This window comes from Balaenoptera physalus, assembly GCF_965194825.1.
Source record: "Balaenoptera physalus genome assembly, chromosome: 20".
NCBI classification, from domain to species: Eukaryota; Metazoa; Chordata; class Mammalia; order Artiodactyla; family Balaenopteridae; genus Balaenoptera; species Balaenoptera physalus.
The window spans coordinates 26,719,226-26,791,314 of record NC_138901.1 but is presented as its reverse complement, the minus strand read 5'-3'; the positions used below and the strand labels follow the sequence as shown (position 1 = coordinate 26,791,314).

Genomic DNA, 72,089 nt, shown 5'->3' with positions numbered 1-72,089 from the left:
CCTCCCCCTCCCCATATCCTCAAGTCCATTCTCTAGTAGGTCTGTGTCTTTATTCCCATCTTGCCACTAGGTTCTTCATGACCTTTTTTTCCCCTTAGATTCCATATATATGTGTTAGCATACTGTATTTGTTTTTCTCTTTCTGACTTACTTCACTCTGTATGACAGACTCTAACTCCATCCACCTCACTACAAATACCTCCATTTCGTTTCTTTTTATGGCTGAGTAATATTCCATTGTATATATGTGCCAAATCTTCTTTATCTATTCATCCGATGATGGACACTTAGGTTGCTTCCATGTCCTGGCTATTGTAAATAGAGCTGCAATGAACATTTTGGTACATGACTCTTTTTGAATTATGGTTTTCTCAGGGTATATGTCCAGTAGTGGGATTGCTGGGTCATATGGTAGTTCTATTTGTAGTGTTTTAAGGAACCTCCATACTGTTCTCCATACTGGCTGTATCAATTTACATTCCCACCAACAAAGCAAGAGTGTTCCCTTTTCTCCACACCCTCTCCAGCATTTATTGTTTCTAGATTTTTTGATGATGGCCATTCTGACCTGTGTGAGATGATATCACATTGTAGTTTTGATTTGCATTTCTCTAATGATTAATGATGTTGATCATTCTTTCATGGGTCTGTTGGCCATCTGTATATCTTCTTTGGAGAAATGTCTATTTAGGTCTTCTGCCCAATTTTGGATTGGGTTGTTTGTTTTTTTGTTATTGAGCTGCTTGTAAATCTTGGAGATTAATCCTTTGTCAGTTGCTTCATTTGTAAATATTTTCTCCCATTCTGAGGGTTGTCTTTTGGTCTTCTTTATGGTTTCCTTTGCTGTGCAAAAGCTTTGACGTTTCATTAGGTCCCATTTGTTTATTTGTGTTTTTATTTCCATTTCTCTAGGAGTTGGGTCAAAAAGGATCTTGCAATGATTTACGTCATAGAGTGTTATGCCTATGTTTTCCTCTAAGAGTTTGATAGTGTCTGGACTTTCATTTAGGTCTTTAATTCAGTTTGAGTTTATTTTTTGTATGGTGTTACGGAGTGTTCTAATTTCATACGTTTACATGTACCTGTCCAGTTTTCCCAGCACCACTTATTGAAGAGGCTGTCTTTTCTCCACTGTATATGCTTGCCTCCTTTATCAAAGATAAGGTGACAATATGTGCGTGGGTTTATCTCTGGGCTTTCTATCCTGTTCCATTGATCTATGTTTCTGCTTTTGTGCCAGTACCAAACTGTCTTGATTACTGTAGCTTTGTAATATAGTCTGAAGTCAGGGAGCCTGATTCCCCCAGCTCCAATTTTCGTTCTCAAGATTGCTTTGGCTATTCGGGGTCTTTTGTGTTTCCATACAAATTGTGAAAGTTTTTGTTCTAGTTCTGTAAAAAACGCCAGTGGTAGTTTGATAGGGATTGCATTGAATCTGTAGTTTGCTTTGGGTAGTAGAGTCATTTTCACAATGTTGATTCTTCCAATCCAGGAACATGGTATATCTCTCCATCTATTTGTATCATCTTTAATTTCTTTCATCACTGTCTTATAATTTTCTGCACACAGGTCTTTTGTCTCCTTAGGTAGGTTTATTCCTAGATATTTTATTCTTTTTGTTGCAATGTAAACGGGAGTGTTTTCTTAATTTCACTTTCAGATTTTTCATCATAAGCGTATAGAAATGCAAGAGATTTCTGTGCATTAATTTTGTATCCTGCTACTTTACCAAATTCATTGATTAGCTCTAGGAGTTTTCTGGTAGCATCTTTAGGATTCTTTAGGTATAGTATCATGTCATCTGCAAACAGTGACAGCTTTACTTCTTCTTTTCTGATTTGGATTCCTTTTATTTCTTTGTCTTCTCTGATTTCTCTGGCTAACACTTCCTAAACTATGTTGAATAATAGTGGTGAGAGCGGGCAGTCTTGTCTTCTTCCTGATCTTAGTGGAAATGGTTTCAGTTTTTCACCATTGAGGACAATGTTGGCTGTGGGTTTGTCATATATGGCCTTTATTATGTTAAGGAAAGTTCCCTCTATGCCTACTTTCTGCAGGGCTTTTATCATAAATGGGTGTTGAATTTTGTCGAAAGCTTTCTCTGCATCTATTGAGATGATCATATGGTTTTTCTCCTTCAGTTTGTTAATGTGGTGTATCACATTGATTGATTTGCGTATATTGAAGAATCCTTGCATTCCTGGGATAAACCCCACTTGATCATGGTGTATGGTCCTTTTAATGTGCTGTTGGATTCTGTTTGCTAGTATTTTGTTGAGGATTTTTTCATCTATGTTCATCAGTGATATTGGCCTGTAGTTTTCTTTCTTTGTGACATCTTTGTCTGGTTTTGGTATCAGGGTGATGGTGGCCTCGTAGAATGAGTTGGGGAGTGTTCCTCCCTCTGCAATATTTTGGAAGAGTTTGAGAAGGATAGGAGTTAGCTCTTCTCTAAATGTTTGATAGAATTCACCTGTGAAGCCATCTCGTTCTGGGCTTTTGTTTGTTGGAAGGTTTTAAATCACAGTTTCAATTTCAGTGCTTGTGATTGGTCTGTTCATATTTTCTATTTCTTCCTGGTTCAGTCTCGGCAGGTTGTGCATTTCTAAGAATCTGTCCATTTCTTCCAGGTTGTCCATTTTATTGGCATAGAGTTGCTTCTAGTAATCTCTCATGATCTTTTGTATTTCTGCAGTGTCAGTGGTTACTTCTCCTTTTTCATTTCTAATTCTATTGATTTGAGTCTTCTCCCTTTTTCTCTTGATGAGTCTGGCTAATGGTTTATCAATTTTGTTTATCTTCTCAAAGAACCAGCTTTTAGTTTGATTGATCTTTGCTATTGTTTCCTTCATTTCTTTTTCATTTATTTCTGATCTGATCTTTATGATTTCTTTCCTTCTGCTAGCTTTGGGGTTTTTTTGTTCTTCTTTCTCCAATTGCTTTAAGTGCAAGGTTAGGTTGTTTATTCGAGATGTTTCCTGTTTCTTGAGGTAGGCTTGTATTGCTATAAACTTCCCTCTTAGAACTGCTTTTGCTGCATCCCATAGGTTTTGGGTCGTCGTGTCTCCATTGTCATTTGTTTCTAGGTATTTTTTGATTCCTCTTTGATTTATTTAGTGATCTCTTGGTTATTTAGTAGTGTGTTGTTTAGCTTCCATGTGTTTGTATTTTTTACTGTAATTTTCCTGTAATTGATAACAAGTCTCATAGCGTTGTGGTCGGAAAAGATACTTGATACGATTTCAATTTTCTTAAATTTACCAAGGCTTGATTTGTGACCCAAGATATGATCTATCCTGGAGAATGTTCCATGAGCACTTGAGAAAAATGTGTATTTTGTTGTTTTGTGATGGAATGTCCTATAAATATCAATTAAGTCCATCTTGTTTAATGTATCATTTAAAGCTTGTGTTTCCTTATTTATTTTCATTTTGGATGGTCTGTCCATTGGTGAAGGTGGGGTGTTAAAGTCCCCTACTATGATTGTGTTACTGTCGATTTCCCCTTTTATGGCTGTTCGTATTTGCCTTATGTATTGAGGTGCTCCTATGTTGGGTGCATAAATATTTACAATTGTTATATCTTCCTCTTGGATCGATCCCTTGATCATTATATAGTGTCCTTCTTTGTCTCTTGTAATAAACTTTATTTTAAAGTCTATTTTGTCTGATATGAGAATTGCTATTCCAGCTTTCTTTTGATATCTATTTGCAAGGAATATCTTTTTCTATCCCCTCACTTTCGGTCTGTATGTGTATCTAGGTCTGAAGTGGGTCTCTTGTAGACAGCATATATATGGGTCTTGTTTTTGTATCCATTCAGCCAGTCTGTGTCTTTTGGTGGGAGCATTTAATCCATTTACATTTAAGATAATTATCGATATATATGTTCCTATTCCCATTTTGTTAAATGTTTTGGGTTTGTTATTGTAGGTGTTTTCCTTCTCTTGTGTTTCTTGCCTAGAGAAGTTCCTTTAGCATTTGTTGTAAAGCTGGTTTGGTGGTGCTGAACGCTCTCAGCTTTTGCTTGTCTCTAAAGGTTTTAATTTCTCTATCAAATCTGAATGAGATCCTTGCTGGGTAGAGTAATCTTGGTTGTAGTTTTTCTCCTTCATCACTTTAAGTATATCCTGCCACTCCCTTCTGGCTTGCAGAGTTTCTGCTGAAAGATCAGCTTTTAACCTTATGGTGAATCCCTTGTGTGTTATTTGTTGTTTTTCCCTTGCTGCTTTTAATATGTTTTCTTTATATTTAATTTTTGATAGTTTGATTAATATATGTCTTGGCGTGTTTCTCCTTGGATTTATCCTGTATGGGACTCTCTGTGCTTCCAGGACTTGATTAACTATTTCCTTTCCCATATTAGGGATTTTTCAACTATAATCTCTTCAACTATGTTCTCAGTCCCTTTCTTTTTCTCGGACTCCTATAATTCAAAAGTTGGTGCATTTAATGTTGTCTCAGAGGTCTCTCTTTTCATTCTTTTTACTTTATTCTGCTCTGCAGTAGTAATTTCCACTATTTTATCTTCCAGGTCACTTATCCGTTCTTCTGCCTCAATTATTCTGCTATTGATCCCGTCTAGAGTATTTTTAATTTCATTTATTGTGTTTTTCATCGTTGCTTGGTTCCTCTTTAGTTCTTATAGGTCCTTGTTAAATGTTTCTTGCATTTTGTCTATTCTATTTCCAAGATATTGGATGATTTTTAGTATCATTATTCTGAATTCTTTTTCAGGTAGACTGCCTATTTCCTCTTCATTTGTTAGGTCTGGTGTGTTTTGACCCTGCTCCTTCATCTGCTGTGTGTTTTTCTGTCTTCTCATTTTGCTTATATTTCTGTGTTTGGGGTCTCCTTTTCACAGGCTGCAGGTTCGTAGTTCCTGTTGTTTTTGGTATCTGTCCTCAGTGGCTAAATTCAGTGGGTTGTGTAGGTTTCCTGGTGGAGGGGACTAGTGCCTGAGTTCTGGTGGATGAGGCTGGATCTTGTCTTTCTGGTGGGCACGTCCATGTCTGGCTGTGCATTTTGGCGTGTCTGTGGCCTTATTATGATTTTAGGCAGCCTCTCTGCTAATTGATGGTGCTGTTTTTCTCTCTTGCTAGTTGTTTGGCATAGGGTGTCCAGCACTGTAGCTTGCTGGTCGTTGAATGAAGCTGGGTCTTGATGTTGAGATGGAGATCTCTGAGAGATTTTCGCCATTTGGTATTACATGGACCTGGGAGGTCTCTTGTGGACCAGTGTCCTGAAGTTGGCTCTCCCACCTCAGAAGCACAGCCCTGATGCCTGGCTGGAGCACCAAGAGCCTTTCATATCCACATGGCTCAGAATAAAAGGGAGAAAACATATAAAGAAAGAAAGAAAGAGGATAAAATAAAATAAAATAAAGCTATTATAATAAAAAATAAGAAAAAAATTGTTAAGCAAAAATGTATTAAGAAAAAATGTTTTTTTAATTTTTTAAAATAAATTTATTAATATTTTATACGAAAAAGTAAGAAAAATTATTAAGAAAAAAATTTATTAAGAAAAAAATTTTTTAATTTTTTGAAATGAAAAATACGAAAAAATTTATTACGAAAAAAATTTTTTAATTTTTTAATTTTTTATAATAAAAAATAAGGAAAAAGTTATTAAGAAAAATTTTAGTAAGAAAAAAAAATTTTTAAGTAAAAAAAAAAAAAAAAAAAACGGACAGACCGAACCCTAGGACAAATGGTGAAAGCAAAGCTATACAGACAAAATCTCACCCAGAAGCATACACATATACACTCACAAAAAAAGGAAAAGGGGAAAAATTAATATATCCTTCTTTCAAAGTCCACCTCCTGAATTTGGGATGATTCGTTGTCTATTCAGGTAATCAACAGATGCAGGCACATCCAGTTGTTTGTGGAGCTTTAATCCGCTGCTTCTGAGGCTGCTGGGAGAGATTTCCCTTTCTCTTCTCTGTTCGCACAGCTCCCGGGGTTCAGCTTTGGATTTGGACCCACCTCTGTGTTTAGGTCGCCTGAGGGCGTCTGTTCTTCACTCACACAGGACGGGGTTAAAGGAGCAGCTGCTTCGCGGGCTCTGGCTCACTCAGGCAGGGCGGGGAGGGAAGGGTACGGATGCAGGGCAAGCCTGCGGCGGCAGAGGTCGGCGTGACGTTGCAGCATCCTGAGGCGCACCGTGCGTTCTCCCGGGGAAGTTGTCCCTGGATCACGGGACCCTGGCAGTGGCGGGCTGCACAGGCTCCCGGGAGGGGCGGTGTGGATAGTGACCTGTGCTCACACACAGGCTTCTTGGTGGCGGCAGCAGCAGCCTTAGCGTCTCATGCCCGTCTCTGGGGTCCGTGCTGATAGCCGCGGCTCACGCCCGTCTCTGGAGTTCGTTTAGGCGGTGCTCTGAATCCCCTCTTCTTGTGCACCGTGAAACAAAGAGGCAAGAAAAAGTCTCTTGCCTCTTCAGCAGCTGCAGACATTTTCCTGACTCCCTCCCAGCTAGCTGTGGTACGCTAACCCCTTCAGACTGTGTTCACACCGCCAACCCCAGTCCTCTCCCTGTGATCTGAACATAGCCCGAGCCTCAGCTCCCAGCCCCCGCCCTCCCCGGCAGGTGAGCAGACAAGCCTCTCAGGCTGGTGAGTGCTGCTCAGCGTCGAGCCTCTGTGCGGGAATCTCTCCACTTTGCCCTCTGCACCCCTGTGGCTGCGCTCTCCTCCGTGGCTCCGAAGCTTCCCCTCTCTGCCACCCGCAGTCTCCACCCGCGAAGGGGCTTCCTAGTATGTGGAAACTTTTCCTCCTTCACAGCTCCCTCCCACTGGTGCAGGTCCTGTCCTTATTCTTTTGTCTCTGTTATTTCTTTTTTCTTTTGCCCTACCCAAGTACGTGGGGAGTTTCTTGCCTTTGGGAGGTCTGACGTCTTCTGCCTGCATTCAGTGGGTGTTCTGTAGGAGCAGTTCTACGTGTAGATGTATTTCTAATGTATTTGTGGGAAGGAAGGTGATCTCCACATCTTACTCTTCCGCCATCTTGCCCAGCCCTCTGCCCAATTTGGTTTTAAGAAAAGTAAGTTTTGGGATTTCAAAATTCCCTATAATGGTCATTGATATTCTAAATTGCCTTTGATTAGGTCAGTCTATTTAGTTAGAAATGATTAGAAGAACCGTGGTTTTCAAACATAAAATCAGCCAGGGTCTCTGTGGAGAGACACCCTCAAAATATTTAGATAAATGGATGCCATTCCTCAGAGGTTTTTCTCTAGAGTAAGAGAATAATTTTCCAACAGCTTAAACAGCTCAAATAGCTCAAATAGCTGGCAGGCTTAATATCAGCCTGTTCATAAAAAACAGTCTGGTCCTGGAGGAGCCAGGCCGAAAGCTGCTCAGCACAGTTCCAATAGAACAGCCCTTATTCTAGAGGGAATTGGACTGAAGGCTAAACTGGCACAGTTGCAGTGAAACAGCCTTTGTTCCCAAAGGAATGGGCTGATGGATAGCCCATACAAGTTGAACAGTCTGATTTCAAAACAAGGCCTAAGAACCAAACAGCTACTCACATACAGAACAAGTCCTTAACAGAAAGGACAAAAACCTTAAAACAGATCCCAAAATAAATGTGGAGGGTGTCAAAATGCAAAAGGGGCAGAAGGTTGGTTCCAGGAGAAATACTTACCCTCAAACCCCAGGGTCAGTAAGAAAAGCAGTGAGTAACCAGCCTCAGAGTCATCCAGGGTCTTCTCTGGATTCCCATACAGGCCACTTAAATGTTGACCTAAAACAAATAAATTGTCAATTATTTCTCCAGCAAAAATGGGTTTATTCCAGCTCAGCAAAGAATTGCAGTTCAGAATCTGCAACCATCGCAAACCATATGCAAGTCCTCAGCAAAAATGGAAAGGAGAACTCTTTTATAAAGAGGAAAAGGAAGTTGGGAGGGTTTTAGTAAACAGTCCATGGCTTTCCATTGGCTGGGTGGTGACAGTCTCTCCTTGGCTGAGCTCTTGCCAGGAAAGAAGAGGAGGTCTTTTTTCTTCCTGTTGGGCTCTGCTATGGTCGTAGGGTATGAGAGCTCCCCCTTCTGGCTTCCCAGCTCTATTCAATTGAGGTTCTGTTTAATTTCTTACAGCTTCTTCCTATTATTGTCCTGCCTTCTTTTGACCTTTGTCTAAATTTTCCTATTGATTATTTAAACTGATGGTTACCATTTGTTTCTCATGCTATGTCTAAATGCTTTGTTGAAATGGAGCAAGGAATAAATAAGTTAAAAGCCAGACAACCAGAATTTGAATGCTGTACTTCTGCCAATATCAACACAAGATACTAAGACAGTAAGCCTGGTCTCCCAAACATCACCCCCACCCCCACCCCAGACTCCTGTCAGTGGGTCTGGTGAACAGGGCTGGTGGGCAAAACTGATGTCAGAACCCTAGAGAAAACTGGCAAGTGCTAGGCAAACGTTATTTTATGTTGCTGCTGTTGGAGCATCTGCTTTAGTCAAGGATATTCAGCCAATAGTTGTTTTCCTTGCTGTGCTTTTGGCTTATGAATTTGTTCAGACCTAATCCTTAATGATTTCAGCTAGACAACTGCCAAGTCAAAGCCATTTGCATCTCAAGATATGCTGAGCCCATTTTATCTTATCACATTGGAAATGAACTCTTTGGACCATTTCAGGCTACATGGTCTTAAAGATACCATATCTTAAAGAGAAGGTAGAAAAGACAAGATTTCAATCATTTCTTTCTTTCCCAGATCCATTTCATCACCTCTAACTTATTGAATTGTGTTCATTTTCTTCTACTGCTTTAAACACTTAAGCTGAATAAATATTTAAACTTTTGTGTAAGCAACTGGCTTTTAGACTTTCTCACAGATTGATTGCCTGGGAATGACACTTCTAACCAAGTAAAATACTTTTTTTCAAAATACTTTATAGTTTATTTTCTTCATTTATTTGTGAACACTAGAACTAAGCCCATATGAAGGGTATTGTGGAGGGGGGTTGCACTCTTTCAAAAAAAGTATTAAGGAACTGGACAGAGTAATGCAAATGGAAAATGTAACTTATGGTACCCAGTCTCTCTCTATATATATATGTGTGTATGTGATTATATATACATACACACACACACACACACATACATATATATATAATTTTTAAGTAATTGATAAATGAAAAGCAAAGAATAATTATTCTTTACATTAAATACCTCATTCCAAAAAAAAAAAAAGATGACAAGTATCCCAGATTCTATATATCACACAGGTAGTCAGGCTTTTACAGGCCCCTATAGCATCTTCATGTCAACAAGTTCAACAAAAATGACAAGTGTAGAATCTCAGAACAGTAGAGTACATGGATATGCTGCATAACAGGGACTGACACCTAGCAGGTGCTCAATAAATACTGATTTAGTTAATTTCCTCCCTTTCCATCCCTTGGGTAAAATCAAACCCATATAGCTTGTGCTCTTAACGCATCCCCTTCAAAAAATGTTTTTCTTGCGTTTTTCAGAGTTCAAAGGAAGAAGGGACATATAGTTTCAGTTTTACAAGATGAAAAAGTTCTAGAGCTCTGTTACACAAAAATGTAAATATACTTAACATAACTGAACTGTACACTTTAAAATGGTTAAGATGTTAAATTTTATGTTACATGCTTTGTGCCAAAATTTTTAAAAAGTAAAGTTGAAGGGATATCTGGAACTTCCTAATCAAGTGTGTTTATTCCTCAGGTGTTAGTGCTTTAAATGATTTTTTTCCAAATGGGCGATTGGGTTCTTTCCCCCTACATAATCATGATTGACAGGTGATTGGGGAAAGGGACACTGATGAAATTTGTTTTAATAAAACTTTGTTTTATTAAAATACCTAGTGATGGTGATATCTATATTATTCTACACTTTATTAGTATATACATGTTAACTGCAAAAAAATGGGGAGAAAAAGTGAGAAATCAGTGGAACTGCTTGATCTAGGTATCTTTGCTACACCTCCTAAAGAGGTTCTCGTAATAGCCCCTCCCTTTCTCAGATTGATGGTAATTTGAATTTTCCAAGGAACCTTGTGTAAGAATTCTCTACCCCCAATTCCCTGAACCCACCCTCACCCCATCCCAAGCATACCTATTTCCACAATTTCTCTCTTGGTGAGCAGAAGAAAGCAGCAAGCAGTAAAGCCTACTACTCAAACATAAATTGCATGGTGACAGAATAGGAAACAGCTCTTTTCTCTACCCAGGTTGAGGAAGAAGAATCCTCAAAGTAACATCAAATATTTACTGAGCACTTACCATGTGCCAGACACCATGATGGTTTCTGCAGACTATATTTCTAGGATGTGGCACACATTTCTATACAGACTTAGCACTATTGCATAGTGGATGGGCAATTCTGACTCCAACTAGCAAATCATTAGCTGATCCCTTGCACATACCAATGTCACAGTAGAGTGAAAATCCCTCTCTGCCCAGCTTAACAGTGTTTTTACCTTTCCTGAAGCTCCAAGCTAAATGCTTTTTCTTGCAAAGAATTCATGTGAATCAAAGGCTTTACCTTGCTTCATAGACTTTTCACAAATAAAAATTAATCCAGCAGGAAGGAGGCATCCGCCGTCCAGGTGATATCCATGTTAAGGCATGAGTACAGGACCAAATGCTTTCAGTCAGGCCTCCTCTTGGATCTGAGAAGCACTGAGGACAAGAGCTGAGGAGAATCTCAGGAACTGTCCAGCCCCACCTCTTCTAGTTACAATGTGGGAACCTGAGACCCAGAGATGCTAAGCAACTTGCCCCAAGTCACACAGCTGGAGCCAGAACAGAGATCTCTTGACCCCAGGCCAGGGGCTTTTCCAACACATCCTAAAGGTCTTGGTTTGAACTTAAAACATCCACTCTTTCTCCTCCTAGCGACCTTTAATATCTGCCAGGTTATTTTGTGTTTCCTTGCTGTAGGTTTTGTATTATGGGGGCTTCTTAAATAAAATAATAGAAAATATTGACTTGAGGACTGCTTTTGAAATTTTGTGGAGGACAAGCCCCCAGAACATTTGGTTTTAAAGGCCATGAGAGCTGTGGGAAATAGAGACACCATTCTTAAAGGGCACACACAAAATCTCACACATTCCAGGACCCAGGGCAGAAGCAAGTAATTTGAAAGGAGCCTGGGTCAGACCTACCCACTGATCCTAGAGAGCCTTCCAGAGAGGCAGGAAGCAACTGGAGCTCATAGACTTTGGTAGCAGTCATTTTAGGAAGCTCATTCTACCATGAGGACACTGGTGCTGGCAAGTGCCATTTTGGAATCCTCCCTCTATCTTATTAACCCTAGAACTGGCCCCACCAACAAGCCTGTCAACACCAATCCTAGGATGCCCCAAGCCAAGCAGCTAGCTGGCTAGGGACACAGCCCTACTCACCAGCAGTCAGGCTACCTTAAGACCTCCTGACCTCACAGCTGCCCCAGGATGTAGCCCTATCCACCAGGGGCACAGGACCTGGCTTGACCTATGAGTGGGCTGGCATTAGCCCCAGGACCCCCAGGGCCCTGCAGCCAGTGTCTCCAGGACCTGGCTCCACCCACCAGTGGGTATGCATCAGTCCCAGAACCCTCTGGGACCCAACCCCACTCACTAGTAGTCTGACAGACCAACTTCAGGACCCCAAGGGCCCTGAAGCCAGAGTCCCCAGGACCCTGTTTCAACCACCAGGGGACCAGCCCTAAACTCAGGATCAGCCTCACCCACCAGTGAACAGGCACTAGTTGCAGGCTCCCCTGGGCCAGGCCCTGACCACCAGCAGGTCTGCACCACCCACAGTCCTTCCCACCAGCAGGCAAAAACCAACTCTGGGACACCTTGGGCCCCTCAGCCATTGGCCCCAGGATCTGGACCCATCCACCAGCAGGCTGACAACAGCTTCAGGACCCCCAGGGTCCTGCAGCCAGAAATCCTGACACAGCTCCACCCACATGTGAGCCAACACTAGCCTTAGGGCCCCTTGGGCCCCAACCTGTCAACCATCAAGCCAACACCAGTCCTGGGACTGCCCAGGTCTTGGCCCCACCCACCATCAGGCCAACACAAGCTCCAAGACACCTTGGATCCCTCAGCCAGCCATGGCAGGATATAGCCCCACTCACCAGTGGACCCGCATCAGCCTTGGGGCACTCCAGAATCTGCAGCCACCCATGTCAGGAAGTGGACCCATCCACCAGCAAGCCAACACTAGATCCAAGAACTCTGTCCCCACAACCACCTACCCCAGGATGCAGCCTTCCCCCCAGAGGGCAAGCACTAACCTCAGGATCCCCCAGGGCTCCATAGCCATCCAACATGACCTCGCCCCACCAAAGAGCAGCCAGCAAACACCACACAAGGCAGGGCCTGGCAACCAACCACATCAGGAGTCAGCCATACCTACCAGTATGGCCCACAGTAGTCAGCCCACCACAACAGAAGTACACATGCAGACCACAAAGGAGACACCCCTAGAGCATATAGCTCTGATAACCAGAGGGGAGTGCACTCCTGGGATGCATAGGACGTCTCCTACAAAAGGCCACTTCTCCAAGAAAGTGGGAAAGATAACCACCCTACCAGAGACATAGAAATAAAAACAGCAAACTAGGCAAAATGAAGTGACAAAGGAACATGTTCCAAGTGAAGGAGCAAGATAAAATCCCAAAGAAGAACTAAGTGAAGTGGGGATAGGCAATCTACCCAATAAAGAGCTTAAAGTAATGATTGTAAGAATAATCAAAGAACTCAGGGGAAGATTGGATGAATAGTGTGAGACGTTAAAAATTTGTAACAAAGAGTTAAAAATATAAGAAGGACCAGAGATAAAGAATATAATAACTGAAATTTAAAATACACTAGAAGGAGGAATTCGCTGGTGGTTCCATGGTTAGGACTCCACACTTTCACTGCCGAGGGTCCAGGTTCAATATCTGGTTGGGGAACTAAGATCCCACAAGCTACATGGCACAGTAAAAAAAATTAAAAAAAAAAAAAAAACACTAGAAGGAATAAATAATTAGATATCAATTAGATGATATGGAGGAATACATCTGGGAGCTGGAAAAGAGAGTAGTGGAAATCACTGAAGATGAACAGAAAAAAGAATAAAAAGAAATGAGGACAGTTTAAGAGACCTCTTGGTCCCAGAAACAGAAGAGAGAAAGGAGCAGAGAACATATTTGAAGACATAATAGCTGAAAACTTCTCTAACCTGAGAAAGAAAATAGACATCCAGATCCAGGAAGCACAGAGAGTATCAAACAGGATCAACTAAAAGGAAAACATCAAGACACATAATTAAGATGGCAAAAATTAAAGATAAAGAGAAAATATTAAAGGCAGTAAAAGAAAAGCAACAAGTTATGTACAAGGAAACTCCCATCAGACTATCAGCTGACTTTTCAGCAGAAACTTTGCAAGCCAGAAGGGAGTGGCATGATATATTTAACATGATGAAATGGGAAAGCCTACAACCAAGTATACTCTACCCAGCAAGGCTTTCATTCAGATTTGATGGAGAGATCAAAAGTTTTACAGACAGGCAAAAGCCAAAAAGTTCAGCACCACAAAACCAGCTTTACAAGAAATGTTAAAGGGACTTCTCTAAGTGAAAAAGAAAAGGACATAACTAAAAACATGAAAATTATGAAAGGAAAAAGCTCATTGGTAAAGGCAAATATACAATAAAGGTAGTAAATCAACCATATATTAAACTAATAGGAAGGTTAAAAGACAAAAGTAGTAAAAATCATCCATGTCTGAAATAAGCAAGTGAGGAATATACAAAACAAAAAGATGTAAAATACAATGTCAAAACAGGAATTGTAGAGATTGGGGAGTAAAAAATTAAGAGACCAGCAACTTAAAGTAATCATGTATAAATATAGGTTGCTGTATATACATCTCATGGTAACCACAAACCAAAAATCTATAATAGATACAAAAAAAGAAAAAGGAATCCAAACTTAACACTAAAGATAATAATCAAATCACAAGGAAGAGAACAAAAGAAGAACTACAAAAACAACCAAAAAACAGTTAACAAAATGGCAATAAGTCCATACTTATCAATAATTAAATGGACTAAATACTCCAATCATAGCCATACGTTCATATTTCTCCTCTTTCACTTCTTATTTTGTTTACTTGGGTCCTCTCTCTTTTCTTCTTGATGAACCTGGCTAAGAATTTATCAATTTTGTTTATATTTTCAAAAAAGCAAGCTCTTGTTTTCAATGATCTTTTCTATTTTTTGCCTCTATTTTGTTTATTTCCTCTCTGATCTTTTTATTTCCATCCTTCTGCTGACTTGGGGCTTTGCTTGTTCTTCTTTTTCTACTTCCTTTAAATGAAAGATTAGGTTGTCTATTTGTGATTATTCTTGTTTCTTGAGGAAGGCCTGTACAGATATAAACTTCCCTATTAGAACTGCTTTTGCTGCCTCGCACAGATTTGGCAAGTTGTATTTCCATTTTCATTTGTCTTGAGGTATTTTCTGATTTCCTCTTGATTTCTATGTTGACCCATTTGTTTTTGAGTAGCATATTGCTTAGTCTCCATGTGTTTGTGCTTTTTCCATTTTTCTTCCTGTAATTGATTTCTAGTTTCTGACCATTATGGTCAGAAAAAAATACTTGATATAATTTTTATACTCTTAAATTTGTTAAGACTTGTTTTGTGGCCTAGTATGTGATCTCTCATAGAGAACACAATGAGAAAACTACCAAGTTATATGCCAACAAATTGGACAAACTAGAAGAAATGAATATATTACTAGAAACATACAACTTGCCAAGACTGACTCAGGAAGAAACAGACAATCTAAACAGACCAATTACTAGTAGTGAAACTGATTTTGTAATTTAAAAAAAAATTCACCGCAAACAGAAATCCAGGACCAGATGACTGCACAACCAAACATATAGAGAAGAGTTAACACCTATCCTTCTCAAACTATTCCAAAAAATTACAGAGTAGGGAATGCTCCCAAACTCAATCTATGAGGTCAGAAGCAACCTGATACCAAACTGGGCAATGATATCACCAAAAAGAAAATTACAGGCCAATGTCACTGATTAACAGAGATTCAAAAATCCTCAACAAAATACTAGCAAACTGAATTCAACAATACATTTAAACGATCATACACCGTGATCAAGTGGGATTTATCCCAGGGATAAAAGGAGGGCTCAATATCTGAAAATCAATTACTGTGATACACACATTAATAAACTGAAGAATAAAAATCATGTGACCATCTCATCTCAATAGATTCAGAAAAAAATTGATAGAATTCAACAACCATTCATGATAAAAACTCTTAACAAAGTGGGTATAGAAGGAATATATCTCAACATAATAAAAGCTATTTATGACAGACCCACAGCCAACTTAATACTCAATGATGAAAAGCTGAAAGACTTCCCACTAAAATTTGGAACAAGACAAGGATGCCCACTCTCACCACTTCTATTCAACATAGTATTGGAAGTTCTAGTCACAGCATTCAGACAGGAAAAAGAAATAAAAGTTATCCACATTGGAAGAGAAGAGGTAAAATTGTCATTATATGCAGATTACATAATATTCTATAGAGAAAACCCTAAAGAATCCACACAAAAACTACTGGAATTGATAAACAATTCAGGAAGGTAGCAAGATACAAGATTAACATACAGAAATATGTTGCATTTCTTTACACTAACAATGAAATATCAGAAAGGGAAAGTAAAAAAAAAAAATCCTTTTAAAATCACATCAAAAAAAAAAAAAATACTTGGGACTAAACCTGACCAAGGAGTTGAAAGTTTTATACTCTGAGAACTATAAAACATTGATAAAGGAAATTGAAGATGATTCAAAGAAATGGAAATATAGTCCATGCTCTTGGATTGTAAGAATTAATATTGTTAAAATGACCATACCCTCAAAGCAATCTACAGATTTAATGCAATCCCTATCAAATTTCCCATGACATTTTCCACAGAACTAGAACAAATAATACTAAAATTTATATGGAACCATAAAAGACCCAGAATTGCCACCAGAATTGACAAAGCAATCCAGAGGAAAAAGAACAAAGCTGGAGGCATAACCCTCCCAGACTTCAGACAATTCCACAAACCTACAGTAATCAAAACAGCATGGTATTGGTACAAAAACAGATATATGGATCAATGCAACAGAAGAGAGAGCCCAGAAATAAGCCAACCCACCTATGGTCAATTAATCTTCAACAAAGTAGGCAATAATATACAATGGAGAAAATGTCTCTTCAGCAAGTGGTGTTGGGAAAGCAGGACAGCAGCATGTAAACCAATGAAGGTAGAACACACCCTCACACCATACACAAAAATAAACTCAAAATGGCCTAAAGACTTAAATACAAGACATGACACCATAAAACTCCTAGAAGAGAACATAAGTGAAACATTCTCTGACATAAATTGTACCAATCTTTTCTTAGGTCAGTCTCCCAAGGAAATAGAAATAAAAGCAAAAATGAACAAATGGGAACTAATCATACTTATAAGCTTTTGTACAGAAAAGAAAACCATGAACAAAACAAAAAGACAACCTACAGAATGGGAGAAAATATTTGCGAACGATATGACTGCCAAGAGCTTAATTTCCAAAATATACGAACAGCTCATACAACTCAATAACAAAAAAACAAACAACCCAATCTAAAAATGGGCAGAAGACCTAAATAGACATTTCTCCAAAGGAGGCATACACGATGACCAACAGGCATGAGAAAAGATGCTTAACATCACTAATTATTAGAGAAATGCAAATCAAAACTACAATGAGATATCATCTCACACTGGTCAGAATGGCCATCACTTAAAAGTCTACAAATAATTAGTGCTGGAGAGGGTGTGGAGAAAAGGGAACTTTCCTACACTATTGGCAGGAATGTAAAATGGTGCAGCCACTATGGAAAACAGTATGGAGGTTCCTTAAAAAGACTAAAAATAGAGTTTCCATGTGATCTAGCAATCCCACTCCTGGGCATATATCCAGAGAAAACTATAATTCAAAAAGACACATACACCCCAATGTTCATAGCAGCACTATTTACAATAGCAAAAACAGGGAAGCAACCTAAATGTCCATCAATAGGTGAACAGAAAAATAAGATGTGGTATATATATACAATGGAATATTACTCAGCCATAAAAAAGAATGAAATAATGCCATTTGCAGCAACATGGATGGAGCTGGAGATTATCATACTAAGTGAAGTAAGTCAGACAAAGACAAATATATGATATTGCTTATATATGGAATCTAAAAAAAAAGATACAAATGAATTTATTTACAAAACAGAAATAGATTCACAGACATAGAAAATAAGAAATGTCCTGGTTATTGTAAATAGTGCTGCAATGAACATTGGGGTACATGCGTCATTTTGAATAATGGTTTTCTCAGGGTATATGTCCAATAGTGGGATTGCTGAGTCATATGGTAGTTCTATTTTTAGTTTTTTAAGGAACCTCCATACTGTTCTCCACAGTGGCTGTATCAATTTACATTCCCACCAACAGTGCAAGAGGGTTCCTTTTTCTCCACAACCTCTCATACAGAGTTAAGTAAGCCAGAAAGAGAAAAACAAATACCATATATATGAATGCATATATATGGAATCTAGAAAAATGGTACAGATGAACCTATTTGCAGGGCAGGAATAGAGACGTATACGTAGAGAATGGACATGTGGACACGGCGGGTAAGGGAAGTGTGGCACGAACTGGGAGATTAGGATTGACATATATACACTACCATGCGTAAAATAGATGGCTAGTGGGAACATGCTATAAAGCACAGGAAGCAGAGAATGTGGGGAGAGGCGTGTGCAGGCTTCTCCTCCAGTCTACCGGGCCCTCTGGTGAGCTGGGGGCCTGGGGACAGGCTGGGGGCTGTGTCCCGCGGAGCCCCAGAGCCCTCGCCGCGGCTGCATGCTGGCCGGACCCAGGCCTGGAAGCAGCGCGAACCTCTCCTGCTCCGTGACCTGAGGGTGGTAGTCTCTGCGGGTCCCTCGGTCCACAGAGGCCTCAGCACCTGGTGTATGCGGACACTGCCATTCAGAGGAAACTCCTCAGAGGCCGTCAGCAAGGGTTGAGGAAGAAGTGGCAGGAGGAGGACCGAGTGAGCCCTCAGCGAGTGCAAACTGTTCCCGCAGTCAGGCATGAAATGAGAAAAATGAAAGAGAGGTGTTCAGTGTGCAGCTTGACTAATTAAGAAGCCGGGAAGAAGACAGGTTCTTGGTGCTCCAGCCAGGCATCAGGGCTGTGCCTCTGAGGTGGGAGAGCCAACTTCAGGACACTGGTCCACAAGAGACCTCCCAGCTCCACGTAATAGCAAACGGCGAAAATCTCTCAGAGATCTCCATCTCAACATCAAGACCCAGCTTCATGCACCGACCAGCAAGCTACAGTGATGGACACCCTATGCCAAACAACTAGCAAGACAGGAACACAGCCCCATCCATTAGCAGAGAGGCTGCCTAAAATCATAATAAGGCCACAGACACCCCAAAATACACCACCAGACGTGGACGTGCCCACCAGAAAGACAAGATCCAGCCTCATCCACCAGAACTCAGGCACTAGTTCCCTCCACCAGGAAGCCTACACAACCCACTGAACCAACCTTAGCCACTAGGGGCAGATACCAAAAACAACGGGAACTACGAACCTGCAGCCTGTGAAAATAAATAGCAGAATAACTGAGGCAGAAAAGGATAAGTGACCTGGAAGATAAAATGGTGGAAATAACTACTGCAGAGCAGGATAAAGAAAAAAGAAATGAAAAGAACTGAGGACAGTCTCAGAGACCTCTGGGACAACATTAAACGCACCAATATTCGAATTATAGGGGTCCCAGAAGAAGAAGAGATAAAGAAAGGGACTGAGAAAATATTTGAAGAGATTATAGTTGAAAACTTCCCTAATATGGGAAAGGAAATAGTTAATCATTCCTGGAAGCACAGAGAGTCCCAAACAGGATAAACCCAAGGAGAAACACGCCAAGACACATATTAATCAAACTATCAAAAATTAAATTTAAGGAAAACATATTAAAAGCAGCAAGGGAAAAACAACAAATAACACACAAGGGAATCCCCATAAGGTTAACATCTGATCTTTCAGCAGAAACTCTGCAAGCCAGAAGGGAGTGGCAGGATATACTTAAAGTGATGAAGGAGAAAAACCTACAACCAAGATTACTCTACCCAGCAAGGATCTCATTCAGATGTGATAGAGAAATTAAAACCTTTACAGACAAGCAAAAGCTGAGAGCATTCAGCACCACCAAACCAGTTTTCCAACAAATGCTAAAGGAACTTCTCTAGGCAAGAAACACAAGAGAAGGAAAACACCTACAATAACAAACCCAAAACATTTAAGAAAATGGGAAAAGGAACATACATATCAATAATTACCTTGAATGTAAATGGATTAAATGCTCCCACCAAAAGACACAGACTGGCTGAATGGATACAAAAACAAGACCCATATATATGCTGTCTACAAGAGACCCACTTCAGACCTAGAGACACATACAGACTGAAAGTGAGGGGATGGAAAAAGATATTCCATGCTAATGGAAATCAAAAGAAAGCTGGAATAGCAATTCTCATATCTGACAAAATAGACTTTAAAATAAAGACTATTACAAGAGAAAAAGAAGGACACTATATAATGATCAAGGGATCGATCCAAGAGGAAGATATAACAATTGTAAATATTTATGCACCCAACATAGGAGCACCTCAATACATAAGGCAAATACTAACAGCCATAAAAGGGGAAATCGACAGCAACACAATCATAGTAGGGGACTTTAACACCCCACTTTCACCAATGGACAGATCATCCAAAATGAAAATAAATAAGGAAACACAAGCTTTAAATGATACATTAAACAAGATGGACTTAATTGATATTTATAGGACATTCCACCCAAAAACAACAGAATACACATTTTTCTCAAGTGCTCATGGAACATTCTCCAGGATAGATCATATCTTGGGTCACAAATCAAGCCTTGGTAAATTTAAGAAAATTAAAATCGTATCAAGTATCTTTTCCAACCACAATGCTATGAGACTAGATATCAAGTACAGGAAAAGATGTGTAAAAAATACAAACACATGGAGGCTACACAATACACTACTTAATAACGAAGTGATCAATGAAGAAATCAAAGGGGAAATCAAAAAATACCTAGAAACAAATGACAATGGAGATACGACGACCCAAAACCTATGGGATGCAGCAAAAGCAGTGCTAAGAGGGAAGTTTATAGCAATAGAAGCCTACCTCAAGAAACAGGAAACATCTCGAATAAACAACCTAACCTTGCATCTAAAGCAATTAGAGAAAGAAGAACAAAAAAACCCCAAAGCTAGCAGAAGGAAAGAAATCATAAAGATCAGGTCAGAAATAAGTGAAAAAGAAATGAAGGAAACAATAGCAAAATTCAATGAAAGTAAAAGCTGGTTCTTTGAGAAGATAAACAAAATTGATAAACCATTACCCAGACTCATCAAGAGAAAAAGGGAGAAGGCTCAAATCAATAGAATTAGAAATGAAAAAGGAGAAGTAACCACTGACACTGCAGAAATACAAAAGATCATGAGAGATTACTACAAGCAACTCTTTGCCAATAAAATGGACAACCTGGAAGAAATGGACAGATTCTTAGAAATGCACAAACTGCCGAGACTGAACCAGGAAGAAATAGAAAATATGAACAGACCAATCACAAGCACTGAAATTGAAACTGTGATTAAAAACCTTCCAACAAACAAAAGCCCAGGACCAGATGGCTTCACAGGGGAATTCTACCAAACATTTAGAGAAGAGCTAACACCTATCCTTCTCAAACTCTTCCAAAATATTGCAGAGGGAAAAACACTCCCAAACTCATTCTACGAGGCAACCATCACCCTGATACCAAAACCAGACAAAGATGTCACAAAGAAAGAAAACTACAGGCCAATATCACTGATGAACATAGATGAAAAAATCCTCAACAAAATACTAGCAAACAGAATCCAACAGCACATTAAAAGGATCATACACCATGATCAAGTGGGGTTTATCCCAAGAATGCAAGGATTCTTCAATATACACAAATCAATCAATGTGATACACCATATTAACAAATTGAAGGAGAAAAACCATATGATCATCTCAATAGATGCAGAGAAAGCTTTCGACAAAATTCAACACCCATTTATGATAAAAGCCCTGCAGAAAGTAGGCATAGAGGGAACTTTCCTCAACATAATAAAGGCCATATATGACAAACCCACAGCCAACATTGTCCTCAATGGTGAAAAACTGAAACCATTTCCACTAAGATCAGGAACAAGACAAGGTTGCCCACTCTCACCACTATTATTCAACATAGTTTTGGAAGTGTTAGCCAGAGCAATCAGAGAACAAAAAGAAATAAAAGGAATCCAAATCAGAAAAGAAGAAGTAAAGCTGTCACTGTTTGCAGATGACATGATACTATACATAGAGAATCCTAAAGGTGCTACCAGAAAACTCCTAGAGCTAATCAATGAATTTGGTAAAGTAGCAGGATACAAAATTAATGCACAGAAATCTCTTGCATTTCTATACACTAAGGATGAAAAATCTGAAAGTGAAATTAAGAAAACACTCCCGTTTACCATTGCAACAAAAAGAATAAAATATCTAGGAACAAACCTACCTAAGGAGACAAAAGACCTGTGTGCAGAAAATTATAAGACAGTGATGAAAGAAATTAAAGATGATACAAATAGATGGAGAGATATACCATGTTCCTGGATTGGAAGAATCAACATTGTGAAAATGACTCTACTACCCAAAGCAATCTACAGATTCAATGCAATCCCTATCAAACTACCACTGGCATTTTTCACAGAACTAGAAAAAAAAATTTCACAATTTGTACGGAAACACAAAAGACCCAGAATAGCCAAAGCAATCTTGAGAACGAAGAATGGAGCTGGGGGAATCAAGCTTCCTGACTTCAGACTATATTACAAAGCTACAGTAATCAAGACAGTTTGGTACTGGCACAAAAACAGAAATATAGATCAATGGAACAGGATAGAAAGCCCAGAGATAAACCCACGCACATATGGTCACCTTATCTTTGATAAAGGAGGCAAGCATATACAGTGGAGAAAAGACTGCCTCTTCAATAAGTGGTGCTGGGAAAATTGGACAGGTACATGTAAAAGTATGAAATTAGAACACTCCCTGACACCATGCACAAAAATAAACTCAAAATGGATTAAAGACCTAAGTGTAAGGGCAGACGCTATCAAACTCTTAGAGGAAAACATAGGCAGAACACTCTATGACATACATCACAGCAAGATTCTTTTTGACCCAGCTCCCAGAGAAATGGAAATAAGAACACAAATAAACAAATGGGACCTAATGAAACCTAAAAGCTTTTGCACAGCAAAGGAAACCATAAACAAGACCAAAAGGCAACCGTCAGAATGGGAGAAAATATTTGCAAATGAAGCAACTGACAAAGGATTAATCTCCAAGATTTACAAGCAGCTCATGCAGCTCAATAACAAAAAAACGAACAACCCAATCCAAAAATGGGCAGAAGACCTAAATAGACATTTCTCCAAAGAAGATATACAGATTGCCAACAGACACATGAAAGAATGCTCAGCATCATTAATCATTAGAGAAATGCAAATCAAAACTACAATGAGATATCATCTCCCACCGGTCAGAATGGCCATCATCAAAAAATCTAGAAACAATAAATGGTGGAGAGGGTGTGGAGGAAAGGGAACACTCTTGCACTGTTGGTGGGAATGTAACTTGATACAGCCACTATGGAGAACAGTATGGAGGTTCCTTAAAAAACTACAAATAGAACTACCATACGACCCAGCAATCCCACTACTGGGCATATACCCTGAGAAAACCATAGTTCAAAAAGATTCATGTACCAAAATGTTCATTGCAGCTCTATTTACAATAGCCAGGAGATGGAAGCAACCTAAATGTCCATCGACAGATGAATGGATAAAGAAGATGTGGCACATATATACAATGGAATATTACTCAGCCATAAAAAGAAATGAAATGGAGGTATTTGTAATGAGGTGGATGGAGTTAGAGTCTGTCATACAGAGTGAAGTAAGTCAGAAAGAGAAAAACAAATACAGTATGCTAACACATATATACGGAATCTAAGGAAAAAAAAAAAAAAAAAAGAAGGCCATGAAGAACCTAGTGGCAAGACGGGAATAAAGACACAGACCTACTAGAGAATGGACTTGAGGATATGGGGAGGGGGTGGGGTGAGATGTGACAGGGTGAGAGAGTGTCATGGACATATATACACTAACAAATGTAAAATAGATAGGTAGTGGGAAGCAGCCGCATAGCACAGGGAGATCAGCTCGGTGCTTTGTGACCACCTAGAGGGGTGGGATGGGGAGGGTGGGAGGGAGGGAGATGCAAGAGGGAAGAGATATGGGAACATATTGTATATGTATAACTGATTCACTTTGTTATAAAGCAGAAGCTAACACACCATTGTAAGGCAGTTATAATTCAATAAAGATGTTAAAAAAAAATTAAATTTAACCCTTAAAATAAAAAATAATAATAATAATAAGTACACAAATCTCCTTACATCTATTGTCTCATGTGTACAAGATGGGATTTGTCATTTTCCCACATTTACTGATGAGGCTAGTATATGTTTATTAGCATGTGCACATTTAGATACCTATTAACTTGCACGAATGACAGAGCTGGAAATCTAGAAATTTCTCTTCCAAAATTCATGTCCACTGTGATAGATACACTGACAGCCAACCTTACTGGGCTGTTGAAAGGATTATGTGAGATAACTAGTTTAAAGCACTTATCACTGTGCCTGATATATAAATTCCATTAGTAAATGACAGCCACCATTATATAATTTAATTTTACTCTTCTCTCAGTATTTCATAGTTACCAGCATACTGTCTTTTCATGGCTATTAATAAGCATTAATTAAATGGATAAATTAAAAATTAATAATCTAGCATTAATGTATGGTGATACATTTTTAACCTTGTACTTTTCCTTTTTTATGTAATGTTCTTACTATAAACATTAAAGCTCCTTTTTGTATATGAAAAAAAAAAAAAAAAAAGCACAGTAAGCTCAACTCGGTGCTCTGCGATGACCTAGATGGCTGGGATGGGGGTTGTAGGAGGGAGGTCCAAGAGGAAGGGGATATATATATACATATAGCTGATTCACTTCATTGTACAACAGAAACTAACACAACATTGTAAAGCAATTATACTCCAATAAATAAATAAATAGGTTTACCAAGTTGGCAAAAAAAAGTTAGAGGAAAGCACACACACATACTCTCCCCTTCCACCGTAAAAACATAGAAATGTTAGATGTAATATTTTAAATATATAAAAATACATAGTTATGAGATAAACAAATTAATTGCCTTGTATTCATACAGTAGAATAGTATTTAGCAATAAAAATAATAAATCACTGAGACAAGTATCAATATGGATGAATCTCAAAATCTTTACTTTGAACAAAAGAAGCCAGATACAAAATAGTACATGTTTTGCATTTACACCAAGTTCAAACACAGACAAAACTAATCTATGATGATAAAAGTCAGGTTAACGCTTAGAGGAAATGATACTGCCTAGAAAGGACTTTCTGGGGTGAGAAAAATGTTCTGTCTTGCTCTCAGGGTTGCATCTTAAGAACACTTAAGCTTTCATCTTTTACTGTGTATAAATTATACCTCAATAAAGCATTGTTTATATGAAAAAGCAGAAAGACAAAATACAAAGTGGTGCTCAAAAATAAGAGGAGAAAAAAGGACTGGAAGAACATCAAATTCAAGATGATAACTGCCTGTAGAAAGAGAAGGAATGGGTCTGCCTGGGGGTGAAAAGAAGCTCACCTTTATCTATAATACTCTATCTTCTATAAAAAGCAAATTGGATTTAATATTTTTAAATTCTGGACTATTAGGCTATGCTATTGTTAAATTATCCTATCTACTTTTTTGTTGTTTTGTTGTGTTTTTATTTTAAGTAGGAGAAATACGTGTGAAGGAGAACACAAGGTCATAAAGCAGTAAGCAGAAGCATGTCTTCTGTCACCTATTTCAGCAACCTTTCTGCTCTCAAACCTGGCTCATAGGGGCATTCTTCCTCAAGCATGTGCATTCAAGATTCAGCAGAAACTAACACAACATTGTAAAGCAATTATACTCCAATAAAAATGTTAAAAAAAAAAAGAACACATGGTGTTATGGGGATGGATGGTGGTAATGGCTACACAACAATGTGAAAGCATTTAATACCGCTGAACTGTACACTTAAAAATGGTAAATTTTATATTATGTTTAACACAATTTAAAAAAGGAAGAAAAGAACATACGGTAGACCTAGGTTTTTAATTTAGTGTGAACCCAATCAGGAACTAGAATACAGCCTAGAATATAGTCCTATACATATAATATATCCTTAGCAAATACTTAGTAGTAATTTGATAATTATTAGCATCATGATTTACATTAGTAGATACAGGAAAAATTTTTATTCTGTATGTGACTTGCTTTTCGTATGATGGTATACAATTACTTTTGTTTACTTCTCACCAACCATCTCGTACCTTGCAATTTGGAGTTTTAGTCCTCGGCATTAAAATGTTTTTGGTATTTCTTCCTGTTCCAGGACAAAAATCAGAAAAATAAAAGGTATTTGTTTAATAAATTGCTGTACTTAAAAAAAAAAAAAAGCCGCTTTTCAGTGAAAACACGTGTGTTAACTGCTGTTATGCCTTGTAGTGTTTGCATTTTTTACTCAGTTTGGGATGTTAATGGACTCCCTTTATTCACTCAGATCGGAAGATGAGCCACAGCTCCTCCTCTGAATGATGTTTTATGTCTTGGTTTCCTCATCTATAAAATGAATTGTTTGAACAAATTGATCTATAAGTTCCTTTCATTCATTCATTCATTCAGGCAGTTGATCAGCTATTTTTTGAGTTTTCACTGCTTGCCAACCTCTGACCCTATGTCCCTTTCAGGTCTGATGGTCCATGGACAAATTCATTCCATATTTATTGAGCATTTCCTGAAAGAGAAGCTCTGTGCCAGGTGCTGGCCAAGAAAGATGAGCGAGGAGCTGAGGGCACTACTGACCCATGGGCGCGGCCTGTGTGAACTGGACAGGAACTCATCAAGTCCAGCCCTATCTTTGCACAGGTGAGGGAATAGACACCCCACCAAGGGATATGACTAATTGTTGCTGAAATATCGGCTTCCCTGTGCACCAGTGTCGAACAAAAATATGGAGACAGGGATTTTGGAGGAAGAGAGAGATGGCTTTATTTTTCTGCCTGGCAGAAGGGAAGACACAGCAGGCTAGTGCCTCAAGAACTGTGCCCCCCCCCCACACCCCGCTTGGGAATCAGGGAAGATTTTATATGTGGGGCTCGCAGTCCGGGGTATGAGATAAGGGTCAAAGTAGTAAAGGTCTTGCATTCTTCCTTTCCTTTGCATTATTTCAAAACAGTCACAGCTGGCGCCAGGCCGCCCGGTAATCGGGGTCCAGCAGTCTGGTAATTGTGTCCGTTTGCCTCTGGTTTATTGGCTGGTGACCTTTTTTCTGGAATGCAAAAACCACAGGGGTGATTTGTTACAAGGGGCGTATAGAATGTAAGCTCTGGGACGAAATAGGGTTAGGAAGTGAGAGGCACGGGATGTAACTCACAGAGTTAGGGGTGATAGGTGCTGAATGTAAATCACATAGTGTCAGGGAGTGAGGTTAGCTTTGTAAAGTACAAATCTAGTTACTACAAATTAGTGACAGTTAAAGTAAAACAAGGAGTGATTAACTCTTTCAGGCCAGGTTATGTTTCTTCTCTAGCCTGTTTGCTGTTCCCTTTGTTTTCCTTGTTCTCAAGGAGAAGAAGAAAGAAAACTCTCACTTCTATTTACATTGCAACATAACCCAAAGTCAGGTGCCTGGTTAGAGACAAAGCCAAGAAAAAAACCTGATCTAACTAACTCCAGACCATCGCTGTGGCTATTTCCATTCTAGCATCTCACCAAGAGCCTTTAGGGTTCTTTCAGTGTAAGCCTGCCGTTTTGATGTGATTTCTAGGTGACTCTCTCCTTTCCCCTGGCTTGCTGTATTGGACCAAGTCATCTTGAAACTACAAGTTCAAGACCTGTCTCTTTGATAAAGTAAACCCAAGGAATTGTGTCTGTTTTTTCCCTAATCTCACCAGCATCTACAATACCAGACATATACAGGCATTCAATAAACATTAGTTGTACAAATGAATGAATGATCAATTTGACTCCAAAAAGCTTCTTCTATGGCAGCTATTCAAGTAAAGAAAAAAGGATGTAACATAATAGAATGGATTAGAGTATATCATGAGCAAGTAATATTTCTCACAACTTTTATGAGTCATGATATAAAATGTGTTTCTTATTATAGGGGTCTCAGTCAAAGAAGTTTGAATGTCCTCTGCTAGAAAATGGAGATGCTTTAATCAGAAACAGGAAATATGGGAAGATGGAGAAGTTTGGGGTTGAGATGGTGAATTGAAATGAAAACTTGTTGCTTCTGAAGTGCAGATGAAGACACTTAGCAGCCAATTGAAATTGAGGTTGTAACAACAAAGACATGTGAGGCAAGCTTACCCCAATGAGGGTGATGACATTTCAAGAGAACAATAGAATAACTATCAAGGGCAGTGCATATGTAAATGCAAAGTTGATTTCACACTTGATAATGGTTATAGGAGCCAGAGGAGGAAGGCACAGCTTCAACTAGGGTAGAGAGGGAAGCTTAAAGGACAGGTAGCATGTGAAACAGGTGAGAAAAGCAAGAGCAAGCCAGGCAGGACAAAGAGAAGATGGCCAGAGGCAAGAAAACATACAGAGTTAGTGAGGAAACCACCTTGGCTTGAGCAGACAATTCAGAATATAATCCTGGGAAAAGATTATCTTTCATAAAATTTCTGGTGGATTTGGATGTTTGTGGGCCTGGTGTTGTGGCAAGAGCACTGGAAAGAATTAGAAAACTCAATCCTTCATTCAAAAAATCAATTGAGCAGCTCCTGTTGAGTTCCAGGCTCTGTACTAGGCCACTGGTGCCACTGAAGCCTGAACAAGGCCACTGTGACTACACATTACAATTATTTGGGGAGTGCATTAGCTCAGGCCACATAACAATGCACCACAGACTTCTGGTGGCTTATACAACAGGAGGTTATTTTATCACAATTCTGGAGGCTAAAAGTGTGAGATGAAGGGTTGGTTTTTTCTGAGGCCTGTCTCCTTGGCTTATAGATGGCCTTCTTCTTCTGGTGTCTTCACATGGCCTACCTTATGTGGTTGTCCATGTCTTAAACTCATCTTATAGGAACCCTAGTCTTATTGGATTAGGGTCCATCCATAAGACCTCATTTTCACTTAATTACTTCTTTAAAGGCCTTCACTCCAAATACAGTCACATTCTGAGGTACAGGGGTTAGAATTTCAACAAACGGATTTTGAAGGGACACAATTCAGTCCATAACAGGGAAAAAATAGCTCTGAAAAAAACAGCAATGCTGGGGCCCCACCATAAACTTGATTTCATTGGTCTGAGTGGGGCCTGGCACTGGTACCTTTTTAAAGCTCCCAGGTGATTCTAAGGTGTGTCCAGCATTAAGAAGCACTAAGTAGGCCCTCAGTGGAGATTCTAGCCCCAGTTCAACTAAAAGAATGTGGACCATAGTTTTCCTAGCTATAAAATGAACCAGCTGGACAAAATAATTTTAAAGTTCCTTTTCAAGATACATGCACCCCAATGTTCATAGCAGTGCTATTTACAATAGCCAAGACATGAGAAATAGAATATTTCCTGCCATATCAGTAAACAAGGATATCACAGTCATCAGCAATTGCAGCCCTCCAACATGAGCTGGTGAACCCTGAGGAAACTCAGGAAAGAAAAGAATACCTGACATCTAGCAGCCATCAGACTGCAGACACTTCCCATTGTGAGCCCTGAGGAAACTCAGGATGTGAAAACACAGGATACTGGTCCCAGGTAGCTGAGGTGCATATCAAAGGAATGATTTCAGTGAGCCCAGAATCTTGCATCTTCCCATACATAGAAAAGCGTTAACTTCCTTAACTTGAGATATCTGGTTTTCTTTAATTAATAATCTTTTGATGTTCCTGACTACCTGCCTTTTGTTACAAAACTCCTATATATCCTAGCTCCCCCCTCACCTCTTCAGAGCAGTTTCTCAGAGCTATGTGAAACACTGTCTCCTGGGCTGCAGTCCTCATTTTGCCCCAAATAAAACTTAACTTGCAACTCTTACATTATGCATTTTTTTAACACATGGAAATACCCATATATATGTATGTATATATACAGATATATACAGATATATTGGAATATTGCTCAGCCATAAAAAAGAATGAAATATTGCCATTTACAGCAACATGGATGGACCTAGAGAATGTTATTCTTAATGAAATAAGTCAGAGAAAGACAGACACTATATGATATCACTTATATGTGGAATCTAAAAAAAAAAAAAAAAAAATCTATATACAAAACTCATAGATATAGAAAACAAACTTATGGTTACCAAAGGGGAGATGGAGGAGGGAGGGACAAACTAGGACTATGGGATTAACAGATAAAGACTACTATGCATAAAATAAATAAACAACAAGGATTTATTGTATAGCACAGGGAATTATATTCAATATCTTGTAATAATCTATAATGGAATATAATCAGAAAAAATAACTGAATCACTATGCTGATACTAACCTGAGACTATACCTGACACTAACACAATATTGTAAATCAACGATACTTCAGTAAAAATAAATAAATAAAGTCCCTTTTTAGCATTGAAATTTCATGGCACAGAGGAAAGAAAATAGTCCATAGTCTAATTCTTCATTTCATCCTAGACACTGCCACCTTTTACAGCTTCTGATAAGTGACACATCTGAGGTTTAAGAATAAATGCAAAGAAACAGAGGAAAATTACAAAAGGATCAACTTCTGGCCAATCAGGTGTTCCCCAGTAATACAGTTGGGCAAGATGCTCATGGTGTTCTGCCCAAATGCTTTTACATCTAAAAGCAATTGGAAAACATCAAGGGGTCCTGTCATTAGCATCTCCACGCAGTTGCAATGAGGCTCCTCTGAGAGCAAATTTGCACAGAGCGTCATATGCTAACTAAAATGGAATTCTGTATGGGCTTTTCACTTGTGGATTAGTTAAATGCAATTAGCATCTGGGGCAGAAGGGGTACTGTGGGAAAGAGGCTGAGCTGTTTACTTTTTTGAGTGGAATGGAACAGTTAGGTTTTGGCTAGAGTGCTTAAGCGAGCTGACTGCAATCTCCTTGGGTGCTCTGTCACAGTGAGATGAAATCCACAAAACAGGCTGGGGGAATCCAAAATGCCAGGCCTCAAGACAGATTGTCTGGGTTCTTGAGCTTACGTCGTCCTGCCTTCTACTTCTTATATTGCTCACCACCCTTAGAAGCACACGTTTTGCCGAAAGCCTTACTTTCGGTTTCAAGGTTCGTAGGATTCGCTGGCAAAATAACCACTCTACACTCAGTTAAACAAGAATTTAGAGAGAGTTTATCGAATTAACAAAGATTACAGTATACTAATTAAGAAAAGAATAGTATAACTAAGAAAGAATAGTAAAGACAGAGGTTTATACATCACTGAATTGGGGAAGCACCTACATCCAGATCCAAGCAGCGCTGGGAAGTCCCTTGAACAGCAATCTGGAGTCCCAGTTGGGAAGGTCCGGGGCGGTGTGTCCACCCCACGGGTGAGACTTCAGTTTGCCACACGAAGGAGCCCAGCTTTTAGCACCAGGCCGCAGGCTGATAACAATCAGCCTATGTTCAAGTTTGCAGCTCTGGTTATTGTCATAAATGCCTTGGTCTTAATCCGTAAGCCTTGGAATGTTCTTGATCCCCGAGGGCTGACCAGACCCTCAAGGAGCAAGAAGTCCCATGACTTACTCTCTATCTTATCTAGTGGTTTATGATGTGTGCTAGTGCCCTGCTGGCCTGGGTGTAGCTCAGCAGTTTGTCATGCAGCCAACTTTAGCGTCATTGTCTGGTCAGAGAGAGGCCTAGTGCTGCCTCTGAAGCCTGAACAAGACTACTTTACTAGCTTCCCCAACAGCATAATATAATAAAAGCAGATTCAGGAATTCTCTGGCGGTCCAGTGTTTAGGATGCCACGCAGGGGGTGAGGGTTTGACCCCTGGTGGGGAACAAAGATCCCGCATGCCGCGCGGCCAAAAAAGAAAAAAGATTAATAGTAATAATAATAAAAGCAGATTAATACATGGCATATTCATTTGTAGCCAACTGGTAATTTGAGACATTAAATGTTTCTAGAAATCACCTACAAACAACTTTTTTTTAAAAGGGGCTGGGGGTAGGTCCCAAGGTGCTAAGTACAGTGGACAGTGGGCCAAGTGAGACAAATCACTGGAGGGCATGTATGAACTGGGAGAATTGATTTTTCAAGATAAAGAGGCCTGGAAATGAGAGACAAGAGTTGGTGGAAGATGAAACAAGTTAGAGAGGGTATAGTGGTTGAGGGTTCCCAGTTAATGAGAGGAAAATGAAGGAAAGGAAGAAAAATATGAGAGGATCCCCCTGGAGTTTGGGTGTATCTGTAAATGGGTGAACTGATGTGCTCTTTCTTGACTGACATTAGAAATTGAGAATCCCACTGATGTCACACACAACACAAGACATGGGACAGACAGCAGCAGGGGTTCCAGGCAGGAAATGGCAGAGAATGTCCCCTGGTCCCTTGCAGATTGCACTTGACATGGTGGAGGCCCTGAAGGTCCCCTGTGCCCAGTGGAAAAGAGGGGAGAGGGTCACAGAAGCTGAGAGTCTTGGTTAGCACGCTTGACCAGGGATTTGTATGGCAGGAAACAAGGTGACCCTGGGGTGGAAGGCTTGAAGGGCAGTCTGTCCCAGACGCAGGGGATCCTCAATTCCAGCCAGAAATAAGCCTAAAGTTCCCCCTAAAAAGACTGGTAGGTATCAGACAGGGTCCAGTCAGGAGACACAAACCATACCAGTTATTTGTAAAAGAGAAAATTTACTATAAAAACTGTTTACTAGGTAATTGGAAATGACAAAAAGGAATTCTAAGGTATCATGGAAGTAGCAACTGCAGAAAGAGCCACAACCCCTCATGACTGAGAGAAGAGGAAAGAGATTGGGCAACTGGGCTGGGTTCAACCACAACATTCTGACTAACAAATCTTCCCACCTATGAACTGGATGCCCTGTCGTTCACCTGTAAAATTATTCTCACCCTCTTAGGACCCACAATTAATCTCTCTGTCTCTGTCTCTTGGTCTCTGTGCATCTCTCTGTCTCTGTCTCTGTCTCTCTCTGTCTCTGACTTCCTTTGCATCTACACTTAAATGCACTCAGGCCTACTTAATCTTTAAAAATCCTCCCTTCTACAATTCTCCTCTATAGATTCCCTTTCCTCTCTCCTCTGGACTTCCTCAAGCCTCTTAAAAGAGTTGTCTATGGTTCTCACCTCCCATTAAATCCTCAACACATTCAATATTCCTACCATTCATCTAACATGGCTCTTGCAAAGTCTCTTCTCAGGGGAAACCTTTCATCCTTTCAATGATCTTAGCATATTGTACCCTTCACAGAGCTACATTTATTGCCTGGTTTTCTCCACTAGACTATACGCCTCCTGAAGGCAGGGGCTTTCTATCTTGTTCACATCAGAATCTTTAGCACATAGCATAGTGCATGACCCATAGTGAATGGTCAATTATTGACTGTTGAAAGAAATGTTTAGAGTGATTTCTTTAAATCATGAATCTCATCACTTGGTGAAAAGCCATTATAATTTAAATTATTCCCTTGAAGTTTTATGCTCATTTACATTCTCATCATTGTGTATATCTAATTAATTTTAATATATCACCATATTTTGCCATTTTTCATGCTAGTGTTGAATGTCTTAGATCTTAGCCCTGAATGATTTCACTAAGAGTAAGTTTAATAAAAGCAATCTGCAAATTGGTAAGGACCACTTGTATGAAACTCTATATTTGGTCACTAATTGTGTCTTAAATTGATATAGCTACTGCATTCAAATAAAGAGTTCTCAACTCCCTGACTTTTCAGGAACTTCAATTAAACCTGTTTGCCAGCTGGTTCCCTTGAGAAGCCTCAGGAACTGAGCAGAGAAGAGAGTCTGTGTAATTAATGCAGAGGTGTCATTCTAAGTCAAGGCAGAGGCCAAGGACCAGATCTTAAAAGGTAGCAAACATTTTTCCTTTTTTTTGCACGTATAATTGACCTAAAACATTGTTAGTTGCATGTGCACAAAATAGTGATTCGATATTTCTATGCAAAATGATCACCACGATAAGTTACCATCTGTCACCATACAAAAATATCACATTATTATTGACTATATTCCTGATGCTGTACATTTCAGCCCCATGACTCATTTATTTTGTAACTGTAAGTTTGTGCCTTTTAATCTCCCTTACCTATTTCACTCATCCCCCACACACACCTTCCCCTCTGGCAACCACGGGTTTGATCTCTGCATCTATGACTCTGTTTTGTTATGTTTATTAATTTGTTTTGTTTTGTTTTAGATTCCACATATAAAAGAAAACATACTGTATTTGTCTTTCTCTGTCTGACTTTCTCTCTTTGACAAATGGCAAGATTTCATTCTTTTTATGGCTGAGTAACATATCATACCTTCTTTATCCATTCATGAATCAATGGACACTTAGATTGCTTCTACCTCTTGGCTATTGTGAATAATGCTGCAATGAACACAGGAATGCATATATCAATTGGAATTAGTGTTTTTGTTTTCTTCAGAAGAATACCCAGAAGTGGAATTGCTGGATCATATGGTAGTTCTATTTTTAAATTTGTGAGGAACCTCCATAATGTTTTCCATGGTGGCTGCACCAATTTACATTCCCACCAAACCTGCATGAAGGTTCCCTTTTCTCTGTACCCCCACCAACACTTGTTTTTGTTCGTTTGGTTGGTTGGTTTCTTTTGCCACACCGCTAGGCTTGCAGGATCTTAATTCCCCAACCAGGAATTGAACCCGGGCCATTGATAGTAAAAGCATGGAGTCCTAACCACTGGACCACCAGGGAATTCCCAACACTTGTTATTTCTTGTCTCTTTGATAATAGCCATTCTGACAGGTGTGAGGTGATATCTCATTGTGGTTATGATTTGCATTTCCCTGATGATTAATGATGTAGGGCATCTTTTTATGTGTCTGTTAGCCATCTGTATGTCTTCTTTGTAAAAAAAATCTATTCAGGTTCTCTGCCCATTTTTTAATCGAGTTTATTTTTTTGATATTGATTGTAGGAGTTCTTTGTACATTTTGGATATTAACCCCTTGTCAGATGTATCGTTTGCAAATATCTTCTCCTATTTAGTAGGTGGCCTTTTTGTTTCCTTGATAGTTTTTTTTTTGCCATGCAAATACTCTTTAGTTTGATGTAGTCCAGTTTTATTGAGATATAACTGACATACAGCACTGTACAAGTTTAAGATATACAGCATAATGATTTGTCGTACATATATCATGAATAATAACCACAATAATTTAGAAAACACCCATCATTTCATATAGAAACTACATTAAAGAAATAGAAAAAATTTTTTCGTGCTGATGAGAACCTTAGGATTTACTCTCAACAGCTTTCATTTATAACACACAGCAGTGTTAATTATATTTAGCATGCTGTACATTACATCACTATTACTTATTTACCTTATAACTGGAAGTTTGACATTTTGACTACCCTCATCCAATCTCCACTCCCCACATCCCCCGCCTCTGGTAAACACAGATCTAATCTCTTTTTCTGGAGTTTGTTTGTTTTGTTTGTTTGTTTGCTTGTTTTTGAAGTATAATTTACCTATAACACTTTATTAGTTCCTGGTACAACACATAATGTTTTGGTGTTTCTATACATTTATTTCAAAATGATCACCATGATAAGTCAAGTGACCATCTGTCACCATACAAAGCTATTACATAATTATTGGCTATATTCCCCACACTGTACATTTCATACCCATAACTGGTTTATTCTGTAACTGAAAGCTTGTACCTCTTAATCTCCCTCACCTGTTTCTCTCCTTCCCATACTCTTCTCCCCTCTGGCAACCACCTGTTTGCTCCTGTATCTGTAAATGTTTCTGCTTTGTTATGTTTGTTCATTTGTTTGGTTTTTTAACATCCAACATATAAGTGAAATCATACTTATTTGTCTTTGTCTAACTTATTTCACTTAGCATAATACCCTCTGGGTTCATCCATGTTGTCACAAATGACAAGATGTCTTTCTTTTTTATGGCTGAGTAATATTCTGTTATATAAACATATCATATGATCTTTATCCATTTATCTATTTCTGGGCACTGAGTTTGCTTCCATACCATGGCTATTGTAAATAATGCTGCAATGAACATACTAGTGCATATATCTTTTTGAGATAGTGATTTCATTTTGTTCAGATAAATACCCAAGCATGGATTACTGGATCATATGGTAGTTCTCTCTTTTAATTTTTCAAGGAATCTCCGTACTGTTTTCCATAATGGCTGAACCAATTTACATTCCCACCAACAGTGCACAAGGGTTTCCTTTTCTCCACTTCCTCACCAACACTCATTATTTGTTGTCTTTTGATAATAGCCATTCTGAATAGTGTAAGACAATATCTCTTTGTGGTTTTGATTGGCATTTCCCTGATTATTCATAAGGATGTTGAGCATCTATTCATGTATCTGTTGGCCATTGGTATGTCTTCTTTGGAAAAAAGTCTATTCAGGTTCTCTGCCCATTTTTTTTCTTGCATAGAGTATTTTATTTTATTTTTAATTAATTTTTATTGGAGTACAGTTGCTTTACAATGTTGTGTTAGTTTCTACTGTACAGCAAAGAGAATCAGCTATATGTATACATATATCCCCTCTTTTTTTTGATTTCTGTCCCATTTAGGTCACCACAGAGCATTGAGTAGAGTTCCCTGAGCTATACAGTAAGTTCTCATTATTCATCTATTTTATACATAGTATCAATAGTGTATATATGTCAATCCCAATCTCCCAGTTCTTCCCCCCCTCTTCCCCGCTTGGTGTCCATATGCTTGTTCTCTATGTCTACCCATTTTTTAATTGGGTTGTTCATTTTTTTGATGTTGAGTTGTAGGAGTTTTTTTTTTTTAATATTATGGATTTTAACCCATCATCAGATACACCATTTCCAAATATCTTCTCCTATTCAGTAGGTGACATTTTCATTTTGCTGATAGCTTCCTTCACTGTGTGTAACTTTTTATTTTGATGTAGTCCCATTTGTTTATTTCTGCTTTTGTTACCCTTGCCTGAGAAGACATATACAAAAAAAAAGATTACTAAAACTGATGTCAAAGAGCATACTGCCTATGTTTTCTTCTAGGACTTTTATAGCTTCTGGTCTTACATTTAATTCTTTAATCAATTTTGATTTTATTTTTGTATATGATATGGGAAAGTAGTCCATTTTTATTCTTTTGCATGTAAAAGTCCAGTTTTCCCATTATCATTTATTTAAGAGGCTGTCTTTTCCCCATTATGTATATCTTTCCTCCTTTGTCATGGATTAATTGACCATATAAACATGGGTTTATTTCTGGGCTCTTGATTCTGTTCCATTGATCTATGTGTCTATTTTTGCACCATACTACACTATTTTGATTATTGTAACTTTGTAGAATAGTTTGAAGTCAGGGAGTTTGATAGTTTCAGTTTTGTTCTTTCTCAAGATTGCTTGGATATTTGAGGTTTTTTGTGTTCCCACACAAATTTTAGAACTATTTGTTCTAGTTCTGTGAAAAATTCTATTTATTTTATTCTTTTTGCTGCAATTGTAAATGGGATTGTCTTCTTGATTTCTCTTTCTGATAGCTCTTCATTAATGTATAGAAATGCAACAGATTTCTGTATATTAGCTTCATATCCTGCAACTTTACTGAATTCATTTATCTGAAAATATTGAAGCTTTCCTTCTTCCCTTCCAGTTTGGATTCCATTTATTTCTTTTTCTTGTCTGATTGCTGTGGCTAGGAAATCCAAAATCATGGTGAATAAAGGGGGCAAGAATGTGCATCCTTGTCTTGTTCCTGATCTTAGAGGAAATGCTTTCAGCTTTTCCCCACTGACTATGATGTTAGTTGTGGCCTTATCATATATCACTTTTATTATGTTGAGGTATGTTCCCTTTCTACCAGCTTTGTTGAAGCTTTTTATCATAAATGGATGTTGAACTTTGTCAAAAGCTTCTTCTGTATCTATTCAGAAGGTCATACGATTTTTATTCTTCAATTTATTAATGTGTGTATCACATTGATTGATATTGAACCATCCTCCTATACCTGGGATAAATCCCACTTGATTATGATGTATGACCCTTTTCATGTATTGTTGACTTTGGTTTGCTAATAGATTGTTGAGGTCTTTGCATCTATGTTCATCAGTGATATTGGCCTATAATTTTCTTTTTTTGTGATATCTTTGTCTGGTTTTGTATCAGGATAATGCTGGCCTCATAGAATGAGTTCAGGAGCATTCCGTACTCTGTAAATTTTTGGAATAGTTTGAGAAGGTTAGGTATTAACTGTTCTTTAAATGTTTGGTAGAATTCACCTGTGAAGGCATCTGGTCCTGAACTTTTGTTTGTTGGGAGACTTTTTTTTAATTACTGATTCAACTTCATTAATGGTAATTGGTGTTCATATTTTCTATTTCTTTCTGGTTCAGTGTTGGGAGATTGTATGTTTGTAGGAATATTTCTTCTAGGTTGTCCATTTTATTGGTGTATAAATGTTTGTAGGAATGTCTTATGACCCTTTGTATTTATGTGATATTAGTTGTAACTTCTCCTTTTCCATTTCTTAGTTTGGATGGAATATATATATATATATATATATATATATATATATATATATAGTCTAACTGGTATAATGTGTCATTTAAGGCCAGTGTTTCCTTATTGATTTTCTGTCTAGATGATCTGTCCATTAATGGAGGTGGGGTTATAGTCCCCTACTATTATTGTGTCTGTCAATTTCTCCCTTTATGTCTGTTGATATTTGCTTTATGTATTTAGATGCTCCTATGTTGGTTACATATATACTTACAATTATATATTCTTGTTGGAACAGTCCCTTTATCGTTATGTAAGCTCCTTCTTTGTCCCTTTTCATGGTCTTTGTTTTATAGTCTGCTTTTTCCAAAGAAAGACAAACACTGTATGTTGTCGCTTATACATGGAATCTAAAAATTAAAACAAGTGAATGAATATAAGAAAACAGAAACAGACTCACTGATATAGAGAACAAACTAGTGGTTACCAATGAGGAGAGGGAATGGGGAGGGGTGATATACGGGAAGGGGATTAAGAGTTACAAACTACTACTTAAAAAATAAATAACCAGGCTTCCCTGATGGTGCAGTGGGTAAGAATCCACCTGCCAATTCAGGAGACACGGGTTCAAGCCCTGGTCCAGGAAGATCTCATATGCCGCGGAGCAACTAAGCCCATGTGCCACAACTACTGAGCCTGTGCTCTAGAGCCTGTGAGCCACAACTACTGAGGCCGTGTGCCACAACTACTGAAGCCCACATGCCTAGAGCCTGTGTTCTGCAACAAGAGAAGCCACCACAGTGAGAAGCCCGTGTACCACAATGAAAAGTAGCCCCCACTCACCACACCTAGAGAAAGCCCGCGTGCAGCAATGAAGACCCAGTGCAGCCAAAAATAAATAAATAAATAAATTTATAAAAAATTAAAATAAAAATAAATAAATAAATAACCAGTGGAACAGGATAGAAAGTCCAGAGACATACCCACACACCTATGGTCACCTAATCTATGACAAAGGAGGCAAGACTATACAATGGAGAAAAGACAGTCTCTTCAATAAGTGGTGCTGGGAAAACTGGACAGCTACGTGTAAAAGAATGAAATTAGAACACTCCCTAGCACCATACACAAAAATAAACTCAAAATGGATTAAAGACATAAATATAAGGCCAGATACTATAAAACTCTTAGAGTAAGACATAGGCAGAACACCCTCTGACATAAATCACAGCAAGATCTTTTTTGATCCACCTCTGAGAGTAATGAAAATAAAAACAAAAATAAACACATGGGACCTAATGGAACTTAAAAGCTTTTGCACAGCAAAGGAAACCATCAACAAAACGAAAAGGAAACCCACAGAATGGGAGAAAATATTTGCAAACAAAGCGACCCATTAGGGATTAATCTTCAAAATATACAAACAGCTCATGAAGCTCAATATCAAAAAAACAGACAACCCAATCAAAACATGGGTGGAAGATCTAAATAGACAAAAAAGACATACAGATGGCCAAAAAGCACATGAAAAGATGCTCAACATCACTAATCATTAGAGAAATGCAAATCAAAACTACAATGAGGTATCACCTCACACCAGTTAGAATGGCCATTATCAAAACTCTACAAACAATAAATGCTGGAGAGCGTGCGGAGAAAAGGGAACCCTCCTACACTGTTGGTGAGAATGCAAACTGGTACAACCACTATGGAGGTTCCTTAAAACACTAAAAATAGAGCTACCATATTATGCAGCAATCCCACTCCTGGGCATATATCCAGAGAAAACCATAATTTGAAAGGATACATGCACCCCAATGTTCATTGCAGCACTACTTACAATAACCAGGACATGGAATCAACCTAAATGTCCATTGACAGAGAAATGGATAAAGAAGATGTGGTACCTATATACGATGGAATATTACTCAGCCAGAAAAAAAGAATGAAATAATATCATTTGCAGCAACATGGATGGACTTAGAGATTGTCATACTGAGTTAAGTAAGTCAGACAGGGAAAGACAAATATCATATGATATCACTTATATGTGGAATCTAAAAAAAGAACCTATTTACAAAACAGAAATTGAGTCACAGATGTAGAAAACAAACTTATGGTTACCAAGGAGGAAAGGGTGGGGAGGGACAAATTGGGAGATTGGGACTGACATATACACACTACTATATATAAAATAGGTAACAAATAAGAACCTACTGTATAGCACCGGAAACTCTCTATTCAATACTCTGTAATGACCTATATAGGAACAGAATCTACAAAAGAGTGGATAGGTGTATATGTATAACTGACTCACTTTGCTGTACAGCAGAAACTAACACAACATTGTAAATCAACTATACTCCTATAAAAAATTAATTTAAAAAATAAAAAACAAATTTTACAAATTTAAATAAATAAATAAGCTACAAGTATATATTGTACAGCACAGAGAATATAACCAATATTTTATAATAACTTTAACTGGGGTATAATCCATAAAATTTTGTATCACTGTGTTGTACACCTGAAATTATATTTTAAAGCAACTATACCTCAATTTTAAAATAAATAAATAAAATTTAATAAATAAATAAATATATAAATAAAGTCTATTTTGTCTGCTATAAGTATTGCTACCCCAGCTTTCTTTTCATTTCCATCTACATGTAATACCTTTTTCCATCCCCTCAGTTTGTTTGTGTGGGTCTTTAGATCTGAAGTGAGTCTCTTATAGGCAGTATATATGAATATGTGTGTGTGTGTGTGTGTGTATATATATATACATATATATACACACACATATGTGTGTGTGTGTGTATGTATATGGATCTTTTTTTTTTTTTTTTTGCCCATTCATCCACTCTATGTTTTTCCATTGGAGCATTTAGTCCATTTAAAGTAATTATTGATAAGTATATAATTGTTGCAATTTTGTTAATTGTAATCAGGTTATTTTTGTAGTTCTTTTTTGTTCCTTTCTTCTTTTGCTCTCTTCCCTTGTGATTTGATAACTATATTTAGTGTTATGTTTGGATTCCTTTCTCTTTTTAGTGTTGTGGTTACCATGGGGCTTATATATAGCTATATATATATTTTTTTTAACTTTATGTTGATGATCTCTTAAGTTCAAATGCATTCTAACATTTCTGCAATTTTACTCCCACCCCCACATTTAATGTTTTTGATATCATATTTTACATTTTTTATTTTGTGTATCCCTTAATTACTTATTGTGGATATAGATGATTTTACTACTTTTGTCTTTTAACTTTCTGACTAGTTATACAAGTAGCTGATCTACTATTTTTACTGTATATTTGCCTTTACCGATGAGATTTTTCCTTTGGTAAATTTTATATTTCTAGTTATGGTCTTTTGTTTTCTGCTTCAAGAAGTCCCTTTAACGTCTCTTGTAAAACCAGTTTAGTGGTGCTGAACTTTTGCTTGTGTGTAAAACTCTTGATCTCTCCTTCAAATCTGAATGATAGCATGGCAAGGTAGAGTATTCTTGGTTGTAGGGTTTTTCTTTTTATCACTTTAAATATATTGTGTCATTCCCTTCTGGCCTACAGAGTTTCTGCTGAAAAGTGAGCTGTAGTCTTATCAGAGCTCCCTTGTATGTAACTAGTTGCTTTTCCCTTGCTACTTTTCAGATTCTCTCTTTATCTTTAATTTTGGCCATTTTAATTACAATGTGTCTTTGTGTGGTCCTCTTTGGATTGATAGTGTTTGAGACTCTGTGCTTCCTGGACCTGGATGTCTATTTCATTTCCTAAGTTAAGAAAGTTTTCAGGTATTATGTCATCAAATAAGTTTTCTGCTCCTTTCTCTCTCTTCTCCTATGAGACCCCTATAATGCAAATGATAGTATGCTTGATGTTGTCCCAGAGGTCTCTTAAACTGTCCTCATTTTTTAAAATTCTTTTTTCTTTAAATTCAGCTTGGATGATTTCCACTAGTCTGTGTTTCAGTTCACTGATCTGTTCCTCTGTATCATCTAAACTATTGTTGATCCCACCAGAGCTCTTCTTTGTATTTTCTCTTTGTTAAACATCCATTCTTCTTCCAAGTTCATTAAGCATCTTTATGATCATATCCTTGAAATCTTTATCAAGTAGATTGCTTATCTCCACTTCATTTAGTTTTCCTCTTAAGGTTTATATTATTCCTTCATTTGAAACGTATTCTTCTGTCACCTCATTTTGCCTACTTCTTTGTTTTAATTTCTAAGTATTAAGTAGGTCATTTACATTTCCCAATCTTAGAGAAGTGGCCTTATGTAGAAAACATCCTATGGGGCCCAGGAGCACAATTTGCTCTGGTGACCAGAGCTATATGTTTTAGGGGTGCACCCCATGTGGGCTGTGTGGGCTCTTCTGTTATGGCAGGGCCAGCTACTTGGGCATACTGGTAGATGGGGCTGACCCACAGCCCAGTTTGCTGCCAGGCACTGCCTCATGCTGAGGCTGTCAGCTGCTGGTGGGCTGGGCCAAGTCCCAGGATGGCTGACTCGTGGAGCTCTGCAGCAGTTAAGCCTCCAGCACTAGTAGGCTAGAGGGAGAACTCCCAAATGGTACTTGTAGCACCCGTGTCCTCGTGGTAGAATGAGCTCCCTAAAATGGCTCCCACTAGCATCTGTATTCCTATGGGGAGTCCCAGTTGCCTCTTCCCTCTCCATGAGGCTCTCCAAGACCAGCAAGTGGGTCTGACCCTGACTCCTTGCAAATTACTGCCTCTGTGCTGGGACTTGGAGCATGTGAGATTTTGCATGCCTTTTAAGATTAGATTCTATTTCCTACTGCCTTCTGGCTTTCACATATGCAAGCCCCACTGGCCTTCAAGGCCTGACCTTCTGGGGACTTGTCTTACCATTACAGGACCCCTATGCTGGGGAGCCTGATGTGTGCTCCTTGCTCCTTGGGGAGAACTGCTGCAATTGTGATTATCCTCTTGTTTGTGGGTCACCTACCTGGCGTGTGGGTCTTGACTATACCACATCTCTGCCCCTCCTACTCATCATGTGGTTCCTTCTTTATATCTTTAGCTATGGAAAATCTTTTCTGCTAGTCTTCAATTTGTTCTCATCAATAGTTGCTCTGTAAGTAGTTGCAATTTTGGTGTGGGAGATGTGTCTTCCTGCTCCACCATCTCGGCCACTCCCCAGTACAGGAAAACTTGGTTCCCTCTGAGACCATAGTCTTGTTGACCATGTCTGACAAAGAGTTCAGCTTCTCTTTTCCCCTGAACTTCATGCAAACATAAATGGGAAGTGGAGATGTTTATGTAACAGCTTGATTTCTGTCATAAATCATAAGCATGAGCAGCAGCCTCTGGACTGGCAATTTTTAAGTTCATTATGTTCTGAGTCAAGAATGACATCAGCACGATCCCAGTTTTGATATATAAGGTGATGACAACCCTGACTGATGCCCACTTTTAGCTTCCCATTTTTGAAAGCCTAAATATGTCCTTTCTCCTTCCAGATACAGTAAATTCACATTGGCTTAGGAGATACCTTACCAAGTAAGATGTCAAACTTTATCTAAAGGATTTCTCTTTAGGACAGTGGATGTTACCATTGGCTCAGCTGGCTGCTCTGACCATGCAGAATTCTTCAGTGTTACTGAGGCTAAGATCACCTTCTCAGTAGTTGTGGCTTTTGTTCTAGGGAAGCTTAAAAATAGACAGAAACCAATCTGGTTTCCATTCACTAGAGAGGCTCTGTCACATTCTTAGAGCCAAGGGATCTGAAAGGAAAGTTAATAAAGTCCCTAGTCCTCTCTCAAATGTGCACATTTTTTGATCAAGACTGCAGTTGCTTAGCTGCATAATGGCCACCATCCTGTGGCCATTCTTTCCTCCCTGTACACATATGCCACCCTTCTATCAAGAAGCAGAGCCCATTTCTGGGTGCAGAGATAAATGGGAAATGTTTCCCCCGGCATTAGCTCATAGGCAAAGCTTTCCTTGAGTCCTCCAGACTGATGTGAGCTTCCTCCTTTTGGCACCCATGGCACTTTATACATTTCTCCATGACAGCACTTACCTTATTATGTGAAACTGTTCTATACCAATCAGATTTTGAGGCCCTTGAGAGTTTCAAGTACAAAGTCTATCAGGTAGTGGGCAGCATATCACAGTGAATAACCCCAAGACATTCATTACCAGGTTCAAATCCTGACTCTACCACTTAGTTAGATGTATGACTTTGGGCAGTTTCTTAAATTCTCTGATAGTTTCTTTACCTGAAAAAGGGGGTAAAGATGTCTATCTCATAGTGTTGTGTGAGCATTAAAATGAGATAACGTGTGTAAATCACTCAGCACAGGGCCTGACAGAACAAAGCTTTCAATAATTGGTAGTTATTATTATTATTAGGCACTCAGCAAATGTTATAGAACAAGTGAAAATACTTCTAAATTCTCACCTGCTCTACTAAGGTAGCTCCTTCTCTTATTCCTCTTCTGTAATCACCTTCGATCAATAGCTCTGTACCTTAGCTGCACAGTATAATTACCAGGAGAGCTTTAAAGTATCTGATGCCCAGGCTGGCTTCCAAGTCAATGAAATCAGAATATCTGGGGGTGGGACCAATGCATCAGGAGCTTATATAGTCTCCAGGTGATTCTAACATGGGGTCAAGGTTGAGAACCATTCCTCTAAACAGGGGCGCTTCTTAAGGACCAGTCTTTTGTCCTCTGCTCTTCCTGCTCTGCATGTTCTCCCTGTAGGATCCCTTCTCCACTCACTGCTTCACAGCTGTCCCCTAGGTTGGTGTCTCTCAGGACTCTCCTTCCTATATTCTCTCCCTAGCTCCAAACATGCATTTCCTTATGCTGCTTGGCCCTTTCATCTGGATATCTCACAAAGCTCTCAATCAACAAATCCAAAACAGAAGTCTCTTTCATGCCACCCCTCCATCCACCCTCTTCCTGGGTGTCCCATCTCAGTTAAGGACAGGAGTAGCTTCCCAAATGCTCAAGCTGAAAATCACAAAATCATATTTTCTCCTTACTTACTCTCCCTCCAGCCCCACAAAATCAGTCATGCAAACTTCTCAGTTTCATCTTCACATTGACTGCATTATCCCAACTTTATGCTCAAATTACCTCTGCCCTAAATCAAACCCCAAATGTCTCTTGCTCAGACTATTGCAGGGATCTCCCAACTAGTCTGTCTGTCCTCTCATAAATCTTTCCATACTTCCTGCAAGATATCCCTAAAACACATCTCTGCTCAAGTCACTTCTCTGCTTTAACATATCATGGCTTCCCATTGTCCTCAGTCCAACTCCTTGCCTGGGCTCAGAGCTTTCTGAGATTTGAAACCAGCTGTCTTTCCTATCTCCCACCTAACCCCATCTGCAGCTTGCTCTCCAGTCATGGTTTACTTCTCATTACCACGATAATACACCCTCATGCTCTGCCTTTTGACCTTTGTTCAAGCTTAAGTTTCCATTTAAGCCTCTCTCTCTCTCTCTCTCTCTCTCTCTCTCTCTCTCTCTCTCTATCTCTCTTTCTCCTCTTTCCTCATTCTCAAGTTTCATCCTTCTTCAGAATTAATGCATCACTCATACCTCCAAAAAGAGTTCTATCTTCCTGGGTCAGCCATAAAGGCTCAGCTAGTTTATCTATTCCTGGGTCTCCTCCAATGATAGCCTTGAAGTGGAAAATTCCAAGGAATACTCCATGATCCTCACTCCTTCATTCTATCCTCAACTGCCCAGACTAAGGTAATTGAGCCCTTTGAGGGTCCATTGCCCCAAACTTAAAGGATGGCAACTGGTAGCCCCTCTCCCTTGTTAGCTTCCATGATTGAATATAGGGTTTCCAAGCCACTGGATTACTATTTTGATGCTGAGAGATTTATTACCTGTTATGCATGAGATTAAGAACACAGATTCCGGAGCTAGGGTGCTTCTTAGGTTTGACTCCTGGCTCTGCCACTTATCTCCAGTAAGACCTTAAACAAGTTATTTAACTTCTTTGCTTCAGCTTTTTCATTTGTAAAATGGAAATAATAATAGTACTGACTTACAGAGTTGTCATGAGAATTAAATGACAATATTATAAGATCCTTAGAAAATTATCTGGCACATGGTAAGCATTGTGTAAGGGCTTGTTAAATAAATAGGGAATCTTAGTATGTGTTAACCAGCCATTTAATAGAATGTAAACCCCCTCAGGGCAAAAATAACTTCTATTTGTCTGGAACAGAGTAAGCGTTCAAAAAATATGTGAGTGCTGATAGCTGCTAGAAAGTGGAAATTGGTATATTACTGAAGGACTGTTGGATAATATGTATCAAAATTTTTAATATGACTGCTTTTTGATCCAGTAATTCCACCTCTCAGAATATTTTCTATAGATATAACTAAAAAATGTGAAAAGATGCATGTATGAAGATATTCGCTGTATATGGTACAAAGAATATGGAAACAACCTTAATGTCCTTAATGTCAGTTACATAAGCCATGGAATATCATGTATCTATTAAAAGATGATGGTGTGTATCTATATTTTGAGGACATGGAAAGATGTGTAAGGTATATTATTAGGTTTCATGTCCATCAACAGAAGAATGGATAAAGAAGATGTGGTACATATATACAATGGAATATTACTCAGCCATTAAAAAGAATGACATAATGCCATTTGCAGCAACATGGATGGACCTAGAGATTGTCATACTGAGTGAAGTCAGACAGAGAAAGAGAAATATTGTATGATATCCCTTATATGCGTAATCTAAAAAGAAATGATACAAATGCACTTATTTACAAAACAGAAACAGACTCACAGACTTAGAAAATGAACTTATGGTTACCAGGGGGGAAGGATGAGGGGAAGGGATAGTTAGGGAATATGGGATTGACATGTACACACTGCTATATTTAAAACGGATAACCAACAAGGACTTACTGTATAGAACAGGGAACTCAGCTCAATGTTACATGGCAGCCTGGATGGGAGGGGAGTTTGGGGTGGGAATAGATACACATTTATGTATGGCTGAGTCCCTTTGCTGTGCACCTGAAATTATCACAACATTGTTAATTGGCTATACTATAATATAAAAAAGTTTTAAAAAAATTAAAAATAAATAAAATTTTTAAAAATTTGAAAAAGATATTATTAGCTTCCAAAGGCAGGCTACACAACAAATATAGTATAATCTCATTTTTTACACGTACATGTATATGTGTTTACACATGAATAGAAACATCAGGAAGAATACACATCAAATATTAAAAGTTATCACACCTGGGCAATGAGCTTATAAGAAGTTTGCACCTTTTTTATTTTTAAATAATAAAATGGTACATTTTTAACTAATATGTTTGTATTGAAGTAATACTGAAGTGTATGCAGAGAAAAAGGTTCCCTCAACTTACCAATCACTCACATAAAGTAACACTCCCTAGATGCAGCTAAACAGCTTGATATGGTCTTCCTGAACTTTTTCTTCCTGACCTTTACCTGTGTGCATCCATATAAACTCAGGTATTAGATGAGATTTTTCTAAGCTTTAGGGTTTAAATAAAACTGGCATCAATGCCTATATCCACATTCTGCAGGAAGTCCAATGCCCTCCCCAAGAGTTCTATGAATCCCCAAAGGCATATGTTCTGCTAACCTCCGCTGACTTTCAACCCCTGCTCCTACCAAATTCTCTGTCTCGTTTATGAATTCCCTTCCTCACCTCTTCCTTCCTCCCCTCACCAATCCTAATGTGCAACAGAGTTCCTTTCTCCTGACTTTGCCCAAAACCATGCCCCAATACCTTAATTTTCCTTAACAATGGCAGTTTTTACAAAAATGTACTATTTGAATAAGTAATTCATTTTCCTCCATTTCATTTATTCACTCACTCATTCAACAAACATTTATTTTGATTACAAACACACACACACACACACACACACACACACACACACACACACACCCCAAGCCATATGTCTAGAAGAATTTACTGAGGGTTTGGTCACAATAGGTAAGGATTTATTTCAAAGAAAAACAACTTGCAGTTTAATATCAAAAATCCCCATTCTTGAAAATCTTATGCCTCCTTCCCCCAAGCAATGGGAATTTCTTCTCACCATCTTCCTCAGCAGATTCAACACTCCAGCCAGTTCTCTTAAACTTTCTATACCTCCCAAGACCCTCCTCATATTTACTTTTGCATATTTGAAAACATAACTCTGCTTAATGAAATGTCATGTTCTCTGGGTCTCATCCTTATGGTGAAATACTGGGGACCCCAGAACACATTGTACAGCAAAACATCCAGATGTTCCCCCAGATGGTGTCCCAAGGTGGAAGGGCACTGCATTCCAGAGCACTGATCCATGTGGGCAAAGTCTTCATCTCATACTCCAGAGGTTCTAGAAATGATTCTAGATAAGGATGAATTTCTAACTCTCTCTCTAGAGGCATCCATCCTGTTTCACTCCTTTTAGAGAGGCTTCTTCCTACCACTGACATTACATGTTACTTCTGCTGCACAGAAGCCTTGGTTCAGTCGACTCACGTAAGGGGCCCCATATTTAGCTTCAGATCACAGTGTGGTTGGCAGGTGTGATTCTACCTTCAAGGGCATCATCTGTCCCACTTTCATCCTCAGATTTATTGTTCACCCCATCTTCCTTCTTTCCTAACAGTTTAGAAAATCTCCTTAGGAATATCTCCCAAAAGTCAGAAGGAAGTTACGGAACTCCTTTGACATCAAACTTACAACTTGGAGTTGGGTGCAGGTAACCTGTCAGAGAACCAGGCATGCAGAGTATGAAGTCCAGAAATTTCCCTGCATAAAATCAAGCAAAGGAGGCCCCTGGAAGCTGGTCGCAAAAATTCAGCATCTATAGACACAGGATTTCATTAAAAGTTGAAGTCTACTGGGAAGACATGCTTGGACTGATCAAAAATCTCTATCCACCTCTACCTGCCAAGGCACAAGTCTGAGGAGACTGGCTGATGCATTGCAGAAAGAAACTAGAACCACAGTGGACTCCCCAGTAGAATCTGTGTGCTACAGACACAGGGGAAGTTCTAAGAAAAGGCAGTGCCCAGTCTGGAGAAGACTGTTGCAATGTGTGGTTAGACACTCTGCAGATGTCATTACAATTCCTGCAGAGCAGAGGAGTGGAGTTGACAGTAAGTCTCCAAGTCCCCACTTAAAAGCCAGCGGCTGCCTCAAAGCTTCAAATGCCTCTGTCCCCGTGGCTGACTGCCTAACAATGTTCAAACAGGCGGTTGGAAATGCAGAGGGAAGCACGGACCCAGATGTTAACATTTTGACGATGTACCAACAGAAAGGAGAAAAGATGTCTTCGTATATGTGTGCTGGGAACAGCATGGGAGTGCTGAGCTTGCTGCAGAGAGAGGCTCACCCCAGGCTGCATCGAGGTGGGGTGACCAGGCCACTGGAGTTCTGCCCCTGACATTCAAGCATCATGGAAGCGGGATAGATCCCTAGCTCTGTCAGAAGGCTCCTAGCACAGACCTACCCAGAGTCAGCAATCCTGACCACTATTTGGCCACCATTAGAAACGGCTACAAACATGTTAGTTATGATCAAGAGGTAAATTACCACCTGGAGCTTAGCAAACAGAATGTGGCAGATCCAGGAGAGGGCAAAGAATGTTAGCAATCCCGGCCTTGGGGACACAAGGTCTCCGAACTGTTCCTGAACTGGCTGCAGGCACCCTTAGTTATGGAATAGATGCAGTGACAGGAGAGTTTCAAAGGTTCAGGCAGTGGAACAGGGAAGTCAGTAAGCAACAAGCTTCAAGCATGAATCCAAGACTTGTTGGCCCTATGTCCTTTCAACCACAGTAGACCCACCTGTATGATGCTTCAGGATAATTTTTACTCTGTTTTGGGAGGTGTTAAAGGTATTGATACTTCTTAGCATGTCAACAGGTGACCTCACTTCCAACTATAAAGCACTGTAAGGTGGTTAATGAGTAAAATCTATACTCTTACAACACCTGTGCCTGAACCATTCAAATCAACCAATGGGAATTGGGATCTAAGTAGTGCTGGTGCATGCGTTGGACAGGCATGGGCGTCACCACTCAATTATATAATCACACTATAGAAGCTGCATTTATTGACATCTTCCTACAGTGCTGGTGTTTTACACAGATAATCTTCACAGAATCCATTGTTCCAAATGAGGAACCTAAAACTCAGAGAGATTAATTAATTTTCCCCAAGTTGCACGGCAAATATGTTAAGGAACTGAGGCTCCAAAAGACATGCTCTTAACCACTCTCCACAGTGCCCCAGAGAGAGAACAGAAGGATCTGGCATTTATTGGGTTACTACTATGTGGCAAGAGCTCTTCTATGGGCTGGAGAGGCAGAATTGAAAAGAAATGCTCTCTGCTCTTGAAGAAGCATAAGGTCTTTTGGAGAGAGTTACACAATGCAAATTATAAAGCAGTAATATGAGGTCAGTGGTTTCTGATTGCTACTCTGGGAACCCTTCCAGGCCTGGTTGTGTGCTCACCTCCAGGCCCATGGCACCCTCTGCTTACGCTCCAAATCACGGCCTGTTCCTGCCTCTGTCTCCCCTACTGAGCACATGAGAGATGGTGCCATGGCTTGGTCAGCACCGTGTCCCTGCTTGCAGCACCAAGCCTCACAAATGCAAATGCACCTCAAGTGGAAGATTCATTTATTAAAATGAAAATTAAATACTGAATATCTGTGTTAACTGGAGTGTAAAAACTGATAGGAATTCCCTGGCGGTCCAGTGGTTAGGACTCAGTGCTTTCACTGCTGGGGATCCTGCAAGCTGTGCAGCGTGGCCAAAAAAAAAAAAAAAAAAGAACTGAGATATTCACACCCTGGAGAAACAGTGCAAAACAAGGACATGGAGAAGGAGGGTGGAAGAGACAGGCCTGGCAGTGCGCAGACCTAGAGCTCCCCCCTCACAGGAAACCGGTAAACCATGGTGGAAAGAACACAAGGCAAGAGCCACAGGGCTGGGGTTCTGGTTCCATGGGCCTCTAGCAAGATGTGTGGACAGTTGAACAACCTCCAGAACCCCACTTCCACTGTCTCTAAAATGGGACTATCACGCCCGCTCAGCCTACCTCATGAAGCTGTTGTGGGGATCACATAGTCAATGAAAAGACAGACCATTAAGAAGCTCTTTCTAAACTATCAAGAGCTATTCGGGGGACTTCCCTGGCAGTCCAGTGGTTAACACTCTGTGCTTCCAATGTAGGGGGCGAGGGTTCAATCCCTGGTTGGGGAACTAAGATCCCGCATGCCGCGTGGTGTGGCCAAAAAAGAAAAAACAAAAACAAAAAACAGAGCTATTCAGGAGTCAGGGGCTACAATGGTTCCCATGTTTCCCATTGGGTGGGCATGCCGGTCACTAGAGGCCAGCAGGGGAAGTGGCATCTCGGGACCTCCTACCAATCTCCTTCAGTAACACCCAGCTGTGCTGACTCCAAGGACACCTCATAGTGCCCTTCCTCCCAGGGTCCTGGACCCCATGGATAAATCAGCAGACTAGAAGCATCTCTTCCCCAAAGAGCAAGACCTGTGCAGGTCCTTACCTGGCCTGGACAATTTAAGCTGAGCTGCACGGGACCCCTCCTTTCCATCAGAAACCCATTCCTGTACCCCTTGACTGAGGCCATGCAACACAGTGTAAATATCACTCACTTTGCAGGCAGTAAACCTGGGTTCTGGTCTCATCTCTGCCTCACAAAAGCTGTGCTTCCTGGGGCAGGGCACCTCACCTCTTGGAACCCTGTTTACACACCTTGTAAATACAGGATACCAAGATCAGGCTTTCTCAGTCTTGGCACCACTGACACTTTAGGTCAGATGATTCTGTGATGTGGTGGTTGTCCTGTAACTTGCAAGACACTCAGTGGCATCCCTGGCCTCTACCCACTAGAGGCTAGCAGCCCCACCATTCCTGTGATGACAACCAAAAATGTTTGTAGACATTACCAAAACCACCACCAGTGGAAGACCACTGACCCAATGGTTTCTAAAGCCCTCCAACCTGCTTCAACTTCTCTAGCATAGGCTTTTCATGCATTAGACAAAATCCCCTCACATCAATTGTCACCTCCTCTTCAACAACCACAGCCAAAACAAAGGCATTCATGTCTATCTTACCTGGGATTTTAACAATTATCTGCATTCTTGTATTTCATTTAAATGGTGGTCAGAGATGGAAATCTTAGCAGAAATGCCCAAAGGAAAGGAAGACTTCTGGAATGACCCTGGAGTCAAGCAGATCTTGAATCCTAGCTCTACAGTTTCAGTTTCCTGTCTGTAAGGTAGGATAATACAATCGCATTGGGGGGTTGGCTTGGTGATTAAGTGAGGTAGGTATTGGATGGGTCTGTTGCTGTGTCTCCCCACAGCAGGCTCTCAGTGTGTGGTCACTCCTTCCTGGCTCTCTAAATGTGTCACCAGTGAGGAACTCCCTGAAGGGAAGCCCATCTGGCTCTTTGACTGAACTTGTTACAGCCTCCATTTGCACCCCATGGCTTTGCTCCATCTCTCTCTCAGCTGTGCAGGTGTGTGGCCAGAACACTAGCCAGTCTTCCCTCTGGCCTCAGCAGCAGATGTCTGGTCCCTGGGCCAGCTTCCCAAGAGGAGCTGCAACCTTCCAAGCTGCAACTTGGGCAGAGCAATGAAGCCCATCTTCACATCCTATCAAGATATCCAGACTAAGTGGGGAAGGCTACCAGAAAATTCATTACTTGCTGAAGACAGTCCTCTTGTAACCCTGCTTAACCTCCCTTTCTGCTCACCCTCCCCAAACCTTGAAGTTCGGTAACTTAGTGGGAAGGAAATCAAACCAACAGGAAACAGAGCTGCCTGTCTGTTTGCAATAAATACAGCGAGATCTCACTTTAAGAACAAATCCAGGAGCACAGGCTATGAGTCATACCTACTGATGAAGCTGCCTCCCTCCCCTACTGCAGTGGCAATGCCTTCCCTGAGACCAGGAGAGGGATGCAGAGAAAGCACAGAGTTCTGCACTGCATGTATTGTACGATGTCAGCCTGTCTGCCCTGCCTTCTCCAGGTCAGAAAACATCAGAGCAGATAAAGTGCTTCTGGAGGCCTTAGAAAGTTATTTAACTGCTCTATGCCTTAATTCCTCATTTATAAAGTGGTGGTAATAATAGTACCCTATGTTATAAGGATTACATGAGTTAATAGGGACAGTAGCTGGAACATAGTAAGTGCTTATATTAGTGTGCACAGCTGCTGCTGCTGCTGTTGTTGTTGTTCTCAGTCTCTGTTCCTAGTGATTTTGGGCCCCCAGAGACAGATGAGACCCAACACAGCACCACCATCCATCCAAGTTTCCATGATTGCAATCACAATCAGATTCAGTGTTTATTGAGAACTTACTATGAATATTTTTTAAAATCTTTACACCCATTCAGTGTGGCTGGGATTATTATTATCCCCATGTAACTGACAAAACAAAACAAAAACATAAAAACAAAAAACCGAGGCTTAGGAAGATTTAGAAAGTTATCCAAGGGCAGGAATAACCAAAGGTGACTCCAGACATCACATTCAATTTGGCTTAGATGTGTTTCATTCCAGAGCCTGAATATCACTAGGTGGCATGACCCATATTTCCCAGAACTCTGGAATTATCTGAAACGTAAGGCAAATATTCTTACCACAAGTTCACATTTAAGAAGTATAGCAGAAACTTTCTCAATATTTACAGATCTATGGTTGCAAATAATAGAAACTGATATTGTCTACTGTAAGAAAAAAGGGATTACACTGAAGGAGATGAGGGGCTCTCAGAACCAACTGGAAGGCTGGGACCCAGGCCTGGACACTGCTAGGGCATAGACAGCTCCTATAAGCAAGAAGTATAGGAAGGTCCTGCTGCAGGAGTGGCCAGATCCAGGTGCCAACTGGAGTGGGCAACACCAGACATTGGCAGTCTTTTCCTATTTGCTCAAGATTCAAATTCCAGGAAAGGAGCATCTGAATGGCCTGGTTTGGGTCACATGTCCCTGTGTTTACAGAAGGACAGGACCCCATCAGACTAATATCCCCAGGGAAGAGGTAATTGCCCAAAAAGATATTGGGGTGCTGTTAGGAATAAAAAATGGATGTCAAATGCCAAAAGAACACTCTCCACTACCATGATGCTCCCCAAAGTTTTCACATCGCGGCACTCAAAGAAAAGAATAAGGGACTTCCCTGGTGGTGCAGTGGTTAAGAATCCGCCTGCCAATGCAGGGGACACAGATTCAAGCCTTGGTCCAGAAAGATCCCACGTGCCGCGGAGCACATGCTGGTGTGCCACAATTACTGAGCCTGTGCTCTAGAGACCGCGAGCCACAAGTACTGAGCCCACGCCCCTAGAGCCCATGCTCCACAACAAGAGAAGCCACCGCAATAAGTCCGTGCACTGCCACGAAGAGTAGCCCCCACTTGCCGCAACTAGTGAAAGCCTGCGCGCAGCAACAAAGACCCAACGCAGCCAATAAATAAATAAATTTATTTTTAATAAAAAGAAAGAAAGAAAAGAAAAAGTCCTCTGGTGAGGGCTGAGCCAAGCTATCTTGGGTACAACAAAGCTAATAAGAATCATCATTTGCTAGACTTTGAAGGAAACTTAGAATTATCTAATCCACTCCCCCCCTTTTTTTTTCACAAAGAAGGAAACTAAAGATAGTGAGTTAGCCCAAATCTCACCACAGATTAGTGGCAGAACCAGGACTCTCCCTCCTGAGAGTGGACACAACCATATATAACATATCCAGGGACATCATTAACCTGTCAACTCCATGTATTCCCTGTTCACATACTAAGTCAGGGTCATGGAGATAAAAAATTAAATACTGCTCAGCCAAACTTCTGTATAGGGAAGAAAACTCATTACCCCAACTGCCTTCTGAATAATCTCCTGAGAATATTGATGCCACTACCAGAAAAATGGCTTAGGTGAGAGCAGATTTCCACTGAGAAGGCAGAAAATAATAAATTGTTCTGCCTCCTTTTCAAATGCAAGAGAGCTTGCATTTTGCTAAATTAAAATGGAGTACTCTTCAAAACTTTCAAGATCGTGAAAAGAAGAAAAGACTGAGATACTATCACAGATGGGAGGAGGCTAAGGGCCTATGATAACTAAATGCAATGTGGGATCCTGGATTAGATCTTGGAATAGCAAAAGGGCATTAGTGAAAAACCTGGTGAATTCTGAAGTCTATAATTTTGTATATAGTATTAGGCCAAAAGACGTTAATATTAAGGGAAGTTGGGTGAAGGGTATTTAAGAACTCTCTACAACTTTTCTGACAATCCAAAACGAAAAGTTCACTCAAGGGAGGGGGAGTCCTCAGTCCAAATGATGTATCACCCCTTGGTACCAAGCCCAGCATGAGTGTAGGGGACCCTTGTGTGAAGCACAGTTAAGAGCAAATTTAGCTCAATGTCACTCAGGCCCTCAGCGTTCAGAGATACTGGAGTTGACAAGCAACACTAGCAGAAAGCCAGGAGAGGTCAACTGGCCATCTCTTCCCTGCCATAGTGATTTCTCTCATCCTTGTGAAAAATAGAAAGCAAATAAACATCGAGCTGGGCCAGCTTGTGTGCTAAGCTCCCAGATTTTATAAATTACCCACACACATACACACACACACACACACACACACACTCACACAGAGTGCTTTTTAATATAGGAAAATCTTAAAAATTTTAAAGTAGCTTTAAAAAGGGAGCCAAGGGTTCAGGCAAACAAATGGTGGGGAGGGGAGAAAGATGAGCGCCATGTCTCCTCAGGTCACAGGGGACCAGAAACCAATGTGACTGAACAAACAAACTCATTGGAAACACAGCACGCCCTTGCCAAGCCTCCAGGTCACCATTCCGATGCTCTCTGCCAGGTTGACTCCTGGTAAATAGCAGGAGAGCACAGGCTGGCACCCAGCGTGGTGAGCAGATTGAGTCTCACACAGGGGCCCACCTGGCTGTACATGTGGACTTGGGAAATCATAAAGCCCCACACTCTCGCCAACACCTCCAGCTACATTCTGCAGCCACCTCTTGGCTGAGCTCACTGAAAACACTTTCAGCTAAAAAGCAAAGGCAGCAAATGCTCCATGGAACAGTCTTCATGTCCAGGATACATCTCAGAGTCTGTAGGCTTTGACTCTGTTTTTCTTCAATTTGTATGCGTCCATTTGTTCATCCAGCAATTTTGCACTGCGGTTCTCAGAATTCCTGTAGATTTGATCCTCTTGACCTTGATAACTAGCCTGCCAAGTTATTCCCATCTTAGAGCTGAAGAAGCTGAGGGTCAATGGTGTTAGTGGTTTACTTGTAACTGACAAGTGGCAGAGCTGGAACAAACACAAGTCAAATTTCAGGGCCAATTCTATGTCTCCTACAGCACACTACCAGTGTGAATTGCCTACCAGATGGAAGGTTCTGGGGGAATATAAGGAATTGTTTTTTTTAATAGTCCCTGTTCTCAAGTCAATGAATAAAAAGACGAAAAGTGTCTCCTACAATTCAACTGAATAAACACTTATTAATAATTAAGTCTAAGTCTAAATTAAACTGCAATGCAAGGGTTAATGGATTCTTGAAATATAAGAGGCATTTCGAAGGGACATGGTCATTACTTCATTTTTGTAATTGTTAGAAAATGCAAGTTTAAATATGTATATTAAATGTTTAAATGTAAACACTAGTAGAATATAAATGCATATTAGAACTTCCAATTCATTGGATAGAAAAAAATGAAAAAGAAAATTTCATCAATTTAACAAATATATTGGGTTGGCCGTAAAGGTCATTCAGGTTTTTCAGTAAGATGTTATGGAAAAACCCAAACGAATTTTTTGGCCAACCCAATAAGTAAAGGGGAAAAGAGAAAACAAATAGAAAGTGTTATAGAAAGTATCAATATAAAATTATTAAATGGCAGGAATAAGACCAAACATCTTGAATGCCAAATAAATGTAAAAAGGTTGAATTCTGCTATAGAAAGACAAAGATTCTTAGAATGGGTTTGAAAAACAAAAGTCCAATTACATGTTGTCTTAAAGAAATTAAGCTAAAACAAAATGACACAGCGAAGTTGGAAAATATTAGATGAGCAAATAGATATAAGATAAAAGCAAACAAAAAGAAACAGAGGTAGTACACTTAAAACTAACACAAAATTGTAAATCAACTATACTTCAATAATAAAAAGAAGCAGAGGTAGAAATATTAAGGATTAAAGATAGAATGTTAGGTCAAATTTTTAAACAGTTCAAAGAAGAATATTTAAATGACAAAAGGACACTCCTTGAACAAGTTATGAAAGGCATGAAAAATTATGCACTAAACAATAGCTAAGAGCAAAGCTCTTAGAAATGCAAAGAGAATTCAATGAAAAAAGAAAAGCATAATGAGAGAGTCTAAAACACCTCTCCAATTTTTTTTAATTAAACAGACAAAAAGGAATAAGTACATAAATTATTTTGACAACATAATTATCAATCTTGATTTAATACATATATATAAAGAAACCATGTACACTAAAAGAAACTATATATTCTTTATGCCCATAGAGCTTAAAAAAACTATGAGCATGTACTTGGCAATAACTGTATGCTTTTCTTAAAAAGTTAGTATTTTACAGGTCATGTTCATTGACTACACTGTCATAAATTCAGAAGCAAATAATTAAGAGATAGGCAAGCAAAAAAATTATAGCCACTGAGGGAATCTGTAAATGATCCTTTATTACTTAGGAATTTTTAACAATTATTAGAAATAAAATGACAGAATTATTTAGAACTAAAAAAATTTAGAGCCCTTCTTTTCAAACCCTTTGGGATATGACTAAACTTACACTCAGAGGAAAATTCAGTCTTAAATTATTTTTTATTTAATTATAAGAAAGATTTTGAAATGAATTACACACAAATAATCAATAAGCACATTAAAAAATACATTAGTCTTCAGCGAAATTAAAACCATGATGAAATACCACTACATACATGCTAAAATTGGTAAAGTGAAAAAGATAGACAGTAACCAAGGCTCTCATACATTTCTGGTAGGAATGTAAAACAGCATAACCAGTCTGAAAAACTGATTGGCAGTTTTTGAAAAAGTCAAACATATATCTACCCTGTAATCCAGAAGTTCCACCACTAGGCATTTATCTGAGATTTAATTAATTAATTCCTAAAAAGAGTTTAGAATGGTGCCTGGCACACAGTTACTATTATTTCAAAAGAAAGGAGCCAGTGGCTGAGAGGCCAAATGATTTGGTAAAGTCAAATCTTCTTGTCCTATTAGAATGTCTTGTATTTTAATGATGTACAATTGTATAGCAGATCAAGTAGTGTGATCATCCTTCTCACCAAGGGATTTCTCTTCTGTCTTTTTCTGTGAACAGTAGCAGAAAACATCTGAACAGGGATAATACCCACTAGGTCCCTTGAGTCAAAAAATAATGTGTGAACTGTAAACACCCTGCTGCCCCTTTCCTCTAATCTCCTTTCATGAGAAGCAGAGACCATCTGAGAGCAGAAGATCAATACTAAGGGACATTGGCAAGTCTCCCTGCTCATCTCCGCTCAAAATAACATCTCACCTGTGCCCCTGTTTGCAGATACCCGTCCACTGAGAGCAGCACCATGTGGATGAATAAGCATGCATGGGGACAACCCTGGCCTGCCTCCCAGCACTGCAGACACGGGCACCCAAGGGCCCCTTTCCTCATGTGTAGAGCCGAGGTGCTCATATGCAGCTCTCAGAGTGTGTGGAAATTCAGCTGTGAAACTTCACCTATGCAGCACCAGGAACAGCAGTTTTGGATACTTTTTTTTTTTAATTGAAGTACAGTTGATTTACAATGTTGTGTTAGTTTCTGAAGTGATTCAGTTATATATATATATTCTTTTTCAGACTATTTTCCATTATAATATTACAAGATATTGAATATAGTTCCTTGTGCTTTACAATAGGTTCTTGCTGTTTATCTATTTTATATATAATATTTATATATGTTAATCCCAAACTCCTAATTTGTCCCTCCCCCCTTTTCCCCTTTGTTAACCATAAGTTTGTTTTCTAAGTCTATGAGTCTATTTCTATTTTGTAAATAAGTTCATTTGTATCTTTTTTTAGATTCCACATATAAGTTATATCATATGATATTTGTCTTTCTCTGTCTTACTTCACTTAGTATGATAATCTCTAGGTCCATCCATGTTGCTGCAAATGGCATTATTCCATTCTTTTTATGGCTGAGTAATATTCCATTATATATATATATATATATATATATATATATATATATATATCATATCCTTTTTAACCATTCATCTGTTGATGGACATTTAGGTTGCTTCCATGTCTTGGCTGTCGTGAATAGTACTGCTATGAACATTGGGGTACATGTACCTTTTCAAATTATAGTTTTCTCTTGATATATGCCCAGGAGTGGGATTGCAGGATGATATGGTAACTCTTTTTAGTTTTTTTAAGGAACCTCCATACTGTTCTCCATAGTGGCTGTATCAATTTACATTCACACCAACAGTGTAGGAGGGTTCCTTTTTCTCCAAACCCTCTCCAGCATTTATTATTTGTAGACTTTTTAATGATGGCCATTCTGATCAGAGTGAGGTGATACGTCATTGTAGTTTTGATTTGCATTTCTCTAATAATTAGGAATGTTGAGCATTTTTTCATGTGCCCGTCGGCCATCTGTATGTTGGCTCACTTGAGCCTTGAGATTACCGTAGCCTTGGGCCACAGTTTGATAACAACCTCATGAGAGACCCAAAGTCGGAGGCACCCAGCTAAGCTGAGCCTAAATTCCTGACCAACAGAAATCAGGAGATAATAAATGTTTGTTGTTTTAAGCCACTAAGTTTTGATATAATTTGTTGCTGCAGGGATAGGTAGCTAATACAATGAATGAACAATTCTTTGAGTTAGATAAAAGCAGTATTATCATTATCCCCTGTTTATGGGTGAGGAAGCCAGTGCCTTGCCTAAGGTCAAAGAGCCTGACAGACCTTCTCAAGGGAGTGTAAGAGGAAGCCAAAGATAAGCTTGGCCTCATACAAGTTTTGCCTTGGGCTACCCTGCTAGGCCTGTCCAGCTGAGGGCACCAAGATACCAAGAACATTCCTGAAATACCCCAGAGTGTTACTTTAATGGTCTCCTTGGAGTCTTTGCTGCCAAATAGAGTTTTAAAAGAACTGGTATTTTAACAAGGTCCACCTTGGTAACCTTACCACATGCAATAATGAGGTCCCTTGGATGTGGTCTAAGAGAACCACCGCCCTCAAACCAAACAGTGTGCTTTTGAGGGTGATGTTTAAAAGAACTCTAACGTGTGGGATCTTATCAGAAAGTATAATAGTGATGAAATAAAATTTATATTTTAAGGCAGGATAAGAAAAAATTACACATAAAATTCTCTCTCTGTGTTTGTTTGGTCCTCCTCCTTTCCTAATGTGCAGTGTGCATCTGCATTACACTTTAACCTCAGCTCCTCAAAGATGGGAGTGCCTGCTCAGCCTTAAAGATCTATTTTTTTCTTTCTTCTAACACTAGAAATGTAACCTTTTAAAAGAATAGCGTTCTTTCCCAGCTCTGTAGGGGGTTATGGTGACTTGCTGCTTGCTTTGTATGTGGTCACCTGGACTATGGTGAATTATGTAAAATATCAGTATGTCGTTTTGATATACAATCCTTTGTCTCAAAAATGTATATGATTGTGCCTCCAACTTCTAACAGGGGTAAAAGTTCTCAGAGCTTTCCGAGAATCTGCCTCCTGGGTTATAATCCTCAATTTGGCTCAAATAAAATTCCCTTTTTTCTTCTTCACTTGATAGTTAATTGAATTTTCATTGACAATAGCAAAGACTTATAGAACATTAGATGTATTCTAGGCAGTGTTCTAAGCACTTCATTATATTCATTTAATTTTCTGAAGCAATAAGGCTATTATCCCCATTTTATAGATGAGGAAACTGAGACACCAAAGAGTTGAGCAATTTGCCCAAGGTCATACAGCTAGCAAGTGGTAGAACCAAGATTTAAAACCAGGCATTTTAGCTCCAGTGTTAATGCTTTGACATATTTTTCTCTAGGTCTTCACATTTTTTAATATCTATGATGTAATAATAACTTGTTGGCAAGTTCCTATCCCATAGTCTCCCTAAGTTTTAAAATAGTGAAAAGTAATCACAGCACATGACGTATATCTTGCCATGCCCCATGGAAAACCCTTTAGGGGCTCCCTGCTGCCCTGGGTGTGACTCATGAGCCCTCCTGGCTCTGACTCCTGTGTTGTTCCCAGCCTGAGCCTACGACTCCCCCTCCAATCACACAGCCCCATTTCCTCTTTGTTGTAATCAGTCGGCCAGCTCCGCTGTGTCCCTGCTTTGCACAGGCTCTGCCTGGGAAACTGTCCTCACTCATGCCTCTTCCTGCTAAACACTCATCGTTCATCTCTTCTGGGAAGTGGCGCTGCCACCTTCACACCAGTCAGGAGCCTTAGTCCTGCCCCCAGCACACCGTGAATCCCCCTGGCCTAGCACTGTCCTACCCTCTTTCCCTCTCCTACTGGACCACGGCTTCTGCAAGAGCAGAAACAGCTTATTTGTCTTTATATTCCCAGCAATTAGCACAGCACCTGACACCTACCAGTTGAATGAACACAAGCCCTCCGAAGAACCTAGTGACATTTTAAATTATTCACTCCAACTGTCTCCACTAGACAGACCTGGAATCATACAAAATCACCCTGGAAGGGACCCAGGAGAGATCCTGGTCTAGTCCAATACTAGACTAGACCAGGTGATATAGACAGGTGAAAAAACAACTGTCTTGTTGTTTTTGAGAATCGGCTTGTCTCAACTAGTCAAGGGCAGCTACGGGGAGCACAGTGGGGTCAAGTTTCCCGGTGTCTGATTCCACCCCACCCCCACCCCCACCAACCCTCAAAGGTGTCTGTATAGTTTCCTATTGCTGCTATGACAAATTATCAAAAACTTAGTGGGTTAAAAACAACACAAATTTATTATCTTACAGTTCTAGAGATGAGAAGTCCTAAATGAGTCTCACTGGCCTAAAATCAAGATGTTGGTAGGGCTGGATTCCTTTTGAAGGAGGCTCTAGGGGAAAATTGATTCCCTTGCCTTTTCCAGCTTCTACAGGTCACTGCATTCCTTGACTTGTGACCCCTTCCTTCTTCGGAAGCAGCATTGTAGCATCTTCATATCTCCTTCTCTCTGATCTCTGCTCTTGTCCTCTCTTCTCCTGCCTCCCTCTTTCCCTTATAAGGATCCTGATGACAATTCAAGATAATCTCCTCACCTCAACATCATTAACTTAATCACAATTGCAAGATTAGGATGTGGACATCTTTGAGGAACTATTATCTCTCTATGACAGCATCCTAATGTTTCTGATATAGAAACAGATTCATGATGTGTACCTGAAACTAATAAATGTTATATGTCAATTATACTTCAATTAAAAATTTAAAAATAAATAAAGCAGATTCATGATCTGACAGCATCTTCTATACACAGGAAAAAACAAGCAAAAAACCACCTTCACCAATGTTCAAGCATATCTTGTTCTCTTTTTTCATTTCTAAATGTCTAGTTTTAAAGAACTGGTAGGAGAAGTGGTTCCCAATATATTTATATAAAATATAGTATTATGAACAACTATGGCATACTCCTCTGTATTGCTTATGTTTTAGGCATACACTTCTAATTTGATTCCATACAGAGTTCCTGACTCTATATCTATTTTACAAAGAGAATATCTAATTTACAAAGAGAAAGAATGGAAAGAAATAAAATGTAGTGAGTATTGCCATGTGCCTGGTACTCTGGGCCTTATTTAATTTAAACCTCACAATAGCCTTCTGGGCTTGGCTCTATTATCTCTCATTTGAAACTGACTCTTAAAGAGATGAGGTAACTTATCTAACTCATAGAGCCAGTAAGTGGCAGAACAGGTTTGAAATACATATTTATTTGGCTCCAGAATTCATGCTTTTTCCACTAGCCCTTGTTGCTTCCCCCAAATTTCAACTTTCTTTTAACTGCCTGGTTAACTGATGGATGCAGAGAAACAGAGAAAATGGGGGAGGAGAAAGAAAAACAGAGACTGAGAGAGACCATCCGGATGGATAGATTTGGTTGAAAATTTCCATGAGCAAGCAACTATGGGAACCCCTTCTGAAGGCAGTGTGAATGCTGCCACCAAAATCTGCAGTGAGTTCCAGGCAACTGCTGGTTGCTAGGCAACTCCTCCCCAACCACAGTCCATACCAAACTAATTAACAGATTTCACCTGAAGTCCAACTGTTGCTAGGTAACCCTCAGACTGGGGCCTTTTCCCCTCCCCTCTAAGTCAATACTGATCCCAAAGTAAAAGGAGTGGGTGTTTGTAAGAAAAAAATTCACTTAAGATAGATGATAGATAGATAATAGATAGATAGATAGATAGATAGATAGATAGATAGATAGATAGATAGATAGATAGATAGGAGATAGATAAAATTCCCCCTGTGGCTTCACTATATCCACCAAGAGTAAGCAAATCCAGGATATATAATTCAGCGGCACTGGTATTGATTCTTCAGAGGGGCAAGAGACTTATGGGACCAGAGACCAGGCAGACCTATCTTTGGAAACCACTTCAGACTAGAACTCTTGTTGAAGATTCTGAAGGGACTGATTCTTTGGAGCAATCTGAGAGGGAGGAAAGAAGACTAATATTTATGGAAAACCTATTATTACCTGGCAACGGATTAGATGTTTTCATAAAGACATCATCTAATCTTCACAAAATTCTTGTCAATGGGTAGCTGTTACCTTCTACATTTTACCAATAAGAAATTGCCGTTCAGAAATAGTAAGTAATTTGATCATGATCACTTGCCCAAAGGAACTAGAAGTTAAAGCCTGGAGAGCCTGACTAAATTTCATGCATGATCTTTCCACTACTCCCTGCATGGGGCTATCTCCACAGGATGACAAGTATTGTCATTCATTCAATATAACCTCAGTATTCAAACAAACTACAGGTAACAAAAATACAAGCTGGAAAAACAGAATTCCCATCCTCTGTCCACTGTCAGGGATTTACCACTACCTTAAGGCAGTGATTCTCAAACTTTTGGTCCCAGGACCAAATTTTTACACTCTTAAAAATTAATGAGGACTCCAAAGAGCTTCTGTTAATGTAGGTTATATCTATTAATACTTAGCATATTAGAAACTAAAACAGAGACAAATTTTTAATATTTATATATTAATTAATCTAAAAAATAACAATAAACCAATTTCATGGTTAACATAATTTATTCTTATGTAAAATAACTACTTTCAAAAAAATAGAAGAGTGACACTGTTTTACATTTTTCAGACCTCTTTGATGTCTGGCTCCATAGAAAAGTTGGATTCTCATACCTGCTTCTGCATTCAGTCTGTGGCATTATCACATGGCAGACAGTCCCTGCAAGATTTCACTTTCCTTCTTGACTGTACACTTTCAGAGAATACGAGTGAAACAAGCAAATTTAGTTTTGTTTGCTTGTTTGCCCTATATTAATATGAAAATATTTTTTACCTTGAGGACCCTCTGAAAGGGGGTTCCCAGGAATTCCCCAGACCACACTTTGAGAAACACTGCCTTAAGGCATAATAATTTGAATGCCCAGAATACATTCAGAGTTTGACTGTGTTCCTTGCATTTTCCCAGCCAATTGTTTAAGAATATCCCACCTCTTTCTTGCCTGTAGCATTTTATGGTCCCTTAGAACCCCAGACTACCCCCTCTGGTATGAGATCTTTACAATACTATCTGCAAAAAACAAGATAGAGATCCTGGCTCCAGACTGACTGAAATGTTTGGAAACATTAGAATGTAGCTTCTATCTTCCCAGTAGCTTTCCCCCCACCTCTTCTGGTAATTGGTACAGAAAGAACCATGAGACCTCCTGGCCTCTGTGATTGGTAGAAGGGATGGCTATTGGACCCAACCAAGCTAATCAGAACCCGTCCCTGAGTTTTTTTATCCTGGCTTGTGATTTCTTTTTCTCCTCAGGTATTAGCATGTTGTACTGAATCAACTTTATGTGCTGGTGCTTTAGAGTCATCCACTGCCATCCCACACTCACGGTTGCACATGCTAAGGATTATATCAGATGATTTCTATTGGCTCTTTTAACACTGAAGTTCTATTCCAGTTTTCTTGCTGAACACCTTATTCCCCTGTGAAATTCCACCTTGGCTGTCCTGCCGATCAGAATCCATGGTGCCTGAATTACTCCCCATAGCTTGAAACATTAATGTTCTTCTCTCTGTTCTCTCGCACCCTCCCACACACTTGCACAAATTCCTCTTTAGGGAGCTCAAGTCTTCTCTGCTTTCACAGTAGGGGTGAAGTGGCCCAGGGTGCTCTATCACCATGCAACAAATGGCCACCCATTCCAACACCCACATTTATTGACTTCCCAGTCTGCTGTGATGGGGCGTGCCTTGTGTCTTTGCATGAGCCATTCCCTCTGCATGGAATTCAGTTTGACTCACTTTAGCAAGCTTTTACTGAGCATCTACTCTGTGCCAGACACTTCACTGAGAATACAGAAGCATAAAGGATGGTCCCTACCCTCAAAAAGTTCACATCTAGTAGGAAAGATGAGACATAACCAATAACTACAATAACAGCTAGCTGGTAAGATTTATGTTTCACATAGGACTCTGGCAGTACAAATCAGACAACAGCCACCCAAAACTGGCTTACGCAAAAAGGAGGATTACTGGCTCTCCTGTCAAACCTAATAGGACATCAAGAGCAGCTCTGTGCTGGTTTTCTCCATTTACCTCCCCCACTTCAGATCCATTCTGTGCCCTTCTCTACCCTGCACTGACCTGGGCTTGATTGCTGGCTTTGATTGTGTCCAGCCAGTGCAAGAAACAGCATAAGATTTGAAAGCTTGAGGTGGGTAAAGGTCAGAGTATTTACTTCCCCCCAGTCCATCCCCACTTCCCCTCTGCCTTGATAGTCTGGCAGTGACTGCATTCCTCTTCTAACTCTTGTCAGGCTCTAGTAACACTGTTCCCTCCTCTCGCCTCTTCAGAACTAAGGGTACCAAGGCCCACTGTTGCGAGTCCCTGGGTACTTCACTATGTTTTCTATGTTCCCTTAATCCTCCCCGATGCCTCTGTAAATAGTTCTGATGTTAACCTCACTTCACTTAGCCCTTTTGAGTATTCCATCTCCCCTCATGGTGGGGCAAGGTGGCTACTGGTGTCTTGAGTCTCCCATCCTCACACCATCAAGATCCAAGGCAGCAAAAAGAGACCACCTCTCCTCCTGTAGTGCCCACTAAATCCTGGTCATGTGCCCACCCCTGAACCAATCACCATGGCTAGAGGAATTCAGTGTTCTCATCGGCCAGGTATGGTCACATGATCCACCCCCAATGCCAGCAGTGGCGCTATCTTCATCCAAAGCTGTGGCCTGACAGTAAGGGAGGAGGGGTCACCCAAAGGAAATTTTGGGTGCTGTTACCAAAAGAAGGAATGGGCCTGGGTGGCCCCAAAACAAGGAATTTCCACTTCAACATGTCAAAAGAGAGAGAAACAGATAAAAGGCTGGTGGAGTTAGAGATGAGAGAGGTCACCAGTGGTAAGGATTGTCCCTCTGTTGACGACCTGTGCCAGGAAGTTCTTTCCTTTTTACTTCAAAGGTAATTCTCAGCTCAATCCTCTTCACTGTCCCTCCCTCACTGGGAAGGAGCCAACCTTAACATTTCCCTCTATGGTTCTCTAGACTGTAGACTTGTTCCAGTGCAGTCACAGGAACTACCTGCTGTCATTTTGTTTCAAGATAATAAGCTAACCCAAAAGTTGAAGTTGAGGTATGTGCTAAATCCTATCAGAGTCAATGACTTCTTCCTAAATTATCATAATATGCATGGACACATTTGAACTTCCAAGTAATAACCTGTAACAGAGATTCCCCTTTATTCAGTTTAATGCAGCAAATACATTGCATATGACCTAGAAGTATTTTGGAAATTTAAAAGCATCATACAAATACCAGGCATAATTAAGCCCATGTTTGAGGCATTGTCCTGGGCCCTGTCCACCTGCTCAGCTCTTTTAGGAGCAATCCCATCCCCCATGTCATGCAGCCAGTACCATCAAAGCAGATCTTTCACATCTACTGTCTGTTCATAACCTCAAAACTGCCTGCTCCACCCACACCACATCCCAACCCTCTCAAATCCCAAGGCCTCTTGACCTCGTTGCTCTTTCTCTCCTCCTTCTTCAGACTTGAAACCTTCCTGGATACGACCTTGCCTCTACTCCTGCACCAAGAAGGCTCCCCACCTGCTACACTGTCTCATGATACAGGGCCTCATTCTGACCCAGGATGGTCAAACATTCCTTTCAAGAGGCTGCTAATTCTCATGTCTTCCTGAGCCTTAAGAAAGAAAGTAGGTGACTCTGAAGAATCCTGAACCATGACCTCTGAGGAGAATACACTTTCATGGGTACTCATGGAGTTGAGTGTTGGTACAGGGTGATGAAATACTGCAAGCCCCTAGAAAGAGTTCCTTGATTGTGAGACTTTGGCACACCTGTCCGTCAGTGTGCTCAGAGAGTCTAAAATGATGACTAAGAATCTCGTAACCAGCTAAATCTGATCCCCTCTGACCAACTTGCTGCCCTTCTGCACTTTCTCCTACCTCAATTTGGATCTCTATATTTATAGCCATATAGCATAAATATTAAAAACAAAAGTTACAGGATCATATGACCTGTTTTTCAAATTTAGGCAATGTCCCTTAACAGATATGTGACCTCAGGCAATTAACTTAACCTCTTTGAACCTCAACAGTAAAATTGGGATAACAGTTCTGCCCTGCCCACCTCATGGATGTCTGAGAATTCATTAAGACTGTGATCAGAACCCAGCAGGTACTCAAAACAATGTGAGCTATTGTTTTATTATTAGCATTACTATTAATAAAACTCAAGGGGACATAAATTCTATTTACCTCCCCTTTCCCATCACCACACCACTCAAATTGCCCTTTGAATACAGCCAGCTACTCCACCCAAGCCCAAGTTCCTCCCTGACCACCAGGAAACTATTTTCCTCATATATATCTTTTTAAAAGGATAACCACTCAGAGCTCATCTCTCCATAGAAACTCAGAGAATAAATAGAAGCAGGAGATTTTCTGCCGTTTCCATTCTGACTGCTTCAATTAAATAAAAGCCCACACAACTCTTCCATCAGCATGTGGGTGGAGAAGCCAGAGATGTCTCAGTGACCCTGGCTCCGTGGTTGGCTTCAACCTTCCAATTATTATCAGCCAACATCTCATCTCCTTGACTGGTATTGTTACAAGTAACCTGCACTGATGTCTGTGTGAAGAGATGTGGTCAGGACAAATCTGCTGTAACTTTAACATCTTTTTCAAGTGCCACAATTATAGTTATGTTTTTCCAAATCATGAAATTCTTTATCAAGTGTTTTTCTTTTTTCTCCCAGTGGGCTCACTCTCCAATAAATGCCCTTCCCCTGTTAGCAGACACTGAGACTTATAAAGAGGTAAGTGATAAAGAAATGGAAACAGGACTGCTCAGTTCAGATGAGAATGTACCATATAATAGAGTGTGTATATTCAGAGCCCCATGGCTGTGAGGGCACATCACAAGTCAATGTGCCATATATAGGATTCTCAAATCTTTCATCCATGAAGGCTTTTTTCAAGAACAGGAATGCAGACAGCAAGCTTCCTTGTTCCCACTAGATATAGCCAGGTGGCAACTCAAAGATGTGGCATGGCCAGCTGCCAGGAAAATACTTTTAGCTGAAGTGACATGGAGATCCTGGGGAATAAGAAGGGAAACCCTAGCTTTGGTATCAGAAGGAGATATGAGGAGGAAAGGATAAGGATGTTCATGGTCCCAACCTAGTGCAGGGGAAGCAGTTATACATTTGGATCAACCTTGAGTATGCAATAGAAAAGTGGTAGCACCATACCAAAAGACAGCAATTTAAAAGAATGAATCAGCTGCCTGATTTCAAACTATACCACAAAGGCTACAGTAATCAAAACAGTATGGCACTGGCACAAAAACAGACACATAGATCAATGGAATAGAATAAATAATCCAGAAATGAACCCACACTTATATAACCAATTAATATATGACAAAGGAAGCAAGAATATGCAGTAGAGAAAAGATAGCCTCTTCAATAAATGATGTTCAGAAAACTGTGCAGTTACATGCAAAAGAAGCAAACTGAACTACTCTCTCACATCATACACAAAAATAAATTCAAAATGGATTAAAGACTTACCTGAAGCCATAAAACGCCTATAAGAAAACATAGGCAGTATGCTCAATATTTTTTTGGATCTGTCTCCTCAGGCAAAGGAAACAAAAGCAAAAATAAACAAATGGGACTACATCAAACTAAAAAGCTTTTGCATAGCAAAGGAAATTATCAACAAAACGAAAAGACCACCTATTGAATGGAAGAAGATATTTGCAAATGATATATCTGACAAAGGATTAATATCCAAAATATTTTTTATAACTCAACAATAAAAAAACAAACAACCAGATTAAATAATGGGCAGAGGACTTGAATAGACATTTTTCCAAAGAAGACATACAGATAGCCAACAGACATATGAAAAGATGCTCAGTATCCTTAATCATCAGGGAAATGCAAATCAAAACCACAATGAGATATCATCTCACACCTGTCAGAATGACTATTCTTAAAAAGACAAGAAATAACAAATGTTGGCAAGGATGTGGAGAAAAGGGAACCCTGTCCACTGTTGGTGGTAATGTAAATTGGTGCAGCTACTATGGAACAGTGTAGAGATCCCTCAAAAACCTAAAAATAGAACAACCATGTGGCCTAGATTCCACTTCTAGGTATTTTTCCAAAGAAAACAAAAACACTAATTAGAAAAGATATATGTAACCATATATATGGGTACAATATGAACCATATATGCAATGTTTCATTGCACCATTATTCACAATAGCTAAGATATGAAAGCAACCTAAGTGCCCATCAATAGATGAACAGATAAAGAGGATGTTTTTTATATATATATATATATATATATATATATATATATATATATATATATATATATATATATGTATATATGTGATGGAATATTACTCAGCCATAAAAAAAGAATGAAATCTTGCTGTTTGTGACAACATGAATGGACCTAGAGGGTCTGTAAGTGAAACAGTCAAACAGAGAAAGACAAATGACAAATGCTGTATGATTTCACTTTTATGTGGAATCTAAAAACAAAACAAATGAACAAATATAACAAAACAGAAACAGAGTCATAAATACAGAGAACAAACAAGTGGTTTGCCAGAGGGGAAAGGGATGAGGCGATGAGTGAAATAGGTGAGGGAGATTAAGAGGTACAAACTTTCAGTTACAAAATAAATTAGTCACAGGGGTAAAATGTACAACATGGGGATTATGGTCAATAACAAAGTAATATCTTTGGTGACAGATGGTAATGAGATTTATCCTAGTGATCTTTTTGTAATGTATACAAAAAGTGAATCACTAGATTGTGTAACAGGATCTAACATAGTATTATAGGTCAATTATACTTCAAAAAACAAACAAATTAACATAGATGAATGCATAAAGTTGAGGTACAGATATACAATGGAATATTATTCAGCCATAAAAAAGAAAATCTTGCCATTTGTGACAACATGGATAGACCTTGGGGGCATTATGCTAAGTGAAATAAGTCAGAGAAACACAAATATTTCACAATACAAAGACAAATGGTCTTACTTATATGTGGATCTAAAAAAAACCAAACTCATAGGAAGAGAACAGATTGGTGGTTGCCAGAGGTGGGGGTTGGTGGGTGGGTAGGTGAAATGGGTGAAGATGGTCAAAAGGTACAAACTTCCAGTTATAAGATAAATAAGTCCTGAGGATGTAATGTACAGCATGATGGCTATAGTTAACAACACTGAATTGCACATTTGAAAATTGCTGAGAAATGTAATGTACAGCATGATGGCTATTGTTAACAACACTGAATTGTACATTTGAAAATTGCTGAGAGAGTGAATCAAAAGTTCTCATCACAAGAAAAAATTGTAACTCTGTGAGGTAATGTATGCTAACTAGACTTACTGTGGTAATATTTTGCAGTATACACATACATCAAATCATTATGTTGTATACCTTAAGCTAATAAAATGTTATATGTCAATTACATCTCAATAAAACTGGAAATTTTTTAAAAGAAAATTCCTTAAATTAACCATAAAAAGAAACACACATGCACACTCAAAATAAAACTATGTACTTCTGTAGAAATATACACACCTACATGTACAAGCATAGAAGATGATCTGGAAGGTTAAACACCAAACTCTTCACAGCAGATACCTCCCGAGAGGAGACTGGGTTGTGTGAAGGAAGAGAATACAAACCCCACCACTTGGGAACTTCTGCATTAGGGCTAATTCTGATTTTCTCCACCCTGCACTTGGGAAGTCTCTGGCCTTTTCTGTGAACATTGAACATCTTCCCTTTTATAAGTGAAGATGATGTCCTCTGCTCCCTAATGCACATGTTTGTACCCATGCGTCCTACTGGCTGGTGAGTCTCAGACACCATGTATGTGCATCATCCTAAAGTATTATTGCATTTAACCTAGACACTGAAGTGGAGTCTGACTTTTGAGTTCTATCAACTTAGAATCACTCTACTGCTTACAACATCTTCCAAAGACCATTACTCCCAATTAACTTTACCCTACTCATGCCCCCCATCAGCCAGACAAGTCCATGCTTTTTGCCCTTTTCCAAACCAGAACTAGCTATTTAGGCCTCGGGTGAGTGTTCAATGCTTACCTGTACTCTGCTTCTGTGGCCTTATCAGTGTGTCTCTGCATCCTGGCTACCACTACTGTGGTCAGGGCATATTCAA

At 39.4% G+C, this 72,089-nt stretch overlaps 1 long non-coding RNA gene across 1 annotated transcript; it reads right to left on the bottom strand.

Moving 5' to 3' along the window:
- Positions 1-24,168: 24,168 nt before the first annotated feature.
- Positions 24,169-38,094, bottom strand: LOC309650066. Its single transcript, XR_014257391.1, has 2 exons — positions 30,815-38,094; positions 24,169-26,691 (listed from the first exon to the last, which is right to left on the bottom strand). It is a non-coding gene; the product is annotated as an uncharacterized lncRNA (long non-coding RNA).
- Positions 38,095-72,089: the final 33,995 nt, after the last annotated feature.